Source organism: Monodelphis domestica, chromosome 2 (genome assembly GCF_027887165.1).
Source record: "Monodelphis domestica isolate mMonDom1 chromosome 2, mMonDom1.pri, whole genome shotgun sequence".
In the NCBI taxonomy this organism is placed as follows: Eukaryota; Metazoa; Chordata; class Mammalia; order Didelphimorphia; family Didelphidae; genus Monodelphis; species Monodelphis domestica.
The window spans coordinates 512,776,838-512,848,926 of record NC_077228.1 but is presented as its reverse complement, the minus strand read 5'-3'; the positions used below and the strand labels follow the sequence as shown (position 1 = coordinate 512,848,926).

Sequence of the window (72,089 nt, the reverse complement as noted above, 5' to 3'; positions counted from 1 at the left end):
TTAATGAATCTTGTTTCATCATTATTGTTGTTGTTATTAACAGACTTCTTTTCTTATTGGAGCAATTTTCCTTCATATTGGGGACCATTTCATCATCGTTTTTCTGTTATATTCTTATATTATGTTCTTATCGCTTATCTATATTGCTTATATTCTGTTTTATCTTGTACTCTTGTGTCTCTCTTTGTGTTGTTGTTGATATTGTTGTTGTTGTGCAGTGCTTTCATTTTGTTATTCTTTTACTCTCATGTATTGATTTCCATTTATAGGGACAGTTGTTAAGAAATTGTTAGGGCTATTGGCAATACTTCAGATTCAGGATGTAACTTCTTGCTCTTCTACATTGCTGTTAATATTGTAGGAATCATGTTGTTTTACATGCAAGGCATGATACCATGGATCCTTCCCAGACACTTAACTGATGTGGGAGTAATCATAATCACATCTAGAGGATCTATCCATCTTGGTTCTGTCAATGTCTTTCTATTAAAATTCTTCACATATACTTTGTGTCCCAGTTTTATATTATGTAGTGAAAAATCCAATGGTACCCTTTGCATTAACAACCCTAGCTTCCTCAATTCCTCCAACCTATTTTGTATTTCTACTAAATAGGAATGGAGTTGGCATTCTCCTTTTAGCATGGATACATATGATAGTTTTGCAGTTCTACCATGCCATAAAGGTTGACCATGTAACATTTTAATGGGGGTATGTGCAAGTCACCTCTGGGTCTTATTCTCAGCTGAAACAATGCTAACGGAAGAACGTCTGTCCATTTCAAGTGTGTCTTAGAACAGAGTTTTCCTATTGATGTTTTCAAGTATTTATTCATCCTTTCAACTTGGCCCAATCTTTGGGGTCTATATACATCATGTAGATTGCTTTTTATACCCAAGTTCTTATATACTTCTTGCAGGATCTGAGAGGTGAAATGAGTCCCTCAATCTGAGTCTATGGTATCAAGAATGCCATACCTAGGAATTATTTCTTTTAGTAAAGATCTTACTACTGTAGCTGTATCATTCTTTCTAGCTGGATATGCTTCAAACCATCTTGTTAATCTATCCACAATAACCAGTGCGTATTTGAATCCTTTGTCAGTAGGCATGTTTATATAGTCAATTTGCAGACATTGGAAAGACATATAACTTAGAGGTCTGCCTCCCAATGCTATGTTCTTAAAATGACCATGATTAAATTTCCTACATATGTCACATGCCTGACAAACTGATAGCATTTGTTGAAATCCCTGGAGCCATTCAGAATCTTTGTACCACATCTAGAAGGGATTGCATTCCATAATGACCTTTGGAATGAATCACATTGCACAGATGTTGGTATAATTTTCTGGGGAGAATCAGTTTCCCTCCTTGAGCTACCCAGATTCCTTTAATCTATGCCCTAGATGTTTTTTCCATGACTGAACCTTATCCCCATGGTAAGCTTTGGTAAGATTATGCTTTTCCGCCAGAGAAAGATTCAGCACATGGTAGGGACCAAATCTTCCTGCATATTTCGCTGTCCTTGCCATAAGTATGTGCTTTGCAATGGATTACAGATAACTCTTTTGGCAAGTTGACAGTTTTTATCAAATGATGGATAATTTCACTATATGCAATTGGTTTTCAAGCTGTTGTTATAAAACCTCTGTACTTCCAAATAAAAGCCATGGGATGGATCATGGGGAAAAAAGTAAGAGGAATTGGTGAAAATGTTTGTTTTTCTGATTTTGCCATCTCCAGGGCTCAGAGCAAAGCTTTTAACTTGGCACCCTGAGCATTGACATGACTTGGTAATGATGCATGCCAAAGTATTTTATCATTATTAACTACTGCTGCCCCTGTGACCCTGTGTCCTCTATAGATGTATGAGGATCCATCAGTGTATAACTCCATGTCAGGATCACTAAGAGGTGTATATTTGAGATCTCCTCTAGGCTTATACATCATTTCTACCATTTGGTTACAATAATGCAGTGGTTCTCCACCCACTGGAAAATCTGGAATCAGAGTAGCTGGATTCAATGGTGCACACCTATAAATGGTTATGTTGTCATTTCCCAGCAAAATGATTTCATGCTGAGATAGCCTGTCATTTGTGAAAGCATGTATATTCTGTGACTGTAATAGTTTTTCAATTTGGTGTGCAGAATACACATGAGGCTTGCATCCCAGTACAATATCATTTGCTTTCTTTACCATGAGAGTGGTTGCAACAATGCTTCTGAGGCAATGTACCATTCCTTGTGCCACTGGGTCTAGGATAGAACTGTAAAATGCTATAGGTCTTAAATTCAATCCAAAATATTGTGCCAATACCCCTGAGGTGATGCCCTTAGCTTCATGTACATGTAAGCGGAACTCCTTCTTATAGTTTAGTATCCCTAAAGCTGGAGCTATTAGAATGGCTTGTTTCCACTTTGACAAAGCATGGAGATATTCTTTATTTAGCTGTAATGGTTCTTTAATCTCATTCTTTGTCAAGGCAGTTAAACACTTTGAAATACGTGAATACCCTATGATATACTGTTTTTAGAAACCAGCAACCCCTAGGAATGCCCTGAGTTGTTTCTTAGTACTAGGGATGCCTAGCTTCTGTATATCAGCTTCCTTTTGCTCGAAATTTTCCTGGTGCCCTCTTCCAGGATAAAAACAAGATATTCTATTTTGGGGAATGCCCACTGAATCTTCTTCCTAAAGACCTTATGTCCTCTCTTATAAAGCTCTATCAGTAGCCTTTTTGAGTCTTTGTATCTGGTGATGCTAAAAGGAAATCATCTACATAGTGCACCAACTTGCTGTGCTTGAGACCGATAGTTTCTAGATCTCTCTGAAGTAATTGAAATACTATAGAAGCTGATTCACAACAGCCCTGGACAAGCCTCATCCAGCAGAGCTTATTTTGTCCCCATTGAAAAGCAAAAATATTTTGGGAGTCAGGGTGCAATGGTATGGTAAAGTATGCATTGCTCAGATCTATTACCATGTACCACTGGGCATCTGGTGGAATCTGTGTGATAATATCATTTGGAGAAGGTGTCACTATATATATCTTTTTTATAAAATTGTTTACTGCCCTAAGATCCTCCACAAATCACCAAGAGTGTGTCCCATCTGCATTTAACTTGTTTTTCTTAATAGCCAAAATTGGACTATTGAATTCAGACACTGTAGGTCTTAAAATGCCTTGCTCTAGCAAGCTGTTAATAATTCATGTTATGCCTTCAATAGCTTCTTTGCTAAGTTTGTATTGAGGTATCTTAGGAGGTACACCATCCCTGACTTTTATCTTTACTGATGCAGCAGATTTTATTCTGCCCACATCATTCTGATGTTTAGCAAAAACCCCTTTTGGTATGTCATCAGGTATGTCATACAATGATGCTAATGTTTATATCTCTTTGTTTTTCTTCCAATTGCTCCAGATATAGAAATGGATAGTGCTTTAAGGAATGTTTGGGTAGATGCAGGTATATGTTCCCAAATTATTCACATTGCAAAGTTGCCCTGATTTTACATAAAAAAATCCTGTCCTAAAAGATTATCTGGACATCCAGGAATTAGGAGAAATGTATGGCCAATGGTGAGAGGACATAGCTTAACCATTATGCTTTTGAGCTCTGGGACTTGCTGTATTTCCCCAGTAACTCCAACCACTGAAACCATACCCTCTATAGTGATATCTCCTGGGAATGTCTTTAGTACTGATTTTGAAGCATGAAAGCTTTGTATTGTTTCTTCCCCACCGAAATCCACACATATGATTCAGGTTTTTCTGTTGGTAAGGAACTAATTGTTATGTTGTCACTTTTTACTGCACTGCCATCCTTAGCTGACTATATGGTTGGACCAATTAAAATTTCTTGATTTAATTCAATTCCACACTGATCTTTATTTACACTTGAATCTGTAGTATCTTCCTCTTACTTGGAATATGAATTTAAACCATAACTATATGTTAGTTCATATCCTTTGACTTGGTCAGACCTCTCCCCTCCATTCAGAATGTTGGCTTCATGGAAGTTTCTTGAACCCTTGGCCATCATGACAGTTGTTGTGCCCTGCACTCTATTTATATTTTCAAATCTAACTGATGCTACATTTTCAATATCTGGAATATGGTTATCAATATCAACTGTATTTTTAGCTCCATGATTCTTTAGATTTGATTTTTCTAAGTTGTATTGTATAGGGGAAAAATTTTCAGCTTCTGGATTAAAGTTAGATCTTTTTCCTAAGGGAATCTGCACCAAACAGCTTTTTGAATTTCTAATTGGTCCAAGTGGGGTTTTATCCATGTCTGTGAGAGTGTTTTCATTGCATGTAGCTTCTAAAGATACATATGTAATAGTAACCTTAGTCTGTGCATTTAAATGATTATCTTGTTGCAGGGAATTGAAATTTTGTTTTTTTTTGTTTCTTTCATTAACCAATGATTTTGTTTATATAAGTCTCTATGAATTTTCTTCTCTCCTTTTCAATCCTTGAACCCAATCTGCACTCCAAGAAAATTTCTAGATATGTTTTGATCTGTTCCATGCTTTTCTCTTGACTGGTTACCATGCACCTTCTGTATGAATCTCCAATATCTTTTTTCATCTCTGTTATCATATATTTGATTGTTTGTTCTATCTCCTTAACTTGCCTCTGCTTTTCACTTATGTTTTGATTTGATTCTTCATTGGAAATTCTCACAGACCCTATAAATTCATTTTTAGGTACAACCCATGTAATTTCTTCTCCCTTTGTATCTTTAGGTTTTAATCCTGTAAGTCCCTTATTAAGTGTCACACTCTGACATTCTTTTCTCTCATGCCCTTTCTTATTTTCAATTATTTTAAAATTCTGGCTTCATGACAAATACATTCCCTTTTGTGGAAGAGAGAAATTGGGAAGCATGCAAAAAGCAGAAGCAGTGGCTAAGTGGTGACCTGTCAGTCAAACAAGAGGTTCTGATTTGGAATGTTACTGGGAAAACAGTTGAAAGCAAAGCCAATGGCTGGCTGAACTCTGGGTATTTTCCTGTTGCCTTGTATCAGGGAAAGAGGAAGACAGAAAGGAGTGGTAGTCCTTGGTGATTTTGAAGGCAGAAGAAAGAAGGACAATAGTCCAGATATCTCTCTGACTTGCTCTGTTGATGAAAGACATTTCTCTCAATTTGAACTCTATCCCAATATCCTCTAAGTGTTACAGACAAAAGAGTGGTTGCCATAAACTGTAACCGTAAAAATATGGGTTCAAGACTTTGAATTGCCAAAACTGTAAAAAGATAATTTTTAGTGTCTTGATTTAAATAAAAAATAAGTGGTCGCCATGGGAAAAAAATCCCAAATATGAAATACCCAAGTCAGCTGGGTTTTATGGAGATTTAAATTAATACAAATGAAGGAATTAAAGAAAGGGAGAGAGACAGAGTAAGAGGAAATAATAGGAAGGCTAGGGCCTAGGCCATTGGCCTAGGCCTTTCTTTTAAGAGAGAAAACTAAGTCAATCTTTAATCACTCACCACAAGCTCTTTCCAAGCAAAACTCTAGTTTTCAGAGACCCAGCTACTCCAACTAGTCCGAGGTCCAACTCAGCTACTAAAGCTGAACTCATTCCAAAGCCCTCCATCTCCTTCCTTTTAAAGAAAATTTTCTCTTGTGTCACCTCCCCTAGATTTTTACATCTACCAATCACAGTAGACACTGTTCCTAGGACAGCCTATTCTTAGTTTTTAGTTCTCACCTTCTCTGGGTAGATTATATCTTCTGAGTACTTCTCATCTCTTTTGTTAAGTTTGCCTTTTGTAAGTTGATTGACCTTTTAGTGATTAATTTGACCTTCATAGGTACTTAGCACCCTTTTGTATTAGATCTAAAAATAGACCTAGCTTAAGGGCTTGACTTCACTATAAGTATGGGTTAAGTACTTTTCATTGTTCAGTAAGTAGTTTAAAACTTTATTTTCCCCTAAAGTATGCCTAAGTATGGTTAGAGTAATTTTAAAGTTCCCACATTCCTGATCAAGTACCTTCATTGTTTAAAATGGGTTTAGCTTAATCAAATCTTCTGAAGTAGAGTCTGAGAATTTATAAGATTCACAAGTCTGAGAAATTTTAAGATTCACATAAGCCTAAAGATCTCTGTAATGTTAGGGAAATCCTCAACCCTCTTACCTCCATTCTCTATCTTTTCCTGTCTTCCCCAAATAAACCCCTTACTTAAGATAAAGAAGAGGAAAAGTATTTTCATTTGAGACACCACAAACTCACCCTAAGTGATTTAGAAATAAAAAGAAGAATAGGGGGATGGAAGCTGAAGAGGCTGAAGAAGAGGGAGGCTGGGAGAGAGGGAGGAAAAGGGAGGAAGGGAGGGTAAGCAAAAAGAAGATAACTGCCTGATCTGTTAGTTATCAATTAACAAAAAAATATAGTCTATTATTATTATCTACTACACTTTGCTACAACCTCTGAATATTTAGGCTTTACCCCTGTCTTTATAGCCAGTTTCATGCTTTCAAGGTCTGGTGTTTCTGAATTCTTAAGATTATAGGGCTCACAGCATATTTGTATTTGATCTATGATATGTTATTCCCTGAGTTTTGCTATTTTTATTATTTTGTTCACACTTCCTCTTTAAATAGCAATCTTTCACTATGTGGCCTACTCTATGGCATAAAAATATTTTCTAGTCTCTGTTTGACCTCTCTGTTGCTGATATGAGGGTCTAGAGTATATTTTAATTGTTTGCAGATTTTGAATTTCTTAAATCTTTTTTTCTTAAGATATTCCTCAGTGTTATGTAGTTTTTGTTTTAATACTTGCTTTTCCCATTCTTGTTCCTTATAGTTTTCATGCAAGTATGTAGCAGCATCTCTAATTTAATTATTATACTATCATACTTGGGGAAATAATTCCTGAAAAAGTTTCTCAGATGGGAGTTACAACCTCTCAGAAATTGTCTCCTGACATGAACCACAGATTCTTGTGAATCTTGATTCAGACCCATGATGGATTCAACAGTTTCAGCTAATCTGTCAATAAATGTTGCTGGATGTTCTTCTTTTTCTTGATTCATCTTGTCAAATGTGCTCCTAGTGTTGGGCTTAGAACAAAATGACTTGATAGCCTGCAGGAGATCTTCCCTGCATATTGAAAAATATGCCAAGCTTGTCAGGTTTGCAAAATCATCCCTCTCCTTTACTGTAGGCCAACTTGTCAGTGAAGTATCTTGTCTGGTTTTATCTGCAAACTGCCAATGCTCATGAGGGCTAAATATTTCAGATAAAAGAAGGTCTATATCTTTAAAATCAGTTTTGAATATCTTAAAGGCTCTTTTCAGCTCTTTTAGGGTCCTAAAAGGTTCTGAGAGAAATTTTGGGAATCTGCATTTGATTGAGTCCAATTCCTGGGCTGAAAACAGTTTGTGTACCTTTGAGTGAATAACACCAGCTGTATCTGAAATTTTTGCTATGTCTCTTAATGGCAGGATCTTCTGGGTTTCTGTATCATTCTTATCTTTTCCCTCTGCCCCATTTTTATCTTTGCCTTTTGTTTTCTTATCTTTGTCTTTATTCTCGGCATCTGCAACTATTTTTGTCTTTTTCCCTTTCTCTTAATTGACCTGTCCTTTTTCCTGTTTTTCTAAGTATTCAGCACACATCTTTTTAACTAGTTGCTCCAAGGTGTCATCCAGCACTAAAATCTGAGCTGCCTTCTTAAGTGTAAAAAACTTGAGAACATTCCTGATATAGGCAAAGATTTGAATGGCTGCCATTGTGAATACATAAAATTGTGTGATAGCTTGCCATACAACTTTGTTATCAGTAAAAGGCATTGTTGTCATGAATGAGGTGGCGTTGGCTATAAGGTATTATATATGATGTTATATATCCAATAACACACAATAATTGCAAGCACCAATGTCCAAAATAGAATTTGCATCATCATTTTCTGTTTTCACTCCTACTTATTCCTTCCCTGTTTGATTTATATCCAATAGCCTGGAGTGGGTGCAAGCTTTTCCTGGGGAGTCAAATTATACTCGAGAGAGGAATTGGTGAGATCAATTGGGGAGATCAAAAGATGTCACACCAGGAAGTAGTTGAATGAAAGAAGCTGAATCTTGAGGGCCCCCGCCCCCACTTCCTGTTCTTCCTTCACCAAGCAACCTAATGGAGGTTTTCTTCATGGATGATAAGTCAAATTCCTCTCTCTAATAACAAAATCTTTCAAACTAATTTCTTTAGTGAAAGAATTTTTTATTCTTTTGGGGAGAAGGAAATAAGAATGAGGCTGGAAAAGAGGGAAAAGGGTCTCCCTATTTCTAAATTGAAATATTGGTTTAAAGCTTTGAAATAAGTCTCTTCAAAAGGACAAAAACATCTCTTCTCCTGGGGGAAGATGGCAATAACCCTGCTAGAGTCTTTTCTGGACAAGACTGTCTTCTTTCAGCTCCAATTAGAGGTAGAAAAGGTGACAGAAGATGAAAATAGCATCTTCAGACCAATCTCCACAAAAGAAGGGAAAAAAGAATGAGACCAGGATAGTTGGGGTCTAACCGACAGTTTCTTTTTCAAGCTTCCATGGAACTCTCACCCTCTCCTCTCTCTCTCCTCCCCTGATGATCTGTGTTCCATGTGATTTTTTTTTCTCTTTGCTTTGCAGGTCATTTCTTCTGTCTGTGCCCAAATTTCTTCAATCACAATGTGCAACCCTGGGCAAGTCACTTAGTACTGTTGGCCTCAGTTTCCTCATCTGTTGAATGAGCTGGAGAAGGAAATGGCAAACTGCTCTACTTTCTTTGCTTCAGATTCTTGCTAGCTGTGTGACCCTGTGTAAGTCACTTAACCTGGTGGCCTCAGTTTCCTCATCTGTCAAATGAGCTGGAGAAGGAAATGGCAAACTGCTCTAGTTTTTTGTTATTGGTTTTTTTTTTTTTTTGCCAAGAAAACCCCAAATGGGGTCATGAAAAGTCAGACACATCTCGACAACAACATAGCGTTTAGCACACACCTGGTACATAGTAAGTGCTTATGACGCCCTTTTCATTCATTTTCATTCATTCATTCACTGGATGCTCACCTCTCCCCTCCATTTGTCTCACTCTACATAATTTGTTCTGACAGCCTCACTCACAACAGCAGAAAGGCCTGGTGTCTTGCCAGGGCGAGTACCCAGCAGAGCACAGAGAAGCTCCCAAGACATCCAAATGCACAGCCACCCCCCACTTGTGGTGATTCATCAGGGCACAAATGATACCGACAAAAATCAGCTTTAAAAACCGTTTGTCAAAGCTGGGGAAGTTTCATGCACAGAACAGATGACAAAAGAGGCCCAGATTGCGTTTGTGGCCCTGTTCCCCACTGAAGGCAAAGGATGCCAAAGAGAGAAATGGATGCAGGAAGCAAACAGCTACCATCTGAGAAGGTGGTTTCTAAGGATGGGACTTCGGTTTCTGGAACAGAGTCCAAAAATAGAGTGATTGACAGATTCCTGTCCTGGGACAGACATAGCTAACAAAGTTTGGGCAGGATGTATCTGCCCCGGAGGGAGAGGAGGCTCAGTGAATTGAGAGCCAGACCTAGGGACAGGAGGTCCTGGGTTCAAATCTGACCTCAGATGTTTCCTGGTGGTATGACCTGGGCAGATCACTTAATCCCCATTTCCTTGCTCTTACCATTCTTCTGCCTTTGATCCAATACAAGCTATTGATTCTAAGATGGAAGATGAAGGTTTAAAAAAAATTAATCTTCCAGATATTTTGTAAATCTAATCAAAAGCATGTTAGACTTAAAAGGATGGAGGAGGGGAAAACCTACCTATTTATAACTAACAAAATAGGCAGCACAAAACAAGGGTTCTTTTTTTAAAAATTCAGGTTCATTCCTCCCCCCCCCCCCCAATTATAGGTAAAAACAGTTTCCAACATCCTAAAAAGAATTTTGAGTCTTGAATTCTCTCTCGCTGCCCACTGACATGGTTGGTGCGCACTCTCATATAGAATGTCCAAGTGCATCATTCAAACATTTTCCCAAATTAATGCTTTTGTGGAAGGAAACTGAAGGAAAACATTAAGAAAGGAAAGTGAACAAAGTCAAAGGCAAGAGTTCTTTAACAATGATTTGAACACAAATGGTGTCCTTTCTCATCCTATGCATTTATTTTATGTATTTCAGGATCACATGAAATATCTTTGTAAAGTGCTTAGCAGAGTCCCCAGCATATAGCAGGAACTTAATTAATGCTTGTCCCCTTCCCTCCTTCCCTTCCCTAAAAGCATTGTTCTCAGAAGGGGTTCATAGACTTCCCCAAACTATCAAGGGGCTCATAGTCCCCCTAAAGGGGAAGAATTGCCTTGTTTTGAGAGTAGGTACCACACCCAGAAGTTTTTAAGAGGCAGGGCAGCCAGGTGGTGTAGGACCTAGAATCTGGAAGATTCCTCTTTCTGAGTTCAAGTCCTGCCTCAGATACTTACTAGCTAGGTGACCCTGAGCAAGTCACTTAGTCTTGCTTGCCTCTGTTTAAAAAAAAAGAAAGAAAGAAATTCATAAGAGGAAAAAAAATCCAAGTAAGAAGTCAATAAGAAAATCTAGGGTGTCACATGCCTGTGTACAAATGTCTAAACTTTAGGGCATCAAGCAAGTAGAACTCCTCAGTATCCCAAAAACTTGGAGGACAAGAAACCCATGATTAGAATATGGCTCATGAGGGAATATATTATATCCAAGAGAAAACAGATAAGAAACAGTGTAGGGTAAGCTAGGTAGCATAAGGGCCAAACCTGGAGTCAGGAAGATGAGTGCAAATGCAGCCTTAGATGTTTACTAGCTGAATGACTCTGGATAAGTCACATAACCCTGTTTGCCTCAATTTCCTTATTTGTCAAATGAGCTGGAGAAGGAAATGACAATTCACAGCAGTATCTTTGCTAAGAAAACCCCAAGGGGGCAGCTGGGTAGCTCAGTGGATTGAGAGCCAGTCCTAGAGATGGGAGGTCCTAGGTTCAAATCTGGCCTCAGATACTTCTCAGCTGTGTGACCCTGGGCAAGTCACTTGACCCGCATTGCCTAGCCCTTACCACTCTTCTGCCTTGGAGCCAATACACAGTATTGACTCCAAGACCGAAGGTAAGGGTTTAAAAAAAAAAAGAAAGAAAACCCCAAATGGGGTCACAGAGTTGAACATTGCTAAAAAACAGCAGTAAACAATGTAGGGATGTGTGTGTGTGTGTGTGTGCTGAAGGGAGGGCAAGTAGCATTGTATATAAAGAAGTTTTATTCTATGAGAAAATCCAGGAATCAGAGGAAGAAAGTATGATGGAGAATATTGGGGGTGAAGATCCAAAGTGGGGGGGGGCCACTAGGTGACATAGAGAACTATGCCTGGAGCCTAGAGATCCTGGGTTCATCTGACCTTGGACATTTCCTGGCTGTGTGACCCTGGGCCCTCCTATTTTCTATGCTTTACCAATCTTCTGCCTTAGAACCAAAACACAGCATTGATTCTATGATGGTGGAGAAGTATTTTTTAAAAAATTCAAAGGAGGGAGCAGCGAGGAGGAAATAGAAGTGATTGAGGCATTGAAGTATAGACCACAGACCATTCTGAAAGAAAGGGAAGAAATGGAGAGTTTAGAAAACAGATCAGATCTATAACAGAGGGTCATATGTGTCTGTGTGCCTATACACACCTACATATGCACAAATATATACACATGGTCTTTATTATTCATGGATTCTTTTTTTTTGAGAATTTGCTTACTCAGAATTTATTTACTTCACAATTTGCTTACTCAAAATTTATTTTCAATCAGTGAAGAGAATTTCAGATCGTTGACTCCTCTGCCTTTTAAAGAATGAGAAGATCCTTAAAGCAATTCAAAAACATATTAGCTACTTTGCTTTTGGGATACAGATACAAGTACAGAAAAAGAGAGACCCAGGTTAAAACATTTATTTTAATTAATAGTCATTGCCCTCACTCATTCCTTTTTGGACACAACATAAAGCAGGGAAAATTTTGAGCCTCCCAAACCCTACACTCCTAGCCTACACTGAGCAGGGTGACTCTCTGCCTTCTTGATTTCAGTTCTCCTACAGGAAACAAGTGTCCTTTGAGTGATCTATTCAGTTTCACTTTAGGGCATTTGGGGGGGGGCTTTTTGTTGGTGATTTCACTGTTTAAAATGGCCCCCAAGCCTAGCAGTACCAGATCTTAAACTATACTATAAAGTAGTGATCATCAAAACAATATGGTACTGGCTAAGAGACAGAAGGGAGGATCAGTGGAATAGACTTGGGGTTAGTGACCTCAGCAAGACAGTCTATGATAAACCCAAAGATCCGAGCTTTGGGGACAAGAACCCACTATTTGACAAAAACTGCTGGGAAAACTGGAAAAAGTATGGGAGAAATTAGATTTAGATCAACATCTCACACCCTATACCAAAATGAATTCAGAATGGGTAAATGACTTAAATATAAAAAAGGAAATTATAAGTAAATTAGGTGAACATAGAATAGTTTACTTGTCAGATCTTTAGGAAAGAAAAGATTTTAAGACCAAACAAGAGCTAGAAATTATTACAAAATGTAAAATAAAATAATTTTGATTACATTAAATTAAAAAGGTTTTGTATAAACAAAATCAATGCAACCAAAATTAGAAAGGAAGCAGCAAATTGGGAAACAATCTTCATGACAAAAACTTCTGACAAAGGTCTAATTACTCAGATTTGTAGAGCTAAATTAATTATACAAAAAATCAAGTCATTCCCCAATTGATAAATCAGAAAGGGACATGAACAGGCAATTTTCAGATAAAGAAATCAAAACTATTAGTAAGCACATGAAAAAGTGTTCTAAATCTTATAATAAAAGAAATGCAAATAAAAACAAGTCTGACATATGTACTAGCAGGGGATCAGGAGCCAAAGTTTGACAGGTAACTGAGAGGGAGAGAACAGATAAAGAGGAACAATGACTAGAGCTGAAGGGTAAGAGAAAATCCCCTTCAATCTCTGTTACTATTTTCTTCTTTAGCTGATTGTATCTATAATCCCCTTAGTACATTGAAGATGTCTGGTTTCTCAGTAAGTTAAAAGATCTATTTATTAGAAGATGGGTTTGGTATAATAGGTTAGGAATGAGGGAACAGGAAGTCTCTGATCTATTTTCCACGTAGAGTTTCTTCAGGGGTTTGAAGCTCAGGCCTAGGGACTAAGTCCCATTAGACCTTATGATCTTTGAATATTCAAGATGATATATTTTCTTGAGCCAAAGATATAGCTTTTGAAAGAAATCTTCTGGTGGATAGATTATTTCCTTCCCCAAAGGGAAAAAGTCTCTATCCAACAACTATTCAGACAGATGGTTAGTCTGTATCTCTTCAGTTCAATGAGGGATTTGTAGCCAGATAAACTCAGTGAGAATTGATCCATTCCTGCTCAGTTCAGAAGGGAAAAAGCCTGTATCCCCAACTGCTCACCCCCTTTTCTTAGCTGGAGATTCCATTCCCATTCCCCATTGGCAGCCAATGTTCTAGCTCCTTTTTGCATGAGATTTTACTGCAAAATCCAGACCTTGTATTTCCTTAAGTATCTCTCTCTCTTCCACACATAACACCTCACACCCAGCAGATTGGCTAACATGACAGCAAAGGAAAGTAATGAATGCTAGAAGGGATGTGGCAAAATTGGGACATTAATGCAATGCTGGTGGAGCTGTGAATTGATCCAACCATTCTTGAGGGCAATGTGGAACTATGCCCAAAGGGCACTAAAAGACTGTCTACCCTTTGATCCAGCCATAGCACTGCTGGGTTTATAACCCAAAGAGATTATAAGGGAAAAGACTTGTACAAGAATATTCATAGCTGCACTCTTTGTGGTGGCAAAAAAATTGGAAAGTGAGGGGATGTCCTCTGATTGGGGAATGGCTGAACAAATTGTGGTATATGCTGGTGATGGAATTCTATTGTGTTCAAAGGAATAATGAACTGGATGAATTCCATGTGAACTGTAATGACCTCCAGGAACTGATGCAGAGTAAAAGGAGCAGAACCAGGAGAACATTGTACAGAGAGACTGATACACTGTGGTACAATCAAATGTAATGGACTTCTACATTAGTGGCAATGCAGTGATCCAGAACAATTCGAAGGAATTTATGAAAAAGAACACTATACACATTCAGAGGGGAAAGTGTGGGAACAGAAACACAGAAGAAAAACAACTGTTTGATCACATTGGTTGATCGGGATATAATTGAGAATATAGACTCTAAATGATCACCCTAGTGCAAACATAACAATATGGAAATAGGTTTTGATCAAAGACACATGTAAAACCCAGTGGAATTGCACATTGGCTACAGGAGGGTTTGGGGGAGGAGAAGGAAAGAACATGACTCTTGTAACCAAGGAAAAATATTCTAAATTGACTAAATTAAAAAAAATAAGAATCTAATGGGGGAGACAACAGAGAAAGAACTAGGCACAAACACAAGAGTATATTGTTCTGGGTCAGCTAGGGAAGTAGCACCATGAATAGAACTCCTGGTCTGGAGATGAGAGGACCTGGTTTCCAATCTGACCTCAAATACTTCCTAGCTATGTAACCCTAGACAAGTTATTTAACCCCAGTTGCCTTGCCTGACCATTCTTCTGCCTTAAAATCTCGATTCTAAGACAGAAGGTGAGGGTTTGCAGAGAGTATATTGTTCTGTTTACAGGATAAATTGGGGGGGGTAGTCTTAGAGAAAAGGCACTAAGATGAAGGAAAACCAGGGAAGGCTTCTTGCAGAAAGTGGGATTTTATCTGAGATTTAAAGGTCACCAGGAAAACAAGAATGAAGAGAGTTCCAGGTATGAGGGACAGTCAGTAAAAATGCAAAGACTTGAGAGATGGAGGATCTTCTAAGAGAAAGCCCATGGAAACCAGTGTCACTGGATCATAAAGAGAAAAAACTGGAAAAGTAGGAAGAGGCTGGGTTATGAAGGGCTTTAAAGCCAAATTGAAGGTATTATATTTGATCCTGGAGGAAATATGGAAACACTGGATTTTCTGGAATAGGGAGGTGACTACTGGTTCTTACCTTGGCCTCCAAGAATTTCTAGCTTTCTACAAAGTTTGACTCATGAACCCCCAGGGCCTTTTCTAACCTTTCTTAACTGGGTCAGCTGATCATATTCTCCCTCTTGAATGTACATGGTCTTCCTTTTTATAAACATTGTATTTACTTAGCTGAATAGAGTAAAAACTCCCTGAGGATAAAGGCTGTTTGGATTTTTGACTGTATATCCAGGAACTTAACAATTGGCGAACACACAGAGCTAACATTTATTGTTGAAGTGAATGAAATCTTGGACAAGTTGTTAAACCTCTCTGTTTCAATTTCAATGGCTACAAAATGAGTGGGGTGGATTAAATGATCTCTAGAAGGATTCTTGTAACACTAAAGCTCTACAAATCCTCTTCGCATGACTCAGGTTTAGTACTGTCATCGTGACTATCTTTTATGGATGCAGAGTGGGATCCAGAGGCCGAGAATGGGACTCCACTGCCTTGAATAAATGTAAAAGGCAAAAGAAGCTCCAACTAGTCCAAGGGAGAACTCACATGGAACCCTGGGTCACCCCTGGGTCACAAGGCCTTCTTTGTTCTGTTTTTGTATAATACCTGGCTAGAAAGCACAGGAATAAATAGGTCATTCCTTAAAATAATAAGTAGCATCTATCTAAAACCATCAGCAAGTATCATCTGAAGCTAGGGAGAGAACAATAATCATAGCAGTTCCAATGATAAGGGATGTTAGTGAGAAAAGTCACACAGAAGGGGGCTGAGTAGGTATCTCCATCCTTCCTAGGGGCTTCTTGGCAGCCTTTGGTTTCCATGAGTGACCGTTGCAAACATTGTGCCTTGATGGCCCCCAGCATTTCCCAATTAGCTATTTAACTAATAAAGCTTATTAATAATTAAGCTCTTTCTTTGGCATCTTCATAGTCACTCAGAGAGTATGCCTACCTTGTAATTGGCATAATCATGGCAGAACACATCTGCCCCCTTACATTTGGCAAGTTGGCAGAAAAGTCTTCCCCCCATGCTACAAATCTCATGGCCTTCTTATGGGTTATAATATAATGCAGTGATACCTCGATCTAGGATTCTTTGAAAGGTGTAGGACTGGCTGCTTCCACCCAGAATGGATCCATCCTGCTGGTCTTTTTGATACTAGCATAGGCTACTATCTTTGCCAAGAAAACCCCAAAAGGGGTCGCCAAGAGGCAGACACAGCTAAAAATGAGTGACAAATACTGAAATGGAGCTAGATAGAGTGCTGGACTTGTTCCACGTCACCAGTTGCCCCCCAGACAGTTCAGACTATATATATGCCCCTGTGACACCTCAAAATCAAGAAATATTTTAGTTGAGATTTAAAGGTTGCCAGGGAAGCCAGGATGAAAAGGGAGAGAGTTCCAGGCATGGACCTAAACTGAACTTGCTATCTTTCCCTCCAAACCTTTTCCTCTTCCAAACTTCCCTATTTCTCTCCAAAGCACCAGAAACTTCCAGTCACCTTGGCTTCTTCTTTACTCTGCTTCCCATTTAGCTACTCAGGTACCAAGTCTTGGCATAATAACATCTCCCACCTCCAACCCTTTCTCTCTGCTCACACAGGTATCATCTTAGTTCAGACCATCATTAATTCTTTCATTTGTTATTCAGTCAAATTTCAGTCATTTCTGACTCTTGATAATCCCTTTTGGGGTTTTCTTGACAAAGATACTACCATGGTTTGCCATTTCCTTCCCCAGATCATTTGTTAGATAAGGAAACGGAGGCCAACAAGGTTAAATGATTTGCCCAGGATCATATATTCATACTTAGGTACTAGCCTAAGGCTAGATTTGAACTCAGGAAGATGAGTCTTCCTGGCTCCATACCTGGTACTCTTTCCACTGTGCTACTTAGCTACCCAGAATCTTTCTTCCTTCTTTCCTTCCTTCCTTCCTTCCTTCCTTCCTTCCTTCCTTCCTTCCTTCCTTCCTTCCTTCCTTCCTTCCTTCCTTCCTTCCTTCTTCCTTCCTTCCTTCCTTCCTTCCTTCCTTCCTTCCTTCCTTCCTTCTTTCATTTTTTAAAAAAACAACTCTTACCATCTCTTTTAATATCAATTCTAAGACAGGAGACTGTCAAAGGCTAGGCAGTCAGAGTTAAGTGAAGTGTTTGAGGTCAAATCAACTCCAGGCCTGGAGCTCTATTTACTATGCTACCTAACCCCTAACCCCCAGATTCTTTCAATAATCTTTTCATTAATTCTTCCCACCTCAAGTGTCTTCCCACAGCTGCCACAGCTCAGATCTAACCAGGACACTGACCTACTCGATACCTTCTTGCCTACAGTCTACAATGTAAAACTCTTTTGCTAGCTTTAAAAATCCTTCATATCCAGCCCTAACTACTCTACTTTCCAGCTTCATTGGCTGTGACTCCCTTCCATACACTCTGTGACCCAACCAGTTTGACCTTCTCTCTGTTCTTCACATACGACATTCCAACCCCACACCATCTCCCTCCCTTTGAAATGGCCAGTCCCCATGCCTAGATGAACACCCATATCACCTCCACACCTTACCTCTCTCTCTTTTTTTCCAAGATTAACTCAGCATTGCTTTATTTGGGGCTCTCACCTGATTGCCTCAACCACTAGGATCCTTCTTCCCAAAGTGCTTAGTATTGGATTACTTTAGATATATTTGGATTTATTTACATCCTGGCAGTCTTTCTCATTACAATGTAAGCTTCAGAACCCAGAGGGATCTACAAGAAAGAACACTAATCACATTCAAAGGAAAAACTGTGGGAGTAGAAACACAGAAGGAAAACAACTGCTTAATTAAATGGGTCAAGGGGATATATTGGGGATGTAGACTCTAGACGATCATCCTAGTACAAACATCAACAACATGGAAATAGGTTCTGATCAATGACACAGGTCAAACCCAGCGGAATTGCGCATCAGTTACAGGAAGGAGTGGGGGGTGGGGAAGGAAAGAATATGATTCTTGTAACCAAGGAATAATGTTCTAAATTGACTAAATAAATTTTTCCAAAAAAAAAAAGAAAGAAAGAAAGGGGCAGTTAGGTGGCACAATGGATTGCATGTTGGTTATGGAGTCATGAAGACCTAAATTCAAATAAATAATAATTAATTGCTCCAAAAAAAAATAATGTGAGCTTCAGCCAGAAGAGATTATACTTGGATCTCCACTGTTAGCACAGAACTGGATGCAATTAGGTGCTTAATAAAAGTTTGTTGTTCCCCAAGGAATCATGCTAAGAAATGCCATCTGCCTCCAGAGGAAGAACTGATGGAGTCTGAATCCAGACCAGAACATACTGTTTCACTTTTTCCCTTCATTTTGCTTTTGTTTTGAGTTTTTCTTCCAAAAAATGACTGCTATGGAAAATGGTTTACCTATCCCCAAAGGGTTATAAAATGGGGCAGACCCTTTGATCCTTTAATACCACGACTGGGCCTGGATCCCAAAGAGATCATAAAAAAGGGGACAGGACCTACTTGTCCAAAAATATTTAGAGCTGCTCTTTTTGATGGCAAAGAATTGGAAATTGAGGGGATGTTCATCAATTGGGGAATGGTGGACCAAATTGTGGAAGATGATGGTGACAAAATATTATTGTGCTGTGAAAAACAATGAGCAGGATGATTTCAGAAGAAGCTGGAAAGATCTACATTAACTGATGCAGAGAGAAACAAGCAGAACCAGGAGGACAGTGTACATAGTAACTGCAATATTGTGGAATGATCAATTGTGATAGACTCAGATACTCTCAGCAATACAATGATCTGAGACAATTCTGAGGGACTTGTGACAAAGAATGCCATCCACTTCCAGAGAAAGAACTGTTGGAGTCAGATGCAGATCAAAGCAAATGATTTTTCATGTTAACTTAATTATGGCTTTACTTGGGGGAGGGGGTGTATATAAATGTTCTCTTATAACAATGACCAATATGGAAATTATTTATTATCTCTAAGAGGGGGAGGGAAAGGAGTGAAGGAGACAGTTTGGATCTTCTAATTTTGGAAAATGCATGTTAAAATTGTTATTACATGTAATTGGGAAAATAAAACTCTTTGAATAAAAAAAGAAAAGTACTTTACATTATTGCACATATAACACCTATCTCAGACTACTGTCTAGGGTGGGGAAGGAGAGAGAGAGAATGTCTCAAAATGAAAATAAAAACAATGGTTAAAAATTGTTTTTACATGTAATTAAGGAAAAAAATTTAAAAAATTTAAACATTTTGTTTTTTGGTTTGCTTGACCATTTTTCTTTGATACAAAGTTCAGTTATTTAGCAGGGAGTGGAGAATCTCTAGGAAGTGAGCAATTCTTTTTCTAATGAGCATTAATAAAAACATTTTTTAAATATCTAACTTTCCCTGGCACCTTTGCCAAGGTCAGAGTCCACAGGTATGGAATAAGCAATAAAATATCATATTTTTTCAATGGGCTGACTGGTTTTGCTGAAGTATTATTCATTCCTTTCTTTCTTCTTTCTTTCCTTTTTCTTTCCTTTTTTCTCTCTCCCTCTTCCTTCCTTTCTTCCTTCCTTTCTTTGTTTCTTCCTTTCTTTTTTACTTTCTTTTTTTCTTTCTCTCTCCTATCTTAGAATTCAATACAAATATAGGTTCTAAGGCAGAAGAGCAGTAAGGGCTAAGCAACTGGGTTTTTGACTTGCCCAAGATCACACTGCTACGAAGTATCTGAGGACATATTTGAACCTAGGACCTTCTGTCCCTAGTCCTGACTTTCTATCCACTGAAACTCCTATTCTTTCTTTTAAAAAATTATTTGTTGTAATGGATGGCTCTCTGGCAGGGGAAAGGAGGAGTGGGGGGGAAATAGAATAGGATGATTTGAAAACAGAATATATTAATAACCACCTATTTTTAAAAGGTCTGTTGAAAACTAGGCTTGGCCATCCCTCTGTGACATCTCTGCCAGAAATGGATCTTCACAGCTTGTGGATGTCATTGGATCTTAACGATTCTGAAGGTTGTCAAAAGCAAGAAGGGAAGCTTCCTAATAGAGATATTCTCTGGTGTTCATGCCCCACCCCAAATCACCCATCACCCTAACCAGTCAACTACCCCTAGCAAGGACCAGACTAATAGCAAAGAACCACATTGGCGAGCCAGGTGAACCTGGATCCTTCTTTTGCTTTTCCCCAGGTCTGCTGCTAAGTCCCAGAGGATAACCGTCCTATTCAGGATAGGATATGGCAGAATACAGAGAATCTGGGATTTGGGATATGAGTCTGGGCTTTGAAAGCTTCTTCTGTTATTTACAGACTGAGCAACTTTGGACAGATCACTTCACTCTTTGAAACTCTGTTTCCCCCACTACAAATGAAGAGGTTTGACTGTTTCCTCTCAGCTCTGACTCCGTGATCCTATGATCTATAAAGTGCTTAATAGGTGTGAATCCCTGTATCCTTTATCGGGGTCAAAGTCACTCCTTCTTCCCCTCTGGAACAGAGCCAAAACCCAGGAGGAGACGCCAAGCCCAAGATTAGGCCCCCAGAAACTGCTGTATCTCGCTTCATTTGATCAGATAGAAGACAAGCTGGGGCAAGACCAGGAGCCCAGGTGGGGTTCAGAGGCAAGAGGCAGGCAGAAAGGAAAGATAAAGTACTGCTTCTGGCTGCTGAGGGGTGGGACCTGATAATTCTAGACAACATTTACCTGAGGGCATCAAGGTTCAAAACGTGGCACAGGGAACACGATGTCCTTCCTGGGAACCCCAAGAGGCAAGTGCTAGCTACTGGGATGATTATCTCCATTTTCCAAAGCAAGAAACTGAAGTTCAGAGAGATTCAATAGATGGCCCAGACAATCTATGTGGGAAGGGGAATTTGACCCTAAATTCTCATGACTTCAAGCCCATCATCCTCTCCAATACAATAACCCTTAATATATGGGGACTACAGTAGGTGGAGCAGTAGACTAGCACTAGAGTGCTGGAGTGAGGAGTCAGGAAGACACTTTAAACCTATTTGCCTCAGTTTCCTCATCTGTAAAATGAGCTGGAAAAGGAAATGGCAAACCATCCCAGGATCTTTGCCAAGGAAACCCCAAAAGAGATCATAGAGAGTCAGACACAACTGAAATGACTGTAAGACAGCAAAATAATTATTTCTTTGTTACATTAAAATACCTAGTTAACTCTCCCTTCATCCCTCTCCTCCTCCAGTAGAGAAGGCATCCCTTGACAAAATGATATATGTAAATATAAATCTATGTCCTCTTAATTTCTATTTATTACTTCTTTCTCTGGAGGTGGACATATACAAGTCATTCTTTAAATACTATTTCTGTTGCTGTATATAATGTTCTCTCAATTCTGCTAGTTTCACTCTTCATAATTTCATGTAGGTCTGTCCATGTTTTTCCCAAAATTAAAGTGTTTGGGTCATTTCTTAAAGCCCATTAGAATTCCATCACAATCACATGCCCCCTCAATTTCTAGTTCTTTGCTACCAAAGAAGAGATGCTACAAATATTTAGAACATAGAGGTTCTTTTCCTTTTTCCTTGATCACCTTAGGAAAGAAACCTGATAGTGGTATTGCTGGGGCAAAAGGTATACACCATTTTATAACTCTTTGAGCATCATTCCAGATTGTTCTCCAAAATGGGTGGATTGGTTCACAGTTCCACAAACAATGTATCAGTATTTCAATTGTTCCACATCCCCTCCAACTATGACATTTTGCTTTTATCATTTTAGCCAATCTGATAGATGTGAGGTGGTATCTCAGAGTTGTTTTGATTTGCATTTCTCCAATCAATAATGATTTAGAACATTTTTTCACATAGTCATATATAGCTTTGATTTCTCCATCTGAAAACTGGATGTTCATATCTTTTGATCATTTATCAACTGGGGAATAGCTCATGTTCTTATACATTTGACAATGTTCTCTATATATTTTAGATATGACTTCTAGGCAAGAAATTGTCTATACATTTCCCCCATCATATTGCTTTCCTTCTAGTCTTGATTATATTCGTTTTATTTATTCAAAACCTTTTCAATTTAATGTATTCAAAATCATCCATTTTATACCTCAAAATGTTCATATCACTTGTTCATTCATAAATTCTTGTCCTACTCATAAAATAGATAGGTTACATGTTCTCTGTTCTAATTTGCTTATGAAATCTGTTTTGACCTCCTCTTGATAAATGGTTTAAGATATTGGTCTACATCTACTTTCTGCCAGACTGCTTTCCAGTTTTCCCAATAATTTTCATCAAATTGAGAATTTTTTTCCAGAAACTTAGATCTTTACTTCTGTCAAACACAAGGTTACTATAATTTTAAACACCTAATTTTGGTCTTAAAATTAATGCTAAGTATTGTTCCCAAGGCAGAAGAGCCACAAGGGTTAGACAATGGGTGTTATGTGTCTTGCCTACAGTCACAAAGCTAGGAAGTGTCTGAGGTAAAATTTGAACCCAGGATCTCCTGTCTCCAGGACTATCTAGCTTAACTAAACTATAACCACATAGGTAGGACCTGTAGAGAGAACCAATGTATGACAAGGTTAGAAAGGTCAGGGGGCAGCTTAGTGGCTCAGTAGATAAGAGAGCCAGACCTGTTGACCCTTGGTTCAAATACTACCTTCTCTCTCCCTCTCTCTTTTTCTGATCACTTTCCCTCTTCTCTCTTATAGTTCTAGAACTTCTAGAGTTGGATTCAACTCCTACCTCTGATAATTAATGATCTATGTGATTTTCAGGCAAGTTACTTAAGGAAGAGAAGAACCTTTATAAAGCACCTACTAGGAGGTAGGTGTTTAACTTTCCTGGGAGATGAATAAACTGATAAGTATAAACACGGTGTCTGGAGGAGAGAGAAGGTAGACACTTCTTAAACCTTTGCAATCTGGTCACTGACTTTATTGCTCAACTGAAATGGCACTCGACAAAGTTACCAGAGATCTCAATTTGTCAAATCTATGTTTTCTCCCTCCTCACCTTTCCTTCCTTCTCAGCAAAAATGGAGACCTTTAAACATTTCTTCCATTAAAACAGAATTCTATCACAATCATTTCCCGTACTATGTCCAGCCATTTCTCAATTGATGGGCATTCCCTCCATTTCCTATTTGTGATAACGTGAAAAGAGCAGCTACAAATAATTTTCAGCCTATGAGTCCTTTCCCTCCTTTTCTGATCCCATTGTAGTATAGGTGTAGGAGGGGTTGGTTAATACTTGAAGACCGACCAAAATTATATGATTATGTTGGGGTCAAGTACATGTGTTCAACTGTGGCTGGTCAGACCAATTTAAGCCCAGAAAGTTCTACCCAAGGTTGGACACAAATAGTCTATATGAGCATTCGGGATGGAGATATCTCAAAATCTGTGCATCTCACTTTTCTTGTGAGCTTCTGCACTCCTGCTTCACTCTAGAGCACAGCACCTTCTTTGATCTGAGCAAACCATGCTGGATGGTCCTGGGCCAGTATTTCCCCTGTCTCATAACTGATGCCACAATTGCTCAGAGGGAGACCTTGAGCAGGTCCTTGTATCACTTCTTCTGACCTTTGTGTGAGCATTTGCCTTGTGTCAGTTCTCTGTAAAATAATCTTTTAGGTAAACATATATTTGGCACACAAACAACATGGCCAGTCCATTAGAGTCAAACGCTTTACAGTAAATCTTGGCAGTTCAGATTGAGAAGGAACCTCATTGTCTGTCACCTTCTCTTGTCAGGTGAACTTCAGAATCTTCCTAAGAAAATCAACATGTGATTCAGTTTCCTGGCCTAGAACTAATAGACTGTTCAGGTTCCACAAGCATCCAACAATGAGGTCAGCACAATGGCTCTATAGACCTTCACTTTGGAAATCAGCCTAATGCCTCTTTCCTTCCACACTTTTTTTCATAGCCTCCCAAATATTGACCTAGTTCTGGCAATGTGTGATCATCAATCTCATCATCTATGTGGACATCCCTGGAAAGCATACTGCCAAAGTAAGTGAAATTATCCACAAAATTCAAAATTTCTCCATTTACTGTAACTGAGGGTTCCATTTACAGATGCTGTAGTGCTGGCTCACCAAAATTTGTCAGGTCAAGATTAGCACAAATGGCAGAGAATCAATTCATTCTTTGGTGCATCTCAGCCTCATAGGATGCATTGAATGCATAGTCGTCTGTGAACAGAAAGTTGCATACCAATTCTCTCTCCACTTATTCTTGGTTTGTAGCCTTTTCAAGTTAAATAATTTATTATCAGTACAATAGCTGACTCATGCTGTTTTCATCCTCATTGAAGGCAACCAGCAACATCACTGAAAATATCATACTAAGAAGCATGAAAGCAAGCACTCAACCCTGCTTTATTCCACTGGTGACTGGGAAAATGTGAGAGCATCCTCCATTATCTAGAACCTATACAAGTATGGTGTCATGGAGTTGCTGTACAATACTGATTAACTTCCCTGGACAATGAAATTTTGCCATAATGTTCCACAAGTCCTCACAACTGACATAGTCAAAGGCCTTGGGCAGATTGTTGAGCATTGTATGTAGACCTCTGTTCTGCTCCTGGTATTTCTCCTGGAGTTGTTGGGCAGAAACATTGCTCCATATTGATTGTTCCTTGTCCTTTTCTGAAGTGGCACTGACTCTTGGCTAGGTGACCATTGCCCAGGTGAAGGGTCAGCTATTAAGGAGGACTCTTGTAAGAGTCTTGCCATCAAAGACTACTTAAAGTAGTGGTACTGCTAGGTCAAAGTATGCACAATTTAATAGCTCTCTGGGCAAATTTCCAAATTGTTTTCCAGAATGGCTGAACCATTCTCAAAACCATGAACCGTGTGTCAATAATGTATCTGTAGAAAAGTTAACTATCAACAAATATATGAAATATTCCAAATCTTCAGAATACAATGAAAACAACTTGGAAGATTCAACTCACTCATTAACTTCATAAAACATGAATATAGTCAATATTGGAGAAGACACTGGAAACAGGATATACCAATATCCCGCTTAGTGAATTGGTACAGCCACTCTGAGATGCAATTTGGAATCATGCAAGAAAGATCACTAACTAGTCCATGCTCCCTGATCTGTAGATTTCTCATGTACACATATGCCTCATGGAAGTCAAAGATGAAAAAAAGAGTCCCAGATGAATCAAAATATTTGTAGCCAAAAACTGAAAACAAAAATGTCCATTGATTAGGAAGTGACTGAACACATTATGGTACATAAGTGTAATAATTTTTGTTGGACCACAAGAAAAAACAAATGTGGGGAACTTAAAGAAACTTGGAAGATTTTAATGAATTGATGCAGATTGATCAAAGTGGAACCAAGAGAACCAAAGTGAGAATGAGTCAAAGAATAGACTTTAGAAGGTGGGGAAAGCCCAAGAGGGGCTAAAGAAGAAAAGGAATATTAGGAGAACTGTAAAGAGAAAGAAAGAAGCATTGATTAAATGCCTACTATGTGCCAGATCCTGTGCTAAGTGCCTCACAAAGAGCAAGAGAGAGGAGAAAAGGGAGGCTGCCCACCAAAGAGAAAGGGACCAAGGGAGTTATTTGGCAGAAACTTCAAAAACAGAATTTAAACTCTTTCCCCAAATTCCTTCCTTTCCAGTCATAGAGGGTTCCTGAATGACTAAGAGAAGAATAATTTCTAGGAAATTTGGGTTGGTCTTGACCTCATTCAGCATTAATGAGGCAGGGTGAATTAGTGTTCAGAACTGTCATGGAGTTGATGAACAATATTGATGAACTTCGCTGGGCAATGAAATTTTGCCATGATTTTCTACAAGCCTCACAACTAACAGTATAAGTTGGACTTGGCATCAGAGGCGTCCTGGGTTCAAATCCTTCCTCTGATATTAACTAGCCATATGAACCCTGGACAAATTACTTAAGCTTGTTGAGCCTCTGTTTCCACATATCTAAAATGGGCATAATAATAGTATCTATCTTGCAGGGTTGTGAAAACTGATTAACTAATGTATAGAAATCATTTTGAAAACCTTAAAGGACTATTTTATATATGTTGTGAGCTATTAAATAAACATATTGTATGTTCTATAATAATGTGGACCATTATTATGGCAACAAACATTTGTTTAGTAAATGTTTAGAAAATGATACAATGGGAAGAAAGAAGAATCTGAAGTCAGAGGACTTGGGCTCAAATCCTAACTCAATCAGTTTGATCCTGGACCTCAGTTTCCTTATCTATAAGGGAATTAGAATAGAGGTCTCTTCCAGTACTAGGTGGTGCAATGGGCAAAGTCCTAGACCTAGAAATCAGGAAGATCTGAGTTCAAATCTAGCCCAGACATTTACTAGCTTAATCACTTAACTTCTGCATGCCTCAGATTCCCCATTTATAAAATGAGGATAATAGTAGCACCTACCTCCCAGAGTTATTGTAAGGATCAAATGAGGTAATATTTTAAGGTGTTTTGCAAATGTGAAAGTGTTATATAAATGTTAGTTACTAATATTTTCAAAAAGCAAAGAATTAAGAAGCTTCTTGATGAGGGTGAAAAAGGAGAGTGTACAAGCTGACTTGAAGCTGAACAAAAAGACTAAGATCTTGGCAACTGTTCCCATTGTTTCATGAAAAATAGAGGGAGAAGAAATGAAAGCAGTGTCAGATTTTATATTCTTAGGTTCAAAGATCAGTGTAGATGCAATCATGCATCTTTGAAGGAAAGCTATTGCAAATCCGGAGAGCATACTAAAAAGCAGACATCATCTTGTCGACCAAGATCTGTATAGTCAAAGCCATAGTTTTTCCAGTACTTTTGCATGACTGTGAGAGTTGGACTCTAAGGAAAGCTGACTGCTGCAGGGTAGATGCTATCAGATTGTGGTGGTGGAGAAGATTTTTTTTTTCAAGTTTTGGAAATTTTTACTTAATTAATTTAGAATATTTTTCCATGGTTACAAGATTCATCTTCTTTCCCTTCCCTCCTCTACTCCCCTCCCCTAGCCAATGAGTAGGTCCATTGGGTTTTACATGTGTCATTGATCAAGACCTATTTCCATATTATTGATATTTGTATTAGGGTGATCATTTAGTGTCTACATCCCCAATCCTATCCCCATTGACCCATGTGATCAAGCACTTGTTTTTCTTCTGTGTTTCCGCTCCCACAGTTCTTCCTCTGGATGTGGATAGTGTTCTTTCTCATAAGTCACTCAGAATTGTGCTGGATCATTCATTGCATTGCTGCTAGTAGAGAAGTCCATTACATGCGATTGTGCCACAGTGTAACAGTCTCTGTGTATAATGTTCTCCTGGTTCTGCTCCTTTCACTCTGCATCAATTCCTGGAGGTTGTTCCAGTTTGCATGGAATTCTGGTGGAGAAGATTTTGAGAGTCTCTTGGACAGTAAGGAGATAAGTCAGTCAATACTTAAAAAATTAACTCAGACTCTTCACTGAAAGGCTAAATAATGAAGCTGAACCTTAAATGCTTTGGCCACACAACGAGGATACATAACTCATTGGAAAAGACTGATGCTGGGAAAGATTGAAGGCAAAAAGAAAAGGGGATAGCAGAGGATGAGAGGAATAGATAGTGTTAATGAAAAAATGAACCTGACCTTGGACAGACTTTGGGAGAAAGGGGAGGATAGAAGGGTTTGAGGTGCTCTGGCTTGAAGAATCAGACATGACTGAATGATTAAACAACAATTTAATATTTTTATTACTAGTTGATGACCTAAAATTATATCCAATGCTGAGCCATGAGAACGCAAAGATATCAGAGACAGAAACTCTGCTCATGTGGATCTTACAATCGATCTTACAAACCATTATACAAAACTAAAGATAGTAAGAAAACTTTGAAGGTGATTGGGGATGCCAAGAGGAGTAAGCCCCTTATCCTATTGATGTAGCCCCCACAAGGAAACCAGGGATGTGGGATCAAATGAAGATAAAGGAGGGAGATGGAGCCTCAATGAAAGAAAGGGGATTTAAAACCGCAATCAATCCCTAAGTATTTATTAAACACCAACTGTATGTCAAGCATTCCGTTAAGCACTAGGAATATAAAGTCAAAGGAAATCACATACCCCAAGGCACATCTCAAATCTAGCCTTTCATTGGTATAATCAGCTGTATTGAACCCTATATTTCTAGGGGGGAGGTGAAGTCTACAAGACAGAACTGATGTCCTCCAGAAAGCACTGTTTTCCTGATTAAAAAGGGGCCAGAACATAAATCCATTCTTCTTTTCCTGCCAAACTAACTATCCTCTATTTGATGCCATTGTGAGGCTTTGTGCTTGCAGGGGAGAAGAGAATTCATTTTAAAGGGTCACTACCAAATTCTGAAGTTTCCAGGGAAACTTTAGGGTTTTGGCAAAAACCACATCGAATATAGATGGTATAGAATGTAGAGATGCCCCCAAGGGGAACCTAGTCTCATGTCAGGGGCTGGAGGTCCAGTCACCACATAAGTCCTGAAGAGGGATTGAGCATTGAGGTCGGGGAGAAGACTATTTTCTGGGATTTTCAGGGCATTAAACCCAGGGTCCATCCTAGCCTTGAAAGGCTGCCCATACACAAATGTAGCCATGTTGGTTAGCCACAAATTGGCTAGGGATGACGATTCATCCTTTGAGCAGAGCTCTCTCTGTTCAATGATTTGAATTTGAAGTCTTCATGAGTTGCATTTTTCAGACTTTATGTAACTGACTTGAAACAAGCAGAGTCATTGCTCTGGCAAGTTGTACCTTGGAAAACTGGAAATGCTCCACACCAGGCTACATCAATCAGCAGTGGGTCCCACACCATGGGCAAACAAGAGTTCCCTTTTCAAACCAGCATCTTTGCCCTGCCCATCCCTTTAAAGACACATGATCACATTTCAGAATAAAGCAGATGAGACAATCCAAAAGCTAATCCTCAAAACCAAGACTTGTTAGAAAGTGTAGAGCTAAGGATTAAGTTTCACCCTCTCATTTAAATACCAATTTCTTTCTGTCACCCAAACTTTCTGGGTACAGAGCCAAGTTTTTCTGTGGAAGGAGGGAAGAAAAGATTTAAAATAGGGGTGTGTGAGGGTTAGTGATTCATCTTCAGTTGCTAGCCATTGCAAGGAGAACCAATTCCTGAGAGAAGCTGAAGAAGGTAATTTCTTTATCCACTTTGACTGTGTTTTCCTAGTTTTTCTAGTTCTGTATATTTCTAGAAAAAAACGTTTTTTACAAATATTTTCAACAATGCACTAATTATTAAAATGATTGAGTTTTTCAAGAATGACTGAATTCACGGGGCTGGAACCAGTCGATGTTTGAGACTACAGAGAAAGAGTATCTTTAGGACAAAACTCCCTTGATTCCTGGGTGTGTGCGGGTGTATTCTTTGCTGTCCTCCTAGACTGCTCTGCAACTTGCTGTCTCCTCAAGTGAGATTGCTCTGAACTTGGAGTCCCCTGGGTGCTTGGTTTCCAAAGTGGATTTCTCTTTGCCAATATTCCTTAGATGATACTTCCCCAACTGATTTGACTGCAAGATACTTTGGGGATGTTAAACTATGTTTACCAAATCCACAAATGTCAGTCTGCAGGCTATGAAATCCCATTGAGATAAAAGGAGTTTGGAGAGACTTTGTAGCAAAATTAAGTGTCAAGCCTAGATGGTTGCTGAAGTTTTCTCTAACACTTTCTGTGTGATGTCATGCTGGAAGATTGTTTTAAGTTGCTACTATTTGTGAGAAGTATCCAATGTCCCAAGCACTGGGAGCTGTCCAAAAGTGGAAAGGGAGTGAATTTCCCCTCAAAGGAAATCGATCACCAAGTAAAGGGGAGATGCCCATTTGTCTGGCACATTATCCAGAGGATTCTTGCTTTAGATGGTTGGGCTGGATGTTCCCTGCAGCCTCTCCCACTCTGAGTTTCTGTGATTTCATGATAATTTCATGTTTTACATTTTAAGAGAGGAAAGTGTCACTAGAATTGGAATATTGAATTCCCTATTTGACCCAGGTGAAACGTCTGTGTGTCCTCCAGTTTTGTTTTTTTTTTTTAAAACCCTTACCTTCTGTCTTGGAGTCAATACTGTGTATTGGCTCCAAGACAGAAAAGTGGTAAGGGCTAGGCAATGGGGGTCAAGTGACTTGCCCAGGGTCACACAGCTGGGAAATGTCTGAGGCCAGATTTGAACCTAGAACCTCCCGTCTCTAGTCCTGGCTCTCAATCCACTGAGCCACCCAGCTGCCCCCTTGTTTTGTTTTTCATCTATGAAATGAGTTAGTCTAGATGACTTCGGAGATCCCCTACAGTTCTGAATCTAGGATCTTTGCTTCGAAGATTCTTAACCTCCCTGGCTTTCAGTTTCTTCCTCTGTAAAATTAAGAAGTTAGACCTCATGACTGGGAGGTCCCTTCCAGCTCAAGGTCTAGGATCCTGGGATTTGTGGCATACAATCTGTTCAGGCCACCATTAGACCCCTGGTGGTTTATGGGCAGTAGATGGATCCCCTTTCCCTCTAATATCCCTTATTGGTGCTGTGCTGGAAAGTAGAACCCCAAGGTGAGATTTTGATCTAGGAGGAGAATTCAGAGGCTTGGCAGATGGGGCCCCAGGATACACTAAAGCTGGCAGCCACAGTTGATTATGGGCACTGTGTGTGGTCCACTTCCTGGGATAATATCCTAGCAGTTCTACCAACTGGGATGGAATCACACTGATTGAGAAAAGAAGACCAGAGGGCAGATAACTATTGCATATATTTTCTATATCCTCACATAGTATATATTATCTCTCCCAATAGAACATAATCTCCTTGAAGGTAGGGAATGTTATCTTTTTGTCTTTGTTTATTTCTAGAGCCTGGCACATGGTAGGTTCTTTGTTGTTCATTAATTTCCATTGTGTTCAACTCTTTGTGAACCCATTTGGAATTTTCTTGGCAATTATCATGGAGTGGCTTGCCATTTCCTTCTCCAATTCATTTTATAGATGAGGAAACTGAGGCAAAGACAGTTAAATAATTTGTCCAGGGTCACACAACTAGTGTCTGTGGCTGGATTTGAATCTAGGTCTTCCTGACTCTAGGCAGGGTACTCTATCCTAGAGTTCCTAGGAGCTTTACAAAAGGATATTTGTGGATTGTAGGGCTGGGAAGGGTGCTTGCTTCCTTTCACAGTGATGTGGACTGGGAGAAGGTATGGTTCTTCCCTTTTGTTCTGTATTTTCTCCATACCTCTTGGCAAGACTTCTGTGGAGAATTAGCAACCCCCCTCCATGTCACCATTCTGACAGTTCTCAAAATCTCAGGCAGCCCTGGGAGACATGATGGTTAGAGCTCTAATGGAAAGTCAGCCTGCACCAGGGGTCAAGCAAGACTCCTTCTGGGTTTTCTTTCCAGTCCTGCCACTGACTAGTGGTGGGACTCTGGGTAGGCTTCTCTTTTCTGTATGTCTGATTCCTTCTCTGTGAAATGAAAGGCTGGACTATATGGCTTCAAAGTCCATTTTAGTGCCAAAGTTCTACGGTTCTCACTGGCCAAGGTGGAAAGCATTGAAGAGGGGGCTGGTTTGGAAGCCGGTTCATTTCCTCTTTGAAATAGTCATTGAGCAGATGACAATGATAAGGACAAAAGTTTCCCTTTTTCAGTTTGCTCTGGATGTGGTTGTGGTTGTGGTTGTGGTTGCTCTCCTGTTCCTTGGCAGGCCACGCTCTAACCCTAGACAGGAATTTGTTTTAGTCAAAAGAGTCCTGGAGCCCTGAGTTCTAGTCCCATCATTGTGTGACCTTTTCCTCTCTGGATCTTAGCATCTTCCTTTCTAAAATTAGAGATGAGTTTTAATTAAATAATTTCCTAATGCTCTTTCTTTTCCTTTCTGTAATCTAGACAATGTCCTTTTTAAACAAATATTCTGAATCTATATACCAAAACAGAGCATTTCTACATATACAGCATGACACAGAAAAACGAAACTAGATGTGAAACCGTGAATCTCCATTCCATACAACTTACTATTTTTTTTTAAACCCTCATCTTCAGTCTTGGAATCAACTCAGTATATTAGTTCCAAGGTGAAAGAGCAGTCAGGGCTAGGCAACAGGGGTTAAGTGACTTGCCCAGGGTCACACAGCTGGGAAGTATCTAAGGCTAGGTTTGAACCTAGGACCTCCTGTCTCTAGGCCTGGCTCTCAATTCACTGAGCTACCCAGCTTCTCCCTCTCCTTAAGTTTTAATTCTATGATCCTATCTAGGATCTAGATCTAGGATCTAGGATGCTAAAAGCTACTTGGACTCAATTTCCTCAAGTGTAAAATGGGGACAATTATTTCTGTCCAGCCTATGACTTGGAGTTTTATGCTGCCAACATGGAATCTAGAAACCCCAAACTTGTTGCCTCCTAAGATATGAAGAACCCCAAGTTTTAGGACTAGCTTGTAAGTTGGAGACCCTAAAGCTTGTACTTGTTCCCTGTTCCCGGGATGATCCACCCTGAGGGGAATCCCATGCTAGCAATTTTAGACTGAATAATGGACCCTAAGGTAAAGGCAATCCACTTCAGTTGGGGGCTAAGCCCAAGGAGAGTGACTCTTTACTGCAGTAAGCACTAAGTCAGTCTCCTAAGCTGAAGGTCCTGAGTTCAATTCTCCGAAGGAGGGTGTGATATATTGGAAGAGGCTTCTGGAGACAAGATTTAGGCTACTAGGCTACAAGATTGGGGTTTCTAGAGTCCATGTTCACAATGCATATCAAATGAGATCCAGGATGTGAAAATGCTTTGAAAAGCATAAAGTGCCATGAAAATGTCAAGGACTGCTAGGACTCTGATGTAGCAGAGTCAAACTGCCTCAAGCTACCACCTGCTAACCCTGGGCTACCCTGATTCGTCTTGGGTTCAGGGAAATGGATTTGCAAATACTCAAAGCCCCCATCAGCGTGTACTCTCACAAACTAAGCTGAGGCACAGATGAAACCATCACTAAGAGTATTTCATTAAGACCATAATAAGGTCAACGAAGGAAAAAAGAATTAACTTGCTCTGCCCTGACCTCCCTGCTCCACGTTTCTTGTTTCTCATCTATCCAGTCATCCATGGTAGAGTATTAGCCCAGGAATTGGAAGTGTTGTAAGGAGTATTCCTCACCTCTAAAAATGCCAGCCTTCTGAGGGATGTCCTTCTCCAGAGAGTATTGCGCCCATCACAATTCTATTGAAATGGGCGGAACGCCCCCTCCCCCAAGCTTGAGGAAGTCCATTTGCTCTTCAGAAAGCATGTGGGACACCTATGGGGGAGTCCAAGAGGACTCATCCCTCTTCTCAGGTGGCCTGAGAACAGGCATGGGCAGAAGGAAGCTCTCCATCTACTCTAACCCTCTACCCAGGAGATCTCTCCATTCACTTCACCTGGGTTCTCTACTGGGGATGGTGAGAGTAGAGGATAGGAGAGTACAAGGGGCCGAGGCAGAGGAAGCTTGTCAGCTGGCCATGAGGCATATGTGTCTGGTGCCCAAGGAGTGAAGAATTGAAAGCTTCAGGCCCTCCCTGAGTGCCATCAGCAGGAGAAGCAAGGAGATGGCGCTGCCCACTGGCGGGTAGTGCCTAAACAAGGAAGGCCTGGATCTCTTCCCTACATGGTCCCTGGCCACTTTTAGAACCTCTCCATTTGCCAAAAGGAGAGTTTTTTTTCATTTTATTTACTCAATTTAGAACATTATTCCTTGGTTACAAAAACCATATTCTATTCCTCCCTCCCCTTCCCCCAACCTTCCCTTAGCTGATGCACAGTTTCACTGGGTATTGCATGTGTCCTTGATCAAGACCTATTTCCCTATTATTGATATTTGCACTTGGGTGATCCTTTAGAGTCTACATCCCCAATCAAATCCCCATCGAATCATGTGATCAAGCAGTTGTTTTTCTTCTGTGTTTCTACTCCCACAGTTCTTCTTCTGAATGTGAATAGTGTTCTTTCTCATAGATTCCTCCAAGTTGTTCTGGATCACAGCATTGCCACCAATGGAGAAGTCCATTACATTCAATTGTACCACAGTGCATCAGTCTCTTGTGTACAATGTTCTTCTGGTTCTGCTCCTCTCACTCTGCATCGATTCCTGGAGCTCGTTCCACAAAAGGAGAGTCTTACAAGGCCAAAGGGAGACTCTTTGACTCTGAGAGGGAGAATCTCAGAAGGATCCTGAAAGGTTCCTGAATTTTAGGGAGAAGCTAAGCTCTCCTGGGGAGAGACACCTCCCTTCCGATAGTGAGAGATCCCAAAGAAAGCATTTCTGGGAAGAAGGAGTAATCCAGGGTTTCCCAGTAGGAAGACCATTTAAAAAATAAACACACAGTTATACACATTGCCTAAAGGGATTAGAGAAACTCAAACAAAGTAACATTGGGAAAGGAGAGAGGGAGGGGTGAGAGAGAGAGAGTGAGAGAGAGAGAGAGAGAGAGGCAGACAGACAGAGACAGAGAGACAGAGAAAGACAGAGAGAGACAAAGAGACACACACAGAGACAGAGAGACAGAGAGAGAGACAGAGTGAGACAGAGAGAGACAGAGAGACAGAGAGACAGAGAGAAAGAGGGAGGGAGGGAGAGAAGAGGAGGGGAAAAGACAGACAGAGAAAGAGAGAGACACAGAAAGAGACTGAGAGAGACAGAGCGGGGGGAATAAAGAGAGAGAGGGGGGAAGAAACAGACTTACACACAAACATGCAGAGATAGACAGAACTAGAGAGACAGAACAATAGAGAGGACAGACAGAGAACTGCTCAGTTACAGTCTTTGACAGTAACTTGGTGTTAGTTACCATTCCAAATTGTTTATTAGACACTCTCTAATTTTCTGAGACCAGAACCTCGAAGGAATAAAGAATGGAAAGACAGTCCACTGGAGAGGGACACAGAACTCAGTAAAACTCAGGCCATGGAAGAGAATTTTTAAAAAATCAGATGTTTTAGGAGCCACTGAATCTCAGAACGGGGAAGGACCTTGGGGACCAGCTAGTCCAAGGCTTCTCAACCTGGGTCCATGGGTCCCCAAATGATTTGTGAATAGTTCTGAAGGGAGTCTCAAGCTTGGATGGGAAAAATATCTCTACTCAACTAACTTCTAACTAAAATGTCAAATGGAGGAAGTCAGGGAAACCAAGAGAGACAAAGAAATATAAGGAAGGAGAAAATTCCGGGCATGGAGAACACCAATGGAAATGCATGGAGTTGTAGCAGCTAGGTGGCTCAGTGGATAGAGAGCCAGGCTTAGAGATGGGAGGTCTTGGGTTCAAATCAGGCCTCAGACACTTCTTAGCAGTGTGACCCTGTCCAAGTCACCTAACCCCAATCACCTAGCCTACTCTTTTGCCTTGGAACCAATATTTATTATTGATTTTAAGATGGAAGGTAAGGGTTTTTAGAAAAAGAAAGAAAATGCATGAAGAACAGCAAAGAGGCCAGATTTTCTGGATTGCAGAGCAGGTGGAGGGGTGTCAGGGATAAGAAGCCCAGAAAAGATCAGGAAGGGCTTTAAAAGCCAAGCACTAGCTTTTGGAGGTAATAGAGAGTCACTAGATTTTCTACAATAAGGGGGTGAGTTGGTCAGATCTGTGCTCCAAGATTGCTTTGATAGCTCAGTGGAGAATGGCCTAGAGTAGGGAGAGACCTAAGACAGGGAGACCCAGCAGCAGGCTGTTACAATAGAGCAGTGACAGCATCAGAGGAGAGGAGGGGGCAGACATGAAAGATACACCAAACATGGGAGCCACAAGAGCTGGCAACTCATTGGATGGGAGGAATCCAAGAGTCACTGAGAGGAGGATGGAGCCTTCCACAGAAATTGGGAAGGTAGGAAGGAGAAAAGGTAATAAGGTCAGTTCTGAGTATGTTGAGTTTAAGAAATCTATGAAACTGGGAGAAGCTAGATGGCTCAGTGGCTAGAGAGCCAGGCAAGCTGGGAGGTTCTGGGTTAAATCTGGACTCAGACACTTATCAGGGTAGTTCTGGGGAAGTCACTTGGTCCCCTTTTCCCAGCCCTCAACACCCTTCTGCCTTAGAACCAACACACAGGATTGATTCTAAGGCTAAAGGAAAGAGTTTTTAAAAAGAGTCTAATAAATGAGGGCAGCTAAGTAGTTTAGTAGATAAAGAGCCCAGCCTAGAGGTAGGAGGTCCTGGGTTCAAATCTGGCCTCTGTAAGATTTAAAATGGTTGAGGTCTTAAACTGTAGTGATTAAAATAGTGGAAGATATAAATTGTGATAGATATAAGAGAGGGTGAGTAAATTTGACTGCAGAAATATGTTTCACTACAGTGTCTTGGGTTTTAAAATCAAATATAAGGTGGTCGCCAGGGAAATATTCCCAATTATTCAAATACCCAAGTCAATTGGGTTTTATAGAGATTTTAATTAACAATACAATGAGTAATCAAAGAAAGAGGGAGAGAGTAAGAAAGGAATAAGTATGAAGGGCCTCAAGCCAATATGGCCTAGACCTGAGTCTTAAAAGAGAAATCAGTCAGTTTTTTCACACTCACCACAAGGTCTGACTAAACAAGGATACTAGTGACACCAGGCCAGCGTCCTTCCTCAAAGAGTCTTCCAGCCAGAGATTGTTTCAAAGGGCCTCTCTCAAGAGCCTCCAGAGCTCCTACCCCAGAGGGACAGAGCCCCTCAGAGGAGCTCCTCAAGGAGCTCTCCTTCAGAATGAGATTTCCTCCAAGAGCACTTCTCCTCAAAGAGATCTATCTCCAAAGAAAGAGCCCTCAAGCATCAGTCCTCAAGGAAATGAGTCACTCAGAATGAGATCTTCCAGAATGAGAATCAGAAATCGAGATCCCTCTGAATGAGATCCAAGCTCTTATTTTTAAGGGCAAAAATTTCCTCTGTCACCTCCCCTAAGTCCTTACATCTACCAATCACTGTAGATGTTTCTAAAGGACCGCCCATTTTGAATTCACAGCTGAGTAGTTTTAATCTCTTTAGTAAGTCAGAAAAAAATGCTGCTGTGTCAACAAATTTCATTAAGAAAAAACCTCTGAATAAGTTATCACCCTTTTAGGTTTAAGTAGCTTACAAGTTGCTCCACCTTTATAGGTACTTAGTATCCCATTGTATCAATTCTAAAACAGTCATGACTCAAAGAACTTCCTGTCCTTTCCATAAGCATGGATCAAAGCACTTTCATTGTTCTGAAGGAGTTTTCTGTCCTAAAGTAGTCTTAAGTAGGGTGGAGTAGGGATATTCCCAAGGCAAGGAGTTTTCACACTTAAGTAGAATTCTCACTATCTTCTAGGGAATTTTTTAAAGTAGAAGATTCCCCAATGGGAGAAACCCCTAACATTCATAAGTGTAATAAATTTTGAGGTTTACACCTCAGACCCTTCCTAGCTGGGTGACCCTGGACAAGTCCCTTAACCCCCATTGCCTAGCCCTTACCCCTCTTCTGCCTTGGAACTGATACAAAGTATTGACTCCAAGATGGAAGGTGAGGGTTCAAAAAAAAAAAAGGCGATGCTACGTCCACTTAAAGCAGTCCAACAGACATCAATGCTTTAAGCCAATCAAGAGTTTTTGAGCTTCAGATGACCATAGAAACTGTATGGTTTCCTCATTTGTTTGCTCTTTAATCTTCTGTGTTCAGGTAGCTTTTATCTCTACAGGCACAAACTGGTTTTGAAAACCAAACCCAGGTTTGGCCACAAATAATCTATTGTTCTGAGAGGAACAGCCTGGGTGTTGGGGGTAGCTTCAGGCTGACCAGTTTGTTTTCTGGGAGTTGGGAGTGCCGACCAGAGACAGAACCAGGCTCAGCATCAGAGGCCCCGGGTTCAAAGGCAAGCTCTCCCCCCTTTTAGCAGCACTGCCCTTGAGCCCTTGGATTAAGCCTCATTTCTCTACTAAGAAAAGTTCTCCCAATAACTGTTACAGATGTTACAAATGTTTCCATTTTAGAGGTGGGAAAACAGAGACTCAGAAATAAAGTGACTTGTCCAAGGTCCTACAGCTAGTAAGAGTCAGAGTAGGCTGAAGTAAAGAAAGATCTCTCCATCCCAAAGTTCTTTCCTACTCACCCATCACATTGCCTGGATGCCCACCATTATGCACTCTCTTCAGTTCAGTAATGCCCTCTCCCTGAGAAGTCTCTCTTAAAATGCAGATGGTAGGGATGCATGTGTTGGGGGAGGGATGAGTGCTTGCCTTTATGCCTTGGTGAGAGGTTCAATATGCTGTTGGAAAGTGCCTGAGATTGAGAGTCAGGAGACAAGCCCTGTCACCGACTTGCTGTGTGGTCTGGGACAATTGCTTTATCTCTCTGGTCTTCAGTCTTCCATTCCAGACAAGAAGTGGATTGGCCTCCCTCTTCCCAGTTGGGCATAATAGTGTGCCCTGGTTTGGGAACTGGAAGATCTGGGTTCAGATCTCGACTCATCTTCCTCTTCTGGGAGATTCCTTGGAATAAGAGATGAAGCACTGGATGGCAGGGAAACCTGGGTTCAGATCCTGCCTTCTTCACTTTCTAACTGTATTGTGACCATAGGGTTGTGCATGTGGATTCTCAGGCAGAAAGAGAAGGAAGAAAAGAACTTGAGGGAGGGACTAGAGGCAAGTCACTTAACCTTGTTACTTAGTCATGAAACATTTATTAAACACCTACTGTGTGCCAGGCACTGTACTAGCTCTAGGTGTACAAAGTAAGGCAACAGTCAGTCCCTGCTTTCTAGGAGCTCAATCTAATGGGAACCCTTAGTTTCCATGTCTATGAAATGGGGAGAATAAGATGTGTGTAAGCTACTTCTCAGGGCTGTGATGAGGCTCAGATGAGAGGATGTACATAAGGCACATTATAACCATCAATTATGATTATTGTTTTCATTGCCCTAAACAGGTGTGCCTTTGGGCAAATCACTTATCCATTCCAACTAGGGCTCAGTTTCCTCCTCTGAGCAAGATCTCTCTAAGACATCTGTGCAGCTTTAAATCCAGCAACCCCTTTTGTCCCTGAGAGAAGAAACTGAGGGAACCCCAAAGGAAAGGAGAGGAGAGGCAAGAAAGACAGTTGCTTCATGGGTCCTGCTGCCCCAGACAGTCTTCAACAATGGGGGTGCAGTAGAAGAGGAAGAACTGCCCTGAAGACCAGCATCCCTCCCCTGTGGTTACCCAGTGAGAACTCAAATCCTGGGCAGGCCCTGTGTGGTTGTACCTTCCAGTGATTATTAACCCAGACTAACATACATGGGGCAGAAGACACCATAGGTAGTCCCCCATCCTCAAGCACTAAGTCCAAAGGACCAAGCCCTAGCCATCAATGGTATAAAGGGTGAATATTATGGTTGAGACTGAAAAAAATCTAAATTTAAATGGTTGCCAAGGGAAATCCCAAATAATAACATACCCAAGTCAGCTGCCAAATTTTTATGGTGTTTTAATTACAACAGGAGGAAGAAAATATTAGAGGAGAGAGAGAGAGAGAGAGAGAGAGAGAGAGAGAGAGAGAGAGAGAGAGAGAGAGAGAGAGAGAGAGAGAGAGAGAGAGAGAGAGAAGGAAAAGGGGAGAGATGGAAAGAAGTTTAACGCTGAACCACTCTGGCTCAGGCTGAGCCAAAATGGGTGTTAAGGCCTTGGAGAGCCAAGGCAGGGAAAGGGATCAGTCCTTATCACTCACGTGACAAATCTGAAGGAAAAGCAGTCTGCAAGGCTCCTCCCACCTCAAGCTCCAGCCTCCAACTGACTCTAACCCTCTTCCCAGGAAGTCCTGAGAATTCCAGAGGTTGTTCTCTACCTCACTTCCTGCATCTCATATGTGCCAATGGTGGCTCAAGCTTGACTTGGGACCTCCCAAAGGTCTCTCCTTTTTTTGTACATGTCTGTTGAAGGCCATATACTCAAATAATTAAATCTTGTGTTTGCTGCAACCCTTCCTAATTTTGTTACACTGAGTAGGGTGGAGAATGTAGTTTCCAAGACCTGATTCTGTTATTCCAAGTATCTCTATTGTTAATGATCAGGAAATAGCTAAATCTGATCTTCTAAAGAATGGTCTGAATAGGGTGGAGTAGTTTTGAAATTCACAATGGCCATATGCCTCTCATTGGGAAATTCACTTTGTTTCTTCCTTCCTCCCTCCCTTCCTTCCTTCTTCCTTTCCTTCCTTCCTTCCTTCTCTCCTTCCCTCCTTCCCTCCTTCCCTCCTTCCCTCCTTCCCTCCTTCCTTCCTTCCTTCCTTCCTTCCTTCCTTCCTTCCTCTCTCACTGATGCTAATCAATAGAATGTTCTCCTATAATGACTAACTATAGCTAAAGTATAATTATACATAACAAATCAACACAGTGACCATTTCTGACAACACTGGCCCCATTCCACCACCTCTCTGCCAAGGGGAAGAAGACATTGTGTCCCTAGCAGTCATTCCTCTGTGGTCAAGATTATAGCAGATAAATTGAGTGGAGTTCATAGCATCATAAGACTAGAACAAGAAGAGATTCAGAAGTCATCTAGTCAGTCCCCTTCTTTTACAGGGAAGAAAACTGAGACCCATCAAAGTTAAAAGTGACTTTCTGGCCTCAGGATAATGTCAGCTTCTTGAGGTCAGGAACTGGTTTTGTTTTTGTCTATATAGCTCTGATACTTCATCAAGGACTGGGTGCATAATAGCTCTCATAAGCATTTGTTGGATGGAACTGAATTCAAAAGATGATCCTTTTCAGCTTCAGTCTCTAAAAAGCCACCTGTCTCTTGTGGTCCTGTTTTCTCAGACACCATGAGTAAGATCAGTGAGACAGTGAACAGGGCCAGGGCTGCCTTCAACTCTGGCAAAACTCGGCCCTTGAAGTTCCGGTTACAGCAGCTGGAAAACCTGCGAAGGATGATGAAGGAGGGAGAAAAGGACATTGCTGCAGCCCTGAAAGCTGATCTCCACAAGGTATTGATTCAGTCCAGGAACTGAGTGACTGTGGAACATACTAGAAGAATATTGTAACCATGTAAATGGGGTTTTCCAAGACTGTGAATTGCCAAAACTGTGAAGGTTTTGGCCAAACTGTAAAGATAATTTTTAGTGTCTTGATTTTAAGTCTAAAAATAAGTGGTCACCATGGGAAAATTCCCAAATATGAAAATACCCAAGTCAGCTGGGTTTTATGGAGATTTTAATTAATACAGATGAAGGAATTAAGGAAGAGAGACAGAGACAGAGAGAGAGAGAGAGAGAGAGAGAGAGAGAGAGAGAGAGAGAGAGAGAGAGAATAGTAGAAAGGGCCTAGGCCAAATGGCCTAGGCCTGAGCCTAAGGGAGAGCGAGTCAGTCTTTATCACTCACCACAAGATCATCTCAATCAAGCTTCAGTCCTCCACTGAACTCCTGAACTCCTGAACTGGGTTCAGAGCTCCAATTCAGCTTCAAAACTGAACTCTCTCCAAACTGAACTGAATTCTCCTTTTAAAGAAATTTTCTCTTATGTCACCTCCCCTAAATTTTCACATCTACCAATCACAGTAGACACTTTTTCCCAGGACTGCCCATTCTAAGTTCACATCTTCTTTGGTTCTCACCTTCTCTAGTTAGACTAAAACTTCACACCTCTTTTGTTAAGCTTGCCTTTTGTAAGTTACTTGTATTTTTTTAAACCCTTTCCTTCTGCCTTGGAGTCAATACTGTGTATTGACTCCAAGGCAGAAGAGTGGTAAGGGCTAGGCAATGGGGTCAAGTGACCTGCCCAGGGTCACATAACTAGGAAGTGTCTGAGGCCAGATTTGAACCTAGGACCTCCCATCTCTAGGCCTAGCTCTCAATCCACTGAGCTACCCAGCTGCCCCCAAGTTGCTTGTATTTTAATTTAAAATCCAAGAATTTTGATCTTTTTTTGAGATTGCATTTTTATGAAAATCCAAGATTTTGATTTTGTTTGAGAAAATATCTTCAAGGAAGAAGCTTGCTAATTTCTATATCCAGAGAATGAACTGTTGCATTAAGAGAAAACCTACACTACATTAAGAAGATCAAGAATGAACTTTGGATATGGTTGATTGAACTGAAGTTTGATAGAACATTTATTGTAAATGTACACTTTTATGAAAAAAGGGACTGCCCCTAATTTGGTTTTCTGTCAATGTGCCTAGCAAAATATTGGTTTTGCTTTCTTTCTTTTCTATTCCTCCCTCACTACTCTAATTTCCTCTTAGAAAATTGAATATTGTATATATCTACAGTTAGAAGTGCATTTAGGACTATAAGATGATTATGTTAAATGACCAATGGGGAGACTAGTCTTCCAATGATCATCAGGGGGGATTGTGAATCGTAAAAATTCTCAGACCCTACTTCATAAGATTTGGTCAAGACAATTCCCCATTTTAAACAATGAAAGTACTTGATCAGGGATGTGAGAACTCTACTCCACCCATACTTAAGCATACTTTAGGGGAAGATAAAGTTGTAAACTCTTTACTGAACAATGAAAAGTACTTAACCCATACTTATAGTGAGGCCAAGCACTTAAGCTAAGTCTATTTTTAGATCTAATACAAAGGGATGCTAAGTACCTATGAAGGTCACATTAATCACTAAAAGATCAAGCAACTTGCAAACTTGCAAGGGGCAAAGAGGTGTGAACTTACTCAAAAGTTTAGTCTACTCAGGTGTGAATTACTCAAAAGTTTAGTCTACTCAGGTGTGAATTAAGAATGGTCTGTCCTTTGGAAAACATCTACTGTGATTGGTAGATGTGAAAACTTAGGGGAGGTGACATAGGAGAAAATTCTCTTTAAAAGGAGCTCAAAAGAGGTCTTGGGGAAATTCAGCTTGCCAAAGCTTAATTGGAGAGAGGCAGCTTGCCAGAGCTGCCTTGAAGGGCTTAGTGGCTGGCTGAAAATTCAGTTTGCCAAAGTTGAATTGGAGCTCGGACTAGTTGGAGTAGCTGAGTCTCTCTGAACACTAGAATCTTGCTCAGGACAAATCTTGTGGTGAGTGGATTAAAGACTGACTGATCTCTCTTAGGGCTTGGGCCGAGGCTGGCCTAGGCTGGCCTGGGCTGGCCTACCCCTTTGCTCATTATTTCCGCTTACTCTCTCTCTCCCTTTCATTAATTCCTTAATTTGTATTAATTAAAATCTCCATAAAAACCCAGATGACTTCAGTATATTTCATATCTGGGAATTTTTCCCTGGCGACCACTTTATATTTGATTTAACTCAAGATAATATCTTGAAACCATATTTCCATGGTCACAGTTTTAGCCAACCACTCTTTTAACTATTACATGCTTAGTACCCTTTTTGTATTAGATCTAAAAATAGACCTAGCTTAAGGTTTTAGCTTCACTATAAGTATGAGTTAGGGACTTTTCATTGTTCAATCAGGAGTTTTCAACTTTATCTTCCCCTAAGGCACTGTCTGAGCAAGGTGGAGTAATTTTAAAAGTTCTCACTACATTCCTGATTAACCTCCATTGTTACAATAGGGGAATAGCTTAACCCAATCTTCTAAGGTATAGTCTGAGAAGTTTTTAAGATTCACAATATGGGCAAATCATAGGTGCCTTCAAAGTGCTTAGGATTGAAGCTCCATCAGCTTGAAATTCTATGACCGTATAATTACAAGCCCATGGGCTAAAAGTGTCTGATGGTAGGGGTATAAACCTTCAGGGTGAATTCAGAATGGAGGGCAGAATGTAAAGGGAAGTAATCTGGGATGACTCTGAGGGGGAGGCAGCATACAAAAGAATGGGGCAGAAGAGCAGGAGTGAGAAGGAAATCACACATGGGTAGGAATTAGAGCAAAGATGGGAGGCCAGAATGAGCCCACTACATATTGGGGCAAAGAGCTAGACTGGACCAGAATGGAAGGTTTGAGTGAGAAAGATGACCATATATCACAGAGTGGAGGGCACTGAAATCAAGAAGGGAACTTAGAGATCATAGATGCTTTGGAGGTTTTTCATCCTCAAATCCAACAAACCAAGCCAAGCTAAGAGTAGGTCTAGAAGAAACCTTAGAGCTCCCCTACTCTGACCCCCCTTAGGATATGGAAGATGATGGAAGGGACTCATCCAAATAGCTATATTCATCCTTTCTTGTCATGCAGTAATAACCCATTTCCTTCACGTTCTCTCTTTATAAACTACCTAAATAGTAAACTGTGACTTCCTAGGTGAGGAGCCATTCAGGGAAATCATCAGCAGACAGGATATCTTCCCAGGGATGTCTGTCTTGGCCCTTTGTCTTTAATTTGGTGATGGGTGTTCTGGTACTTTTTGTAAAGATGGAAAAAATGACTGACTCTAGAGTCAGGAGTTGACTTTGAATCCTGCCACTGCTGACTGCTACCTGTGTGACTGTGGGCAAGTACCTTCATTTCTCTTGGTCTCAGTTCTATCATTCTGTAAAACTACATTGGAATAGATGAGGTGTGAGGCCTAGAACCTATGATCTCACCCTGAATAACATTGTCTTCTATGAGGATGATATTAGAAATTACATCTTGTTACATTAGTTTAAAGATAAGAAGTGAAGAAGCTGACTTGAGAAAGAATTGGAATCTGAAACAGATATGAGACAGTGTCAGTTTGAAATGTTGACAGTATGTGAGGGAGGGTTAAGGGTTTTTTGTGGCAGTTACTCTCTCTGGGTGTGGCTGTTACTCTGAGGGAGTTAGCAGTTCGATGCTCCCTCAAAGTTCTGGGAGCAGGTGACATCTTTTCTCTCTCTCCTCACTGTCTGAGGTAAAAGGAAAAAAGGGAAAAACCTGAAGGAGCTAAGTGATACCCTTTTCTAACTTGGGAAATACTAATGACTGTCTATCGCTGTTTCATAGATTGCTTTATCTTTGAGAAGATCAAAGAAAGACCTTGTCTTTGGTATGGACTCTGAGTCTGTTAAAGCCCAGAGTTCTAACTTGGTTCTTGCTGAAGCTCAGCCAGCTATCCTTTATTATTTTTATAACTTGGAGACAAGGTTAAGAATTATATACTTCTTATAAAGATAATAGGGTTAGTTTGTCATAGAATAGTGAACATTGGGGTGAGTCAAATCAGGAAGGATCAGTGAAGCCTGTAAAAACAGGAGAAGTAGTTCTTTGTGGAACCAGGAGGTTTTATTTGAGTGGAGTTGGAATTCCTTAGAGTTAGAAATCCTTTATATCCTTCTATTCTCAATAAATATTTTATTTTTGTATAACAAGAGTCTCCTTAGCATTCTTGTGCCTGGCCCTAAAGAGAAGTTCACTGATGAGCTTCACTTCACTTATATAAACTGAAGAAACTTTGTAAGATCAGCAAGCAGAGTATCTAATCAATTTATAATCTGTAATCAATTCATTGCTTATTATTTTTATACTTCACAGGCTGAATGGCCTGCATATTATCAAGAGATCATTTATGCCTTGGAAGAAACTGAGCATGCAATCGACAACCTTCCCCAGTGGATGCTTGATGAGCCTGTGGAGAAGCACCCTCAAAGGAAGGATGACCAGCCTTATATCCACTCAGAACCACTGGGTGTGGTTCTGATCATGGGAGCTTGGAACTTCCCCTTCCTTTTGACCATTCAGCCATTAGTGGGCGCCATTGCTGCAGGTGGGGAAAACTCCATTCTTCTGGATGATAGGCTTATTACATTTATCACTGCAAGTGACCTTAGAGTCTATCTAACTGAACCATCCCATTTTGCAGATGAGGAAATTAAAACCTAGAAAGGATGGGTGATTTGAACCCATGTCCTCTGACTCCAGATCTTAGGTTTTGTCCTGGGAGGAAGGAGGGTTCATTGTGGATCATAGTAAAATTCCCCAGAAATAGCTTCAAGCTAGCCCACTGGACCCTATCCCTAAGAAGACTGGTCAGATTGGTCAAACTGCTAGAAGATTCATGATCAAATTTTGTGTGAGACTCATGTCAACAGTTAGAATTCATCCATGGTCTCATCTAGTCTACTAAATGTTTTATGAAAACATCTAGCTTGGTTTTTGGTTGAATCACTGGTGACTTGGCTGAACTACCTAGCAATTCCATAAGATCATAGATCTAAAGTTGGAGGGGCCCTCAGTCATCTAGCCCAGCCACCCTCTTATTTTGCAGATGAGGCAACTCAATCACAGAGCCAGAATTTGAACCTCCACTCTCTGACTCCAAATCTACTTATTAGCAATTGTCCTAGAAAAGTTGTTTAGAAAAGATTGATTGAGGGAGCCAGGCCTAGGGATGGTCCTAAGTTCAAATCTGGCCTCAGAAACTTCCTAGCTGTGTGACCCTGGGCAAGTCACTTAACCCCCAATGCCTAGTCCTTATCACTCTTCTGTATTGGAGCTAAGGCACAGTATTGATTCCAAAATGGAAGGTAAGGGTTTAAATTAAAAAAAAATTTTTTTTTGATTGTTTACTCAGCCATAAAAGGAGGATGTTCTACACCTCTCCATTCTTTCTAAGTTTCCCATTTTACAGTAGGCGCTCTACTGAATCTGTTGTCTTGACTTTGGTCTTAACACTGGGCTTCTAGGACTATGGAAGAGATAGTGAATCTGACACTGTACAACTCTACCTCACTAAAATCCAATTGACAAGCAAGTCAAGTCATCACCCTTGACATCATTGGTCCTCTTCAAAAACAAAGGGCAAATGATGACAAACTATTAGATTGTTACTCTCTCAAACAGATTGTGGTCTTCCTCTTCAACTGTCTAGGTGGTTCAGTGGTGCCAAGAAGACTTGAGTTCAAATGTGGCCTCAGTCATTACTAGCTACATGACCTTGGGCAAGTCACAACCCCTGTAGCCTTGGCTTTCTCATCTACAAAAGGGATATATTATCAAATGAGATAATAATTGTAAATACTGTATACATACTCACTATAATAATAATTATCTCTCCCTTCATCTTTCTAAAAAAGAAATACAGGGGAAAGATTGGGGTTCATGGTCTGAGTTGTGATTCTGTGTTCAGGATAGGGGGTTAGATCAGATCTGGAGAACAATATCCAAGCTGAGGGACAAGCAGACACGGTAGAGCAATAGATCCTAATAATGCAAGCCTGTAAATGTGTGTATGTGTGTTTGCATGCAGGAATATTCATGTGTCTGTGCCTGTCTATTTAGCTTTGTGTGTATTTTCTGATCCAAACAGTACCTCAGGGAGAGGACAAGGAGTTTGGGGAATGGGATGATGGGTCACCATCTCTCTCTCTCTCTCTCTGTCTCTCTGTCTCTGTCTCTGTCTCTGTCTCTCTCTCTCTCTCTGTCTCTCTCTCTCTGTGTCTCTGTCTCTGTCTCTGTCTCTCTATCTATCTATCTATCTCCTCTGTCTCTTTCTCTCTGTCCCTGTTTCCCTCTGTCTCCATCTCTTTCTCTCTCTCTCCTCTGTCTCTCTGTCTCTCTGTCTCTGTCTCTCTGTCCCTGTCTCTGTCTCTGTCTCTCCCTCTGTCTCTCTGTCTGTCTGTCTGTCTGTCTCTCTCTCTCTCTCTCTCTCTCTCTCTCTCTCTCTCTCTCTCTCTCTCTCTCTCTCTCTCATTGTCAGGGAGATCAAAATCTTCACTTGCCCTATGCTGGTTCCAGCTTGATGTGGAGGAACTAAGGGAATACTATGAATCTTGTATTCTTGGGGTCCAGGAGTCTGGGGAGATACTTTGGGTACAGAAGTGTTTTCCTGTGTCTCACAGGCAATGCTGTAGTCATCAAGCCTTCTGAGTTGAGCGAGCAGACAGCCATCATGTTGGCCACACTGATCCCTAAGTACCTGGACAAGGTGAGTCACAGCCCCAAAGGATCTCTGTAGGGGAAAGAATGAGCAGAGCTGGAGGTGGGCAGGCCAAGGAGCTCCTTCTGGTGCTCTTTGGGGTTCTGGTGCCCCTCCTAGGGAGGAGATCTCTCTAAAGGGATCTTATCTAAACTTCATGCCTCCCAGATCAATGATGTTTATTTCTGGGGCTCAGTGGTCATTTGCTGATTGGCAGATCCCCCCGCTTTGGGATCTTAGGAAAGTCCCCTAACTCCTCTGGGCTCCGCTAGTTGTTGTTGTTGAGTCATTTCAGGGTGGCTGGCTCTTTGGGGCCCCATCTGAGGTTTTCTTGGCAAAGATTCGGGAGTGCGTTTCCTCCTCCCAGTAAAGTGAGGGGTTAGCTAGAATGAGGTGTAAAGCCCCTTCAGCTATCAATCTCTCCCCCAGTCATTTTAGACAGAAGGGAGCTGAGGCCCAGAGACCGTGTTCTGTCTGAGATCACCTAGTTCAGGGGTTAAGTGGCAGAGCCAGGCCTAGAACCCAGCTGCTCCTGATTCCCAGATCCCTGTCTTTCCCCCACACCAAACCACATCCTCCCATACTTGCTTTTATTAGCAAAAGAGGGCTGGGGAGAAGGAGGAGACTCCTGCCTCCCCAGACTCCTTCAATTGGCCACACTCCCCAACTCATAGAAAGAACAATGGGGGCTCTGGATCTCCGGAGCAGTGGTCCACCCTGGCCCCCAACTCACCATCCACAATACCCCTGTACAATGTTCCACACTCATTCAGCTAGATCCCATTGATTTCAACAAAGGGACCTGCAAGGGAGATGCATTTTCTTCTTTAAATTAATTTACTGATTAATCAGTTAATTAACATAAAAGTACTTTTTCATGGCTTCATGATTGATGTTCTCTCCCTCCCCACTTCCCTCTCGCTCCTGGAGCTAACAAGCAAGTAAGGGAGATGCATTTAGAGAAGACAGCTCCCACCTTCGATTAGTTTGCAGACTAGGAGGCTAAAACACGAACTTGAATAACTGCAATATACTATATCAACCAATAAACAGGTACTTATTCATTTTGCATTATGTGCCAGGCACTATGCTGGCACAGAGGCAGCTACTGGTACGGTGGGTAGAGTCAAGTCTGGATTCAGGAAAACTGGATTCAAATCTAGTCTCAGAAACTTATTATCTGCATGAGTTGGAAGGGGAGGGGCAGATGAAGTTATCTAGGGGCAGCTGGGTGACTCAGTGGTTAGAGTGCCAAGCTTGGAGACAGGAAGTCCTGGCTTACAAATCTTGTCTCAGATACTTCCTAGCTGTGTGTGACCCTGGACAAGTCCCTTAACCCCCATTGCCTCGCTGATACTTAGTATTAATTTTAAGACAGAAGCTGAGGATTTTTTTTAAGAACAGAGAAGAAAAAAGGAAAAGAAAAGAAGGTATCCAGGACTGGAGCATAAAGGGGAAATGCCAGGTGTAGAGCTGGGTGGGAAATGAAAAGCTGGTTGGCCTGGGCGCCCTCCTTAAATGGAGGTTTGGGGAGGAGTTCATCCTTCTGCCCCCCAATCACAGATGAGATGTGAGTACCCTGGCAGGATGATGAGGTTGGTGGGGCCATGAAGGAGAGCTGGAGAATAAAGTGGTGCCTCCATTCTAGCCCAGGGATCCCAGGAGCCCAGATTCAGAGCTGGCAGGGACCTTAGAGGCTATTCTCTGCCCCCCAACCCCCAGCTGATGCTCACTCTCATGCTTTTCCCCCTTCACCATCCTGACTCAAAACTGGTCCTGTTTTCTGACTGATCTCAATATTGCCTTCATGGTAGGACTTGTATCCAGTTATCAATGGTGGTATTCCTGAGACCACAGAACTGCTGAAGGAGAAATTTGACCACATCATCTACACTGGGAGCACTGGAGTGGGCAAGATTGTCATGACAGCAGCAGCCAAGCACCTGACTCCAGTGACCCTGGAACTGGGAGGGAAGAGTCCCTGTTATATCGACAAGGACTGTGACCTGGATATTGCCTGCAGGTGAGACTCAGTGTCCAAGGATCCCAGACTAGTAGCAACTAAGAGAGCTGGAAGGGACCCAAGGAGGTTATTGAGTCACAGAATCACAGAATGAATGAATAAAAAGCAGTATATACTATGTGTCCAGTGGGAAGCTAGATGACTCAGTGGATAGAGCACAAGGTCTGAAGTCAGGAAGATGCACTTTCTGAGTTCAAATTTGTCCTCAGACACTTCCTAGATGTGTTACCCTGGGCAAGTCACTTAATCCTATTGGCCTCACTTTCCATATCTGTCAAATGAGCTGGAGAAGGAAATGGACTCCACTCCAGTGTCTTTGCCATGAAAACCCCAAATGGGATGAAAATGAAGACAATCCTTACCTTTAATTCTTCTAAGAGGAAGGAAAACATATCTAGGGAGGGGTGGCCAGGAAAAAGTATTTAGGATTGGAAAATGATGAGAGTGGTAAGTGGAGTTGTAGATTGAGGCAACTGTGGGATAGCAGAAAATCTGTTGGTTTTGGCACCAGAAAGTCTGATATTGCTACTTGTTATCTGTGGGATCTAAATCACTTTAGCCCCTCTGAGCCTTGTTTCCTCCTCTGTGCAATGATGGAGTTATCACTCCAGAGTCATTCATTAGGTGGCATTTTGCTCTTGCTTCAAGTGCACAGCCTGGGCACCGATGAATCTAATCAGTCCATTAGACAGATAAAAGAACCAACATACATGAGAAAAAGTGGGCAAACCCCACAGCTTCTGGTTGTGCTAACATAACATGAAACCAACTGCTAAGTTCTACCATTTTTCCTGGGGGGCAGAAATGACCATTGAAGAACTGACTTTCTGAATGTTTCCCTTTTTAGACAGTTGTTTTGATGTGGGTGGGGGGTGCACACCAAACATTTCATGTAAATGACCATCTCACTCCTCTTCCATGATCCTGTTGTCTTTGGTTCCAATCCTACCCCACCTGGAAGATGCTTCTGGGGCTTCTGTCCCAGCTTAAAGAACTGGGGGAAGGCAGGGGTGCCAGGCACTGCATCCTACAGCTGCTGATGGGACAGAGTGTCCCCACCCTTGGGAATGGAAAACCAATTAGGATATGGAAGATTATTTTTCAATAAGCAGGGCTGGATCATGTCCTCCAGAAATCCATGTTGTGACTTCCTCCAGCATTCCCAGCAAATGAAAAGCACACAGCATTCTTATTCATTATTCATGGTAGGAATGTTCTTGATTTTCTTGGAATTTTTTTTTCTCCAGACGTATCACTTGGGGGAAGTACTTGAACAGCGGTCAGGGCTGTGTGGTTCCAGACTACATCCTCTGTGACCCTTCTCTACAAGGCCAAATAGTGGAAAAGGTTAAAAAAAACCTGAAGGTAAGAGGGGGACCCCAATCCTGACAGAGATCTTGACCATCTGCCTTGATACAGTTCCCCATTAGGTCCGATTTACTCCCAATCAGTTTTTACCAACTGAGTCTCAAAATCAAGAGACTTCTTGACATAACGGGAAAGGAGAGAATAAGAGACCAGACTAGACAAACCCTGGCCCCATCACTGACTGTGCTGACAGCCAAAACCATCCCTTGCCTTCAGTGAGCTCCCCTTCTGGTTGGGTAGAACCCGGAGTCAAGCTCTACACAGAAGAGTAAACAGAGGCATTTTGTAACATTTGTTTTTTAACATTTTGAGCCCCAGATTCTCCCCCTCCCTGAGGTGCCTGCCCTACCCATTGGGAAGACAACCAATATGGCACCCATTCTACATATGAAGTCATGCAAAACATACAGGAAACATTTGTTAAACATTTATTATGTGACAAACACTCAACAAATATAATCTCATTTGAATCTCACAACAACCCTGGGAGGCAGATGCTATTATTATCCTCATTTTCTAGCTGGTGAAACTGAAGCAAACGGTCTGTGACTTGCCCCAGGGCCACGTAACTGTTAAATGTGTGAGGCCAGATGTGAACTCAAGTGTTCCTGACTCCAGGCCTGCTGCTCTACCCACTATACTACCACCCCGCTGCCCATCCCCCAGTTTCACCCCTTTGTCATGATCATTTTTGTGCCATTTTCCTGGTTCTCCTTAGTTCTTGTTTTGTGTCACTTCTTTTAAGTTTCTGCATGCTTCTATGAATTCTTCACACCTGTGAATTCTTATAATCAACCACTGGGCAAGCATTTATGAAGGACCTACTGTGTGTCATTTGTGTACCTACTATGCTCCTTGCTGTGTCAACCAAGACAAAAGCAGAACAGCCCTACCTCAAGGAGTTTACATTCTAATGGGAGATCAAGTATATTCAAATATGTAAATACAAAAGATATATATGTATATACACATACCCACATATATATGTACATATATATATATATTCATGTTAAAAAAACTCTCAAAGTAACTTTGAGGAAGGGGAAGACACCATCACATAAAGGAACCAAGAAAGGCTTCATGGATAAGGTGGCACATTTGGCCATTTCCTAATCAATGGGTACCCACATTGTTTCCAAGCCCTTTCCTGCCACAGAAAGTGCTGCCATGAATAGGCTGTCCCTTAGAGGACCTTCCTTCTGGTGTCCGACCTCCTCATATTTAATGCCAGTCGTGGGATCTCTGAGACACAGAAAATTTGATTATCTTTGTAGTACCTTTTTGTTAGATCAATTAACAGCTCCACCTCTTGTCATCTCAATGTGCCCATCTTTCCACAGACCCTCCAACATGGACATTTTGTCCATAAAAGAGGACATTTAATAGAGATGAAGATAAAGTCCTGCACAAATAATAGAGGCATTTGAATATGTGAAAAAGACCCAGGATTTTTAGCTAGCTGCAAGCTCAGTGTGAATCAGTCCTGGCGTGTGGCATCATTAGCACTAATGTGATGTTAGATAATATTAGAAGAACAAAGTCTAATTTAAAGGGGCAGGTGATTGTCTCACTGTACTTTGCCTTAGTCAATCCACAACTGGAATGTTGGTTTGAATGTTAAATTCCCTCTAAGGTGGGGTCACCTATAGAAAGGATGCTGATAAGCTGAAGGGAGGCCAGAGGCCAGAGAGCAGGATAATGAGGTGACTCAGACCTAATGGAAGGCCCTAGAGATGCTCATCCTGAAGAAAGCTGCCTTCAAAGATAATAATGTCAGATCACACCCTGGACACTTTCCAAGGCATTTTAGGTATATTATATGACTTGAGCCTCAGGACAACCCAGGAGGAAGGCATCACCATCATCATCATTTTACAAGTGGGAAAACTGAGACTTAGAGTGAGTGAGGAGGTAAGTAGGTAGAAAGGTAGGCAGATGGATAGACAAACCGACAGACAGCTGGAAATGTAGGTAGATGATAGGATATTAGCTAGGAGAATAAATGGGAAGAAAGACAGGTCTAGAGAGATGATTAAACAGATCTGTAGATGGAAGGATGGACTGTAGTAGATAAATAGACAGCTAGGCAGGCAGATAGCTGCCCAGAGAAATAAACATCGCACATCCAACACATCACACAATTTAACAAAGACTAGCAAATAAGAAGAAATAGTGTCCTGGCAGCCAAATTATAAACAAAAAGTAATGGAAAAATGAATTCTCCCCATGAGAGGCAGGGAGCCCAGGGGAAAGACCATTAGCTCTGGACTCAGGGGATCTGAGTTCCTATTCTGCCTCAGAGTCTTACTACCCATATGATTTTAGTTGTGCCCCTAGGCCTCAGTTTCCTTACCTGTAGGATGCAGGGGTTAGACTACATGGTAAATAACATCTCTTTGTGTTCTAAGTTCTCTTAATCAGTTGTTAGCAGTTACAGACATTCTCTGAATTTGGTCTAAAGCTTCATAACTATTCTGTGAATGAGTGATGTAAAAACACTTATCAGGTCCTTACAATGTGCCAAGCATTGTGGTAAATACTATGGATACAAACTGAAAAAGCGAAATAGTTCCAATTAATTCCTGTTTTCAAGAAATTGGGGATAGGGCCTGGGAGGTCATTAATATAGGGAAATTCCAGGCAATGAAACATTCTCTATCAATTGAGGTCAGTGCCCCCTCTGCACATGAGAGTCTTTGTAGCAGATATATTTAAAAACTATTCTCTATGCAATGTATCAGAAACTCTTTTAATACCGTGCCTCTCTTCCCCAAAGGAATTCTATGGAGATGATGCCAAAACTTCTCCTGACTATGGAAGAATCATCAATAAACGTCATTTCAAAAGGGTGATGGGCTTAATTGAGGGACAGAAGGTTGCCTATGGAGGGAATGGAGATGAAGCCTCCTGCTATATAGGTGGGTTGATTGTGTCCATCCCTTTTTTTCCCCTATGAAAAAGGCCAATTCATGTTTTTCAACCAATAGTATTTAGACACAGTGCTTAACAAATATTGATTGGCTGATAGAGTTGAGTGGGGCTAAGAAGGCACAGCCCTGTTTCCCTCCTAGTGTTCTCCTCTCACCAGTCATCCTGATTTTTGTCCTGCCTAATGACTCTGGAGAAGAGTGAGGCTAATGACTGCAACTCTGCCTCACTAAAATCCAGTTTATATGTAAGCCAAGACATCTGTCATCATGTTGTCATTGGCCTTCAAAAAACAAAGGATGAATGCCAGCAAAGGAGAGCTGAAGGATTAAGGATCCAGCATTCAGTTGAGCCCTTTGGGTCCTGGGGCTTTGTTTTTGTTGTTTCATTTTCCCATTGTTTAAAATCTCCATTTTCTGAATGCCAAGGCAGGCCTTCTGGAAGTGCCAGGACAAGTTGGTTCGAGGTGGATTTCCCTGCTACCTTAGATGGCCTAGAAACTGGGTGTGGTGCTATTAAATAGTCTGAGAAATGATCTATGTAGTGTGAGAACTGGAGCTGGGGTGACTAAAGGCACCAAGAAACGGTTCTATCTCTTTTGCTGTTTACACTGATGCTTGTCCAACCTGGTCAGTGTTCCCATATTCCAACTCAACATCTCATCAGTCAATCATTTACTAACCTACTTTGCCCACCATGACATTATGGATGGAGAGCTGCCATTAGAACCAAGAAGACACGAATTCAAGTTCCACCTCTGATGCCCATTGGAGGTGTAAGCTGGGGCAACTCTTAAATCTCTTAGTGTTCCCAGACTCTCTCTAATGTAAGGGGAAAGTGGGATTAATTTTTAAAGGATTGGATTTTATATTTTAAGAGTGTGTTCACCAGGAATTTAATTAATTCCAAAGAGATTGTATTTACAATTTATTTACAAAATGTAGAAAGAGTGAAGCAAGAAATCAGAGAGAGGATAAGGTAAGATATCTAGCCTGAGCACTAAGTAATTTACTCCCAGCCCCTCTGGGCAGGGAGAATGTTTCACCTGGCCTTAGCAAAGCTGAGGAACTGGGGAAGCATCGCCCTCTGCACCCTGGTAAAGGCCCTCAATCCCTGCTGCCTGGGAGTTGGTCTTGTTAATTCGGGATGGGCTGGGGAAGGGGCAGGACTTGTTTTCACCAGTTTGTTTTGGTTTGTGTGGGCAGAAGGGTGTTGCCAAGTGACTCAGCTCTGATCCTCAACTCAGGCCACAGGAAATCCAGGGCTCTGTTTCTTTTCTTTCTAAACCCTGTCCTTTGGGGTGGCTTTTTTCTTTTTTTAATGTGGTCCCATTGGCTTGAGGTCCCTAGGGCATCCCCTGTGGGCTCATCCAGCCAACTGAGGCAGGGAGATGGGGGAAGATGAAGGGTCCTGCAAAGTACCATTGGAGATCTGCCTGGTTACACGGGCTCCTCTCAGAATCCCCCAATGAGAGATGTTGGGGAATATTGGATGGCTGGGAGGGACAGCGTAGGTCTCTGTGACATCGTGTCAGAGAGCTGCCTGGGCCACCCTGCCTTGCACCCCACTCCTTCCACGTAGACTTCAGCTCAGGAACACTGGGCTCCTTACAGTTCTCCCCCAGGACTCCATTCCCCAACTCTGTCACCTCTGCCTGCAGTGCTCTTCCTCCTGGACTCCTCCAGACCTCTGCTAAAGTCCTGCCCTCTCCAAGAAGATTTCTGCCATCGGAGCACCTTTCTTCTGCCATTGCCCCGCTTTCTCCCATCTTTATCTTCTTTGTACAAATTTGAACCACAAAACAATACACGTTTCTCACCCCTCCGACTGTGCTGAGGATCCCAAAGGACAGTCCTCGCCTTCCAGGAACCTGTGATCTGATGAATTTGTCAGCTGTGGGTGTCTCCTGCACTGGGTGCTGAGCTCCCTCCTGGAGGTCAGCCCTGTTTGGCCTTTCTTTGTATATCCAGTGCTAAGCCCAGTGCCTGGCACGAGGGGGATGCCTAATCAGTCCTAGAGGGCTGGCTGACTGGCTGACAGGGAGGTGAAGTGACTTGCCTAAGGTCACAAAGCCAGGAGGAGGAAGCCTTTCTGCTTCCCAGTCACACTCTGCCATGTAGTCGGGGCTGTGTGTGAATGAAGAATGAGGGGAGCCGAAGGGTTTCTTCCTTGCACCTGCTTGGTTGCTCCATCTTTTCAGCCCCGACCATTCTCATCGATGTTGACCCGAGGTCTAACGTGATGCAAGAAGAAATCTTTGGGCCCCTCCTGCCCATCGTCTGCGTGAAGAGCCTGGAGGAAGCCATCCAGTTCATTAACCAGCGACCAAAGCCCCTGGCTCTCTACGCCTTCTCCAACAACGAGCAGGTGAGAACAGCAGGGACGCTGCCCTGAGCTCTGCCTGCTCATCTCCCCCCACCATGCCCTCACAGGTCCGCCAGGGCTCCCTTCCCTCAAAGCGAAGCCAAAGGCTCTGCCTAGAGCTCCTGGGACCCTCCAGCTTGGGGGGCCCCGAAGGCCAGGCTACGGGCTGGGACAACCTTGATTTCCTCAGAGATTCAAGCTTTGAAGAGCTGTTTCTCCTCTAACCCTTTCCGGTCATGGATGGGTGGCATCTGAGCTGCAGAGAGGAGAGGTGATTCCTTCAGAGTCACCCAGGTGGAAAGGCTGAGAGACTGAGGGCTGGAGGAAACCTCATGGATCACCTCATCCAAGCTCAGTGTTGTTGTTATCCTTCAGCCCTGGCCAACTCTGGGTTTCTTGGTAGAGATCCTGCAGTGGGTTGTCATCTCCTTCCCCAGCTCATTTTAGAGATGAACAAACTGAGGCAAACAGGTTTCAGTGACCTGCCCAGGGTCACACAGCTGGGAAGTGTCTGAGGCCCGATTTGAACCCAGGACCTCCCATCTCTAGGCCTGGCTCTCCATCCACTGAGCCACCCAGATGCTCCCCTTAATGCAATTTTAAGCTTTAACAGCACTAGGACTTTTTGATACTCCGCATTAGGATCTGGGTTGAACCTCCTCCCTCCTCTGGCTCCCCCTTTCCCAACCCCACTTCCCCTCAGAAGAAAACAAAAACATCCCCATCTTTGCCTGAATTCTTTCCATAAAAAATAAAGCAAAGACACCGTGGCGGGCGGAGGGCAGGGAGTGCCACTTGGCCTGTCAGTGCCATCTGCACCCAGAGGTTTTGTCCGGGCCAGCAGTGGCGCCCTCTGCCTGCCCCCCCACTCCCTCCCCCAGTCTCTGGGTGGGACAGAGCAACCCCAAGCTTTCCCAGGTGCTTCTTCAGATGTTCTGCAGAGTGGCTGCACCCAGAGCCTGGGAGATGGGGGAATGCGAGGGAGGGGCCTTGGCCAAGTGCTGCCACCCAGGATGGAACACCCAGTCCTCCTTTGCTCTCTCTCTTCTCCCACTTCTAGCCCCAAGCCCCACTCAAGCCCTCCTCTTTGCCTCCAAGAGCAAAACCCATTTCTCAGGACTTCTTGGCCTTCGAGGGGCTTCTCTTGTCCCCCCTCCAACTCTCTTAGCCTCCTCTGACTCTTTCTGACTCCATTTGGGCTTTTCTTGGCAAAGATGCTGCCATGGTTTGCCACTGCCTTCTTCAGCTCATTTTAGAGTCAGGAAGACCCGTCTAACCGAGTTCGAGTCCAGCCTGAGACATGGAGTAGCGCCGAGACTCTGGAGAAGTCATTTCTCTTCTGTGAGGTTCCAGCTGAAAAATGGGAGAGTAGCAGCAGCTCCCCCCAGGGTCATTGTGAATACTGAGTGAGCTCTTCCCCAGCTCAGGGCACATAGTAGGCGCTATGGAAAGGTCGGTTCCCTCATGGAGACCAAGCAGGATGGAAGTTCCGGTCCTCAGACTCCAAGGGAGGGGTCTTCCCATGAGCCTCTGCCTCTGCCTCCTGTGAGGCCACAGCCCCGGGCCCCCTCCTGGTGAGCTGAGGTCATCCCTGTGTCCCCGGAGAGAACCTTGGAGGCTCCCATTTGATCGGGGCAATTGGCTGCTGTCTTCCAGGTCATTAAGAAGATCGTTGCAGAGACTTCCAGCGGAGGCTTTTGTGCCAATGACGTCATTGCCCATCTGGGTCTCCACTCTCTCCCCTTTGGGGGTGTAGGTGAGTCCTGGTGCTCTCTAGCCCTTCCTCCTACCCCCGCTGGGCCAGGCTGACCCAGGCGCCCTGCCAAAGCTGGTCAAGGAGCCAAGTTCCCCTTGAGGGAAGACACTGCAGCTGCCTTCAGTTCCTTCCCCAGGAATGCAAGCTGGCGTTTCTATGGGGTCTTTGCAAAGCCCTCGTCCTCCATTGCCCCATTTTACATTTTGGGAAACTGAGGCTCCGGACATGCACTTAGTTACATGATGCTGGGCAAGACTTCTCTTTGGGCCTCAGTTTCCTCATCTGTAAAATCAGGAGGACGGCACGTTCCTCTCATGGTGATGGTGAGAATCAAATCAGAATGACATCCCGGGGGAAGAAGCCACTACATAGCTTAAACAAGAAATGCTTCGTGTTATTGCTTTCATTGTTAATATTGCCGCACACAGTAGGGCCTCAGTTTATGCGAACTTTGATAGACGTGGTTGGCAATAGAAAAAGTCATCAGAAAAATATGTCCAATAAAATGTTGTGCTGACGTGCTCCGTCCACAGCACAACGTCTTGCAGTGGTTCTCCCGCTCACACGTACTCTCCCTCTGAGAAGCAGCAATGTGAGCCTTCACGTCATTTTGTGCCTGACTTTAGCCCCTGCATCAGCCCTTGTCTGGAGCTCCGGCCTGGACCAGGCAGAGCGGGGCTTCTCCTGATGGCATTAATGCTCTCTAGTTAGCAATAATCGTCCTCAAGCCCCGAGGAATGACGTTGGTGGCTTCTGATAAGCCTAAGAAAAGCCGTAAAATGCCTCCATAAGTTCACATAAGAAACGCTGACTAAATAATGGAGTTGGCCATCAGGCATGACTTTCACCCTCCAGGAGGGTCTTGGAACATCCTGGTCGTGTAACATGAGGTCCTACTGTGTGTTACCATAGTTTCACCGGGACCCTCCTCAATGGGATGAGCGATGAAAAGGGGAAGAGCCTGGGATATGGGATCAAAAGGGAAAGAGAGAGGATGGGAGGTGGAAATAAAGGCTGGGAGAAGTGGTTGGTGGGAGGCTGAGGGAAGAGCACGCATCCCCCTGACCTAGGAGTCTCCCGTCCTGGTCCAAGGCTCCCTCTTACACACTCACGTGGACGTTGTGGTGTTCTTGCAGGGGACAGCGGCATGGGCTCCTACCATGGCAAGGACAGCTTTAGGACCTGCTCTCACCGCCGATCCTGCTTGATCAGGCCTCTGAAGAAGGAGGAAACTGACAAAATTCGATTCCCCCCTTTCCCTGCTAAGGTGAGCTGGATCCCTGGAAGGTCGAAGCTTGGAGGGACCTAGTCGTGGGGCCAGAAGTTTAGAAGGGGAAGGTTTCTTAGAGGCCATCTGCTCCAACCCATTCATTTTCAGAGGAGAAAGGGGAGACCTATAGAAAATGAAGTGAAGTGTGTGATGTGAAGTCCCATGGTGGGGTAGTGGTCTAGGAGGATTAGAACTCAGATCTTCTGACTGTATTCAGCAAACAGCTAGGATAGGCAGGGAGTCTGGATGCCATCCTGAGGCTGAGTGGTAAACTCCAAAGGGGACATTTTTAAAAGCAGAAAAGAAAAAGACAAAACAGGAAATAACCAAGACTGAAGAATTACCAAGAAAATGAAATGCGATTTTTAAGAAAAACTATCTTTACTTTATTCCAATAAGAAATTTCCACATAAGTTGTCCAACGTTCTATGATTCACGTCCCTCCCAGAGTTGACAGGCAATTCCTCTGGGTTACACATTTATTATCCCTCCAAACCTATTTCCATATTTTTCACTTCTCAATAATCTTTTAAAACCAAACCATATACCCAAATGAGCAAGTGATAAATCATGTTTTCATTTGGAAACACCATTTTTTTCAGAGGTTCTGGTTCTCTTTCTCAGGACGACATGAGCTTAACTATTGCCGCGGCGCTAAATATTTCTTTAACAGACCATAATACAATAGAATACTGAGAATAAAAGCAAAGACTTAGTGCTGACATTCTCAATTATGTGTAGATCAAGAAGAAAGCAGGGCAATAGTTAAAGAAGAAGGTCTTCAAAATGGAATTAAGTATGAGACTTCTCCACATATTGATTAGTTTTGCTGGCCTTTTGGCCCTCTTTTTTATTATGCATCATTAGGGTGGGTTCTGTGGGAGGGGGAAGGGGAGATACTGTGGGAAATGTAGGTGGTACAAAAACAAACTGTGCAGCAGAAGCAGGACAACATTATAGGCAGTAACTGCAACATTGCAGAATGATCAGATGTGATGACTTTGCTCCTAACAGCAGTACATGATCCAGGACAATTCTGAGGGATTTGGGACAAAGAATGCTCTCCACCCCCAGAGAAAGAACTGCTGGAGTCAGAATGCAGAAGAAAATGTACCTTTAAGGAAAGATTCTCTTTCTAAAAAGCACTAAGGAGTTGAATGTAGAATTTTAAAAATTAGATGAACAAATAAACCCAAAGTAAAAGAGGAAATCTGGAAAATTAGAGGAGGGATAGATAAAACAGAAGATAAAAACGAAGTCAGCTGAACAAAAATCACTAAACTTTTAGCTAAAATTAATTAAAAAAATGGGAGAGAAAAGTCTGATCTCCAAAGGTGAATCTTGTCTTGGTGAAAACCTCAGAGAAGGACTGAAAGCCTAGAAGGGTTGGAAGGGACCTGGGAAAGATTATCTAGTTTAATTCTTTCATTTTAAAGAGAATGAACCTTAAGCCTGGGGAGGTTGAGACCTGAATGAGGTTACACTGTGAGATCATGGAAGGGCTGCCTCTAACAGGAAGAGTCCCACAGTGGCATCTGGGAGGCAAAGGAAGTCAGAAATTGGGATGCAGTTTGGAGAGGAGAGAAGTTTAGATTGGATGACTTGGAAGGTCTCTTCCAGCTCTGCTTCTATGAGCCTATGGCTTTCCCTGATAGAAATGGGGAGCTAGAGAAGGACTCTGAATTCTTTCTCTCATCTCTAATCTCACCTCTTTTTTTTTCCACAGGTCACACACAAATGAGATGCTATCAGTCCTTTGTCCACTGGGACAAATTGTTGTTTGGAAGTCTAAGATTTCACTGAACCTCTGAACCTTCATCCCTGCTGCCCCCAGCCTCTCCCCTCTTTTCTACTTGCCTCTAGTAATTCTCTCCTTCCTCAATTAGCAGCTTGATGGTCACCTGCTCTGAGAAGTTTTCCTAGACCACCCCTAGCCAACAGCTGGGACACCTTCTTCTTCTGGACTCCTGCAGCATTTGCTGTCCCTATCTTGCCTTATCACAAACTCCTTTGGGTTGTTAATTAGTTGTTCTGGGTTCCTGTGTCTTTATCTTCCCCATTAGACTGGAAGCTCCTTGAGGGCAGGAATCAAGTCTTATGTTTCTTTTGGATCAATCCCCCCACCCAGTATAGTGTTGAGCAGGAACATTTATTCAATAAAGACTTGCCAAATGAACAAATGAATGAATCTTCTCCTTTGTGAGTAAAATAATGAATTCTCCTTTTCCACCAGAACCTGAGACCTGCCCATCATCTTAGAATATAGAGACAATGGGAAGACAGATGATATAGAGGAGAAAATATTGCCTCAGGAGTCAGATGACCAGGGTTCAAGTTTGACTCTTACTATATTATATGACCTTGAGTTAATCACTTAATCCACATGAACCTGTGAAGACTGTATTTAAGCTCTCCCCTGATAATAACAATGAAGATATTTAGCTCTTTCTTCATTGTGAAGATAAAATTGCAATCTCCTGATTGTAACAATGAAGGTACTTAGCTTTTCCTTTATAGTGATGCTAGAATTTTAAGCTACAATCTATTTTTAGATCTTAACTACAAAAAATGTTAAGTAACTACAAAAGTTGGATTAATCACAAAAAGACATTACTTACGTGACTTACAAAAGGTGAACTTAACAAAAGAGGTGTCAGGTAACCCCAAAAGATATAGCCTAACCAAAGAAGGTAAGAAGTAAAGAATGGACAGTCCTAGAGGAAAGCATGTACTGTGATTGGTAGATGTGAAAATTTAGAGGAGGTGACACAAGAGGAAAAAGTCTTTCAATAGAGGGAAAAAAGACTGAAGATTCAGACATTCAGATGAGTTTGGAAGACAGTCAATCACCTGGGCTTGGAGTGAAGGATTAGTCAGTCGGAGCTGAAGGGAAGAGGGACATTCAGAGATTCAGAGATTCATTAATTGGGACATTGGGGCACTGACTTGGAGGAGTGACTGGAAGACAGACTCAGAGAAGTGACTGGAAGACCAACACCCAGACTTCTTTTAGACTGTTACAGTTAGTGAGTGAAAAGCTGATTTAGTGACTCCACCTTTCTGGAGTCATGAAGCCTCCAGGTAAGGTCCATCTTCTTGAACTCTCTTGCCCTGGCTGGGACTTAGAAATTCTAACTGGTATAAGAAAAAGCTAGAGTTTTTTTTTCTCTCTCTCTCCTTAATAACTTCCTTCTATTGTAAATAAACTACCATAAATTCCACTTACTTTAGTAATTCATTTTGGGATTTAGAAATTAAATCCCTGGTGACTACCTAATATATATATATATATATATATATATATATATATATATATATATATTCAGAGTCCAACCACAATTTATATTTAATAAACCTCATGTGTAAAATGAAGAGCTTGGGTTAGTTACCCTCTCGGTTCCTTTTTAGTTCTACATCTATGATCCTAGGATGTCTTTGCATTTATTTCCTGCTCCAGCTTATCTGACAGATGAAGAAACTGAGGCAAATAGACTTAAGTGACTTGCCATGATCACACAGCTAGTAAGTGTTTAAAGCAAGATTTGAATTCAGCTCTTCCTGACTTCAGCCTTGCTGAAGTCGCTTTGGATGCAAAGGAAACCAATGTCATTATGGGCAACAAGCCTCACTGAGACCTGATGTCAAATATTTGCTGGTTGTCATTATCAGTACAAGCTTTGGTTCTGAAGTGAGCCAAGTCCCAAGCCATCTAGTCATTTTCTACCTGCATAGAATCTGGGAAGTGATGGGAAGCCTGTAGTTCTGAGAGCTGTTGGAGGTAGAATCAGATTGGAAGCCTTTAATCTCTAATGAGCTACTTCTGCCAGGCACTATATGGGGAAGTGGAGGGGGGCAGCAGTCACTGAGGCGGTTGCCCTAACCCTAAGCATGGCCTTTCTCATATCTGGTTCCAATAAGCTGGTGGGGATCCCAAGTTCTGAGCTTCCCTTGGTCTATTCTAGCTCACACTCACACATGCAGCCTCTGAAAGAACTCTCTCCTCGACACAGATTCCTTGCACAGATATCTGCCACTCTGGCACACTTTTTGGTTGTTGGATCATTTTTCAGACATTTCTGACTCTTTGTGTGACTCCATTCAGGATTGACTTGGCAAATACTGCATTGGTTTCCTGTTTTCTTGTCCAGCTTGTTTGGCAGATGAAGAAACTGAGGCAAATAGGGTTAAGTGGCTTGGCCAAGGTCCCACAGCTAGGAAGTGTTTGAAGGGACTTGAACCTAGCTCTTCCTGACTTCAAGCCTCCAGGCTGCCCCTAGTCTTAGAGTTAGAAGACTCCTTAGGGGTCATTGAGTCTAAGCCTTGAGCCAACTAAGTTCCCAAGTGATTGAGAGACCCTGGGCCCAAAGCCCCCTCGCCCCAATCTCTGCACCTGCTGGAATTCCAGAACAAAGCTAGTAGTTCTACTTCACAGGGCACTGTTACTCCCCAGGCTGTGACCTGACAAATCCATCATGGTGGGTTGATGTTCTGGGCTTGCACTGTCTGTTCCATACTAGGGCTATACAAGCCTGGGAAGCAAAGGCCCCCACCCCCAAAGCCAGCCCCCCTAGGGATAGCCAATCATCTGGACACAAGTACCCCAACTTTGCCCAAGAGAGACAATCCAGGTTACCTCATCCCAGACCACCACTCTATAAAAGATTGCCCCTTCTCCACCCAGGTGGGGACCCTTAGCCATCCACAGATGGGCCTTGGGACTCCTCCCTTGCTCTCCCTTCTTCCTCTGCCTCCTCCACTGCCACTTCTACTGCCATAGCCTCTTTTCCCCCTCAACCCCTTCCCTTCCTCAAATAAAGCTCTGCTGCATTACTCACTCTCTCTGTCTCATTTGCCTCGGACTGGACCCCTGTCTGCCAGGTATGACACCGACACAGTGACTTTTCCATGTAACACAACTACTAAGAGTCTGTGGTGAGATTCAAACCCAGATCTTCTGGATTCTTAGTCTAAAGGCCCAGGCTTTACTCCACACAACCAAAACTGTTGCTGCCATTGCTAGCCATGTGGTAGAGTGGAAAGAGGCTGACCTTGATGTCTGGGGACTTGAGTTCAAATCTCAACTCTGATACTTCCTACCTGTGTGACTTTGGGAAAGCCATTAACTTCCCTGGGCCTTAGTTTCCTCATCTGTAAAATGAGGAAGGGGGGTTAAATGGCCTCTGAGCTCCCTTCCAACTTGCAATCTATGATCTCCTTCCAGTGTTCCCGAGCCAGGCTCAAAGATCCTTCTTGACACTCTCCAATACCCCCATGAACCTTTCCAAAATACATTTTCCTGGATGGCTTTAGTTTTTTACAAGAGCACATTTTCTCTTCCCTCCCTCTTCCTGAGAGCCATCCCATGTGACAAGTAGTATTTTTTTAAATCAGAAAGAGGAAGAACCACCATAATTCAGCACTCCATTGGAAGGACTCCCAAACCCATTCAATGTGCACCCTTGTGGACTTCCCCCTCTGCAAAGGAATGGGGTGGGACAGTCTTCTAGTCTTTCTTCTTGAAGCTGAGCCAGCTAGTTTACATTCGTGGCAAGGGGAGTGTTTTCTGCTATCCTCCCTTGAATGTATTGTCACAGCCTTCATTGCTCCTTCTTCCCAGGATGCTTAGCAACCAAGGGGTTGGGGAATCAGAATTGGTCAGCTTGGTTGAAGACAAGAAGTAACCAGAAATAGGGAGAGGGAAAGCTAGGGCAAGTGTGTGGATGGGATTAACAAAAGATCATATTTCAAGTTATTGTACATTCATTTTCATTTTTACAGAAGACGACGAGGGGGAAAGATAGCAACAAGCATGGGCCCTGGAGCTGAACCTTCTCTCCAGATCTGGGCTGGGCCAGTCTGGGCAGAAATCTTTCCCAGCTCTCCACCCTAATGTGCTGGAGCAGCTGGTGGGAGATTAGTTCTCCCTGAGATGCCCATCACCATCCACACTGTACACAAATAGCCCTGGTGACCCCTTTGAGAAACAGCTCCCAGAAAAAGTCTTTGTGGCAAATCCTCTAGGCCATCTTAGCTATTTTTCATACATTGAGAATTTCTCTGAGCTGGAGAGTCTCTTGACATTCCCATCCTTTGAGGGCCAGAAAAGAGAAGAGGGAAAAGGGATCTGAGACTACCGGTGTTTGCTGCATTTCTGTATGTGTGTAGTTTTCTTGCATGTATTTATTTTTGTATGTATCATGTTTCCTCCATTAGAATGTAAGCTCATGGAGGGCAGGAACTGGGTTTGTTTTGTTTACTTTTCTTTGTATGTCCAGCTTTTAACCCAATGCTTGGCACACAGTAAGAGCAGAATGAATGTTGACTGATTCACTGATAATGCTATATTTTTTAAATCAAATGTTTTTCATTTCCCATAACATTAGGTCAAAGTCATTTTGTTTTCAGTTGGTTGTAAGGAGGAGTTTCCAAGGGATGGGGGCTAAGCCCTTAAGACAGACTTTTTTTTATATAGTACTTGGAGACTTGCATTCTGTTTTATAGAAATTACCTTACATGAACTTCACAGCAATAACTCTATAAGGCAAGAGCTCTTATTAGCCTCAGTTCACAGATGAAGTAACCAAGGCACAGAGAAATGAAATGATTTGCTAGAGATCTCACTAGTAAATGTCTGAGTTGGGATTCAAACTCAGATTTCCCCATCACCAAGGCTGGTGCTCTAACCACTATACAACCAGACCATGAATAGTCTCTTATAGTAACAACAAAACAGCCTGAGGTGGGCAGTGGAAGTGCCAGTTGGGGGGAGTGCTCCTGCCACAATTAGAAGACAAGACCCTGCAGGGATCACCCCAGCCTCTAGAAACCCTGGAGACTACCAAGCCATCCCTGTTCCTGGCCCTCCATCCAATGGTTCCTGGCCCCCCAGGCACCATTAAGAATTCACTGCATGCTTTCTATTCATTCCATGTCCTCAATTGCCCAAAGGAGATGCTGCTTTTATGGCCAAGAAGGTTATATAACACAAAGACTGTTTACTTTCATTTATTTCTTGATGAATTTTGACGTGCCCTCAGGGACTTGGCTTGTGAGAACTTCATTACTGAAGCAAATAGAAATTGTTTGTACAGCCAAAGCTGCTTCTTCCAAACCCACCTCTGCTCTCCTCTTTCCTACATAGGAGTGGGAGAAGAAGGGAACATTGATTGATCTTAGGAGCCTCCTGAACCTCTTTGATGTTGTGGAAAGTTTGCGGACACACAGAGCTGGGGCCTTAGATATCCTTGTTGGATCCATTTTTGTTTAGAGGGGGAATCAGAAGCCTACAGAGGGGAAGCAGTTTATTTAAGATCACGTACCCAGGGGGCATCTGGGTAGCTTAGTGAGAGCCAGACTAAGAAATGGGAGGTCCTAGGTTCAAATCTGGCCTCAGACATTTCCCAGCTGTGTGACCCTGGGCAAGTCACTTAACCTCCCTTGCCTAGTCCTTATCATTCTTCTGCCTTGGAGCCAATACACAATATTGATTCTAAGACAGAAGGTAAGGGTTTAAAGAAAAAAAAAAAAGATCATGCACCCAGCAAGGGGGCAAAGCTGGGGTTTGAACTCAGGTTCTCTGATTCTTCGTCCAATGTTCTTTTGACAATATTACACTGCCTATAAGACTTGAAGTCCTGGGTTCAAGGATCATCTCTGATAACAATTCATGTTGTAACTTTAGGGAAAATCTTTTCATCTCTCTTTAGTGTGATTCAGATCATCATTTGTTTCCAGAGTCTTGAATGTCCATCCAAAACATGACTAATGAGTGAGACAGCCTGATGCCTTGTGGAAAGAATGCCAAACTAGCAAATAGGAGAACAGGGCAATAATTCAACCTAATCATGTGACTTTGAGCTAGTTGTTTCTACATCTCTGGGCCTCAACTTTCCTACTCTGGGTCTTCAGAAGCTGTGGCTTCAGCCCCTATTTGAGCAGTGACTAGACTGCACATCCATAGGGGCTGCTTCCCAGGATGATGGCTGCAGGCCATGGTCTGGAAGCAGGTCTATTCCCAAGGCTCTTTGGTTCAAGGTTCCTCATTGTCTCCATCAGAATCTGGGGGGAAATGGCAGTTGGGGTGGCAGTGGTAGATTGACTTGCCATGCTGTCTCTTATCTCTGCCCCTTTGTGTTGTGCTGCCTTAACTAGGCTGATCTGCCCACCTTGAATGTGGCATTTAATAGGACAGCTGAGTAGAAGGTGGAGAGGTTTGTGTAATCGGGAAAATTAGAAAGTGAAAGCAATAGTCCAGGTGTGAAGTTGCCACAGGCAAGGTCCAGCCTCACTCATGACTCCTGGGATTCCTGACAGTTGGAGAATGATCAGTCAAAAAAATGACAAACAGAAGACAGATTAATCATTACAGCCATGGGAATGCTTTGCATCTGATAGCTGCTCCGACATCCCCAGGTCTGGTGTTTATTTTTATACCCATTTTCTTGTACACAGATACATTAACCAACACACATGTTCAAAGAGAGATAATTGGAAAAGTGATACATTAACTTTTAACAAATCACTTGATTAACATTCTATATTCTTGTATTGTGATTACAGACAGCATACAAGATAAATGATTTCATCACAGGTAGCTTAATTTTCTCATTACCCTGTGAGAAGTTTTGAGTTTACAAACAATGGAGGAAATTTACTTGTTACTTTTAATAAAATGGAATAATTAATCAGCAATTCTTAAAAGACAATCGAATAATCATATCATTGAGGTTAAGGGGTACTGGGAACACAATTCAAATTTAATATTAGAATGATCATTTCTCAGGGTTTACTAGGGAGTTTCCCACTGGTGAGTTATTGTTTGTGAAGTCGAGTCACTGAGGCATATTGAAGCTTAATGTACCTGTACATTTTGTATGGGCCTTTATGATTGATTTGTGTGTTGGCTTCATGAGAATAAGTTTCTGTGAGTGGGAAAGCTTTGGGCTTGGCCTGTAGCTGCGGTTTCACTGGGGATTATGTACCTAAGTAAAAGTTAACCCATGATAGTCTTTTGGGATAAGGTTTGAGGGTCTGATATTTTGGTGATGTTTTAGAGAATTAGGGTACAGGTATTTTGCTCTTGCATTATTCCTTCTGAGACTAGGGGGAATAGTAATCATGCCAATTTCATAGGTAAGGGGTATTAAAGAGAGAAATCATGCAAGGGGGACTGAGTGGGCAATCACATCTTGCCAAGGGCCACTCTGTGGCCTCCTTAGCTACCACTCATGACTCTGTCAAGGTGTCGTGGCCTGATGACTCCCAGCATGAAGTGAGGAAGACCTGTGTTAGGGTGATGGCTCTAGGAATGGAGGGAAAGAAGGGAAAGTATAAGAAAGACATTGTAAAAGGAGAATGACAAGATTTAACAAGAGGTTGGATAGGTGAGGTGAGTGAGAGTAAGAAATCAAGCATGACTTTGAGGTTGCTAGCCTGAATGACTTGGAGGATGATAGGAATAGGGGAAGATCTAGAGAGAAAGGAAAAGGAGTTCTACTCTGGGCATGTTGAGTTGAGTTCCCTAATCTGAAATTTCTAATCTGAGATACCCAAAAGGCAAATGATGACATAGGACAGGAGCCTCATGGGAGAAGTTAAGGCTGGATATACATGTGTGGGAATCATCTGTATAGAGATCATGGAATTCATGGAAGCTAATGAAATGACCCATCAAGGTAGCACAGAGAGAAAAGCCCAGGAGAGTCTTGGGTAATAGCATGGTTAACTGGCATAGAATAGATGATGGTCTGACTCCAGAGTCAGATCAAGATGCTTTAGAGGGCAATCTATTGTCTCCTCATTGAGTAGGGTAACAATGAAAAATTCTGAGAGTCTGGCTTCTGGGTAAGAAAATCAGTTTATTGATTAGACTGGCATTAGTCAATAAACTAACTGCTCTGTAAATTCTCTCAGCGATCAAAGACACTCAAAGTTCCCTTGTGCAGATCCATAAATAGATACTCTGGGAGCTCCTTATTTAGCCTCTTCCTTGGACATCCCAAGACATCTCTAATGGGTAAACAGCCAATGGGGAGGTGGCCCATCAAAATTCTCCACATTTCCTCATCCCCTCGGGGATGATGGGAAGTCATGAATTAGCCATAACTCATAGATGAAAGCTCACAAAGACAATCCTATCTTATCTACTGGTTCTTATCTACTGAGCAAAATGAACTTCATTATCTCTCCTTTTTATTTACCAGGTCTAAGAGGGAGATGTGGGAACATTCCTTGGAGTTCCTCAGAACAAAGGAATGTGTACAATGGCCAAAGAACTGATTTGAGCCTTTAATTCAAAACTCAGATATAGAAAAAATTCCTCTCAATGGGCAAAAACTGAGGCCCAATTGTGTAAGAGAGAGATAGCTAGAAGAAAGGCTACATGATAGAAGGGAAGATAGCTAGTCAGCTAGATTATAGATAGATAGAAGGAAGGATGAATGGATAGACAGACAAAAGAATAGATATACAAAATGTTTTAAATGCATGAGCCCATTTGAGCCTCTTGTCAATAGTGTGAGGTAGGTATTATCACTCCCATTTTATTGATGAGGAATTTGAGGCTCAGAAGGTTTCTCTGACCTGCCTATGATCAGACAGCTAGAAAAATGTGACAAGCAGGATTTGAATTCATGTCTTTCCTGACTTAAAGTCTCATGCTCTTTTTTCTCAATATGCTCTTAATGGAAAGAGCTCTAGCTAACTTAAGAATACAAAGACCTAGTTCCTGTCAATAACTGGCAGACTTTGGGCAAGTCATGTGACCTCTCCTGGTCTCGATTTCCTACCCTGGATTTGATTATCTTTAAGGTCCTTCCAATTCTATGTCCTCCAGTTCAGTGATTCCTCCCTGCTTATCACAGATGATGATGCCAATTTAATCTTTATTAGGCCAGACAGGTTGCCTGGTTCTGTAAATGCTCAAAGGATATTGGATATTTTGGGGAAATCCACTTGGAAGCATTAACATGACAGCTGGGTTTCCTGGTTGATTTCCTGAGCCTTGCCTGGGGCTCTGAGATAGGGTGCAGCTCTTTGCAAAGAGGAGAGCTTGAGAGGGAGAACTCTTTTGTTAAAAAAAAAATCCAATTACATGTAAAAACAACATTTAACATTTATTTTTTAAAATTTTGAGTTCTAAATTCTCTCCCCTCATCCTCATTCCTTATTGAGAAGGCAAACAATTTGAGCTAGGTTATATGTACACAGTCACACAAAACTCTTGCTGTAAAAGAAAACACAGACCAAAAATAAAACAAAACAAAACAAACAAAAAAAGGCAAGAAAAATAAAGCCAAAAAAAGTATATTTTAATCTTTATTCTAATCCCATCATTCTTTCTCTGGAGACAAATCCTTTAGAACTGTCTTGGAGCATTATACTGCTAAGAATGGCTAAGTCCTTCACACTTGATCTTCTTACAATCTCACTGTTATTGTACACCATTTTCCTAGTTCTACTCACTTCACTTTGCATCAGTTCATGTAAAACTTCCCAAGTTTTTCAGAAAAAAAATCCTGCTCATCATTTCTTTTTTTTTTTTAACCCTTACCTTCCCTCTTGGAGTCAATACTGGGTATTGGCTCTAAGGCAGAACAGTGGTAAGGGCTAAGCAATGGGGGTCAAGTGACTTGCCCAGGGTCACACAACTGGGAAGTGTCTGAGGCCAGATTTGAACCTAGGACCTCCCATCTCTAGGACTGGCTTTCAATCCACTAAGCTACCCAGCTGTCCCCCATTTCTTTTTAACCCTTATTATCTGTCTTACAACCTATACTAAATATCAGATCCAAGGCAGAAGAACTGTAAGGGCTAGATAATTGAGGTTAAAGTGACATGCCCAGGGTTATATAACTAGGTACTAACTATCTGAAGGCAGATTTGAACCCAGGACTTCCCATTTCCAGGCCTGGCTTTCTATCTACTGAGACATCTCCTTGCTCATCATTTCTTAGAGCACAATAGCATTCTATCAAAATCACCACACAACTTGTTCAGTTGCTTCCCAAATGGTGGGTATCCCCTCAATTTTCAGTTCTTTGCCACCACAAAAAGACTGCTAGAGATGTTTTTGTACATAAAGGTCTACCTCATTGCACCTTCTGCTCACTGTTTCAGTTACTGCCCTCCAGGGCCATTGCTTCTTCCTTTGGACAGCTCTTCAAATACTTGAAGTCAGCTTTCATTTTTATTCTGCATGGTTTCTTCTTCAAGCTAAAGATTCTGTGTTCCTTCAAGTGATCTTATCTGAGACAGACTTAAGATTCTTCACCACTTCACTTCAGCTGTCCTCCTCTAGACTCTATCCTATTTAATTAGTGTCCTTTAGAAATTATGAAATCTAGAAATGGAAACATTACTTCAGATGTTACTTCAGATGAGGTGTGAAGAGGGCAGAATATGAGGGATACTCAACTCTTTATTTCTGGAAGCCTTGTCTCTCTCTAAATTCAACCAATGTCCACAATAATTTTGTTTATTTTTTAAAGTCTATATCCCATGCTTGACTCATATTAGTCTTGGAACCTATTCCTACATCTTTTTCAGAAAATTTGCTCTCTAACCAAACCTTTCCCAAAATGTATTTGGGAAATTGATTGTTTTTACCCAAGTGTGAGACTTGACATTTAT

At 41.8% G+C, this 72,089-nt stretch overlaps 1 protein-coding gene across 2 annotated transcripts; it reads left to right on the top strand.

Moving 5' to 3' along the window:
* The first annotated feature begins 28,956 nt into the window (after positions 1-28,956).
* LOC100020131 (aldehyde dehydrogenase, dimeric NADP-preferring) lies at positions 28,957-61,635 on the top strand. 2 transcript variants are annotated; one of them, XM_001372712.4, is made up of 11 exons: positions 28,957-29,199; positions 40,786-40,952; positions 45,368-45,599; positions 47,674-47,759; positions 49,565-49,773; positions 51,021-51,138; positions 53,918-54,059; positions 56,270-56,436; positions 58,090-58,189; positions 59,326-59,456; positions 61,186-61,635. In XM_001372712.4, the coding sequence occupies exons 2-11, from the start codon at positions 40,791-40,793 to the stop codon at positions 61,198-61,200; spliced, it is 1,362 nt and encodes a 453-aa protein (XP_001372749.2). In that variant the 5' UTR covers positions 28,957-29,199; positions 40,786-40,790; the 3' UTR covers positions 61,201-61,635. The 2 variants fall into 2 exon arrangements, with proteins under 2 accessions (XP_001372749.2, XP_056675636.1); XM_056819658.1 differs by lacking the exon at positions 40,786-40,952 and having other exon boundaries at positions 28,958-29,199.
* Positions 61,636-72,089: the final 10,454 nt, after the last annotated feature.

Bases quoted from the DNA above. Each gene is read 5' to 3' on its own strand.
- LOC100020131 (XM_001372712.4), top strand. From the start codon at position 40,791: ATGAGTAAGATCAGTGAGACAGTGAACAGGGCCAGGGCTGCCTTCAAC. The intron at 49,774-51,020 runs GTGAGACTCAGT...TTTTTTCTCCAG, and splicing joins GACCTGGATATTGCCTGCAG to ACGTATCACTTGGGGGAAGT. The intron at 56,437-58,089 runs GTGAGAACAGCA...GCTGTCTTCCAG, and splicing joins CCTTCTCCAACAACGAGCAG to GTCATTAAGAAGATCGTTGC.